Raw genomic sequence first — 53,542 nt, forward strand, 5'->3', positions numbered from 1 at the left:
TTTCTTTTAAATTCGCCACATTGTATCTGGTCCTGGTGCGCACCAGATAGTTTATAATGTGCACCAATGGTGCGCACCAGATGGTTTAAATTTATTGATTTCTGTCGATGTCCCTTGGCTCCGTAGCTTAGTGTCTATGACATAAAAAAACATGTTTATTTCATATTTCACAATATTTTATGATCCTGAACGAAATGGAGAGCTTGGATGTGTGTGGAAGCGATCGTTTTATTTATTCAATTTTTTAAATCCCGCGCCATGAAAATGAGTGACTTCCGGCTCCAGTCTCGGGTTGAGGACAAATGCAAAAGTGATGTCACCCGGGTAAGCAGCTCACAATACAGCATTGCTTTATAGCATGCAGATGAACTGCGGCTTCAGCTTATTTTGTGGTTTGTTCATTTTTTGCATCACGCCAGCCAAATCTGCTGCAGGGTTTTGTTGCAGCACCAGGGAGAGGTGTGTGAGCCTTTTTGGGTTCCAAAAAGTTCCCGTTCACCCGAGATTGGCCAAAACAAGTACAACAACTGTGGGACCATTGGACTTACGAGGAAGCGTGTAAACATCATGTTTTGTATTATGTGAAATCCTGGGATCATGGCACACGTTTTAATACGAAGGTGGCTTGCATTTTGTGGCTGACAATGCTCCTTGTCCACAGAGAATGCCAACCCCCTCCGTCCTCTTTGCATGCCCACTGGGAGAGCGCTTTACTCGGCTTATGCTCGTGCGGTTCTCCATATCGTCCAGACTTCCCGTCCCCTCTGCCCTCTTCGTGTGCCCGGCAATAGACCACTATCCTCAGGTTGGGCTCGGGCAGCCACGCACTCCTCTGATGTCGGCCGGTTTGTCCGGTGGTCATTCTCCAGCTGCTTCACCGCTCTCCTGCCCGCAGCAGGGGAACAACGAGTTGTAACTTGCTCGCCGCCGGCAGGGTTGCCGATCTGTGAAGACAATCAACAACCCCGCCAACGTGTGATATGATCCGAGGTAATTTTGTGTGATTTTTCGCTTCGAAAGGCGAGAATAGGACTTGGAAACGCCACTTGGTTCAGGTAAGCATGTTAGCTGTCACGCCTCTTGGTTTGTTTACGCTCTCCGATGCCGGGGCGGGGAAAATGACAAAAGCCGGACTAACTCCAGTGGCATAAAATATTGTTCGGGAGGTTCAAGAAGTCGACAGTTTTGACTATTATGGAGTCATTTTGCTATGTCGTACTGAATAAATGCATTTTTGATATTTCATATTCCATTTAGCGCAAAAGTGTTATTTGTCGTGACCATAATATTTATTTAGCGATTGGGGAAAAATATGTAGATAAAAAAGAATATCCTGTAAAAATATTGAAGTAGACAGACTGAACATTGACATTTTGCTGCTCTCTTCATCGCATTTTCCTCAATCTGAATAATTCCCCCTCAAAGGGCTGAATTCTAAATCAGATGAAATCATGACCCTGTCAACGTCATCCTCCAGCTGAGGACGCTAGAGCGCTATAATGACAGGCAGGGGTTAAACGGCAGATTAAAAGACTAATTTCTCATCATTTGCACTTTGCCAAATTGTTGTATATAGTCGAATGGTCTCAAAATATGATTCTAATTCACGTAATAATGTTATATAAGATTTTTTTATGCTGTCGCAGGCACTTTAACTCATTGTCTGCCGTTAACAGTGCTAGCTATCTAATCAGTGTTGTCACAGATTACTTGAAAAAGTAATTTAATTGCTGATTACTGATTACGCCTCAAAAAATTAATCTAGTTACTTCACTGATTACTTTCCTTTTTACCAATTTTTCTCCCTTTGCTGCCTCAACATAAGAATGACAACAGAAAAATGTCATGACTTGTAATTGATTTTCCGATGATTAAATATAAAGGGAAAGATCAGAATTTTTCAAATAAGTATTAATCTTTGAGTTGTCGGGGTTTTAAATAGTCGATGGAGTTGATTTCAACCACCATTGACTCGCGCTAGCTTAGCCACTCCAGAGCCTGAAACTAACAAATAACTGACAAACTGCATGGAATTTGTTGAAATCAACTCCACCAACATCTTGTATACCGATATATATGTACATACCAGCCGCAAGTTTGACACCCCTCAACGTTTGTATTGTTTTTACATTGAAAACGACGTTTTGTGCCACAATGCGTCCATGACCAAAATGACCTCAGGGCGGCCATGTTGGTAGGGGCGATGTTCCCATCCCAAGTCAATGCATTGAAATTAATATGAAGCCATAACAATCTTTAAAAACTCGGTTGAGAAATACGCTAATTTTATCAATGTCAAAGCATCTGCAGTTTACTCAGTGGCTGCCATTGACGGCGCTTGACGTCCAGTCCATTTAAAATGGAAGGGTTGGAAGTAAATTAACGTCCATTCTTTCTTTGCCATCCTTCCACGTCAAATGGACTGGACGTCTGCTAGTGGTGAATTCGTTTCAATAAACGGCAAAGCCATGAAAGACCTTTCACTGACCCTACTAAGGGCGGCCATGTTGTTAGGGGCGACATTCCCATCAAAGTCAATACACTGACACTAAAATGAAGGTATATCCAATCTTGTTTCTCAACCAATTTTTAAAAGATTATTTGATCAATGTTAGCTATTTACTCATTGGCTTCCTTTGAGGGTGCTAGACGTCCAATCAGGGGTGAAAGTGGGCCAGAACGGTCAGGAACGCAGTTCCGGTATAAGATTCAGGGCCAGAACGCAGTTCCGGTATAAGATTCAGGGCTGGAATACTGTTTCAGTACACGGTGCTTTGATTCTGAAAATATGACAGCAACTGTCAAAACGCTATGTTAAAAAAAAAAAAAATTATAAGCTGCCACACATGCATTTCAGCTCCAAGAAGAAAACAATCTACCAACATCAGATTTACTTACACAAGTGTTAACAACAAGCATAATAAAGTGCTTGTGTAGCGTAATCCGTTTCCACCAATATTTATTATTGATTTTATTCCACGGACGGCAAGGAGGTTTCCCCAAATGCTGCAGTTATCAGAGTCTCACGATGATGAGTCACGTCAATGTGCAAATGCATGCAGCAAAGCAAAACACCTGGACTCATTTATCCGTTCAATTGACTGACATACTGACATGTGATCAGCAGAGATGCTTAGCTCTGATTGGTTCAAATGTGCATGTTTTCTGGAACAGCAAAAAACCCCAAAAAGCTTGTTGAATTGATGCGACAAAAAAAGGGCAATCCAACATAAAATGGATCAAATCTTTAAGAGCAACGAAAGAGTTGAGGAGGCTTATTTATCATATTTAGTTTTATTTGCTCCGATGGGGAGGTTCAGAACATCTTAGCTCTCAATGTTCACTTTGGACTTAGATTTGTTCATTTATGTTAGGCTACTTATTTGTTTCCTTATGATTTAAAAAAGTCAATGTTTGCGGGATCTTCAAAATATATTCCATTTCACTCTGCATAATACAAGTCTTTTGTACTTTTCTGAACGTATGTTACTTATATCTTTATTCTTAAAAAAAAAAAAAGTAAATGTTTACATGAACTTCAATTTTAATATATATAGTATATACTATGTTCTTAAGTAGTTAAAATTGAAATTTGGCATTTAGTATGTGAGGGAAAATAAAAATTAGGAGTTGGAGGTTGGGGTTATTGCTGTTTTTGCTAAGTTTTATTTTGCAAATCATTGAAAAAATATCATTTTGAATGAAAATCAGTTTTTGTATGTCTTATAGAAATAACTGTGCTAAAACAGTTTTCTTTGCATTTCAGTCGTTTAAGAGGTTTGCCCCCCCCAAAAAAAATAAAAAAGGAAAATAAAAAGGAAAAAAAATAAAATTTCTGGCTCGGTGGCGACCTTCACGATGAGGAGCTCCGGCATGAAATTCTAGCCACTTTCACCCCTGCGTCCAATCCATTTCAAGTGCGAGGTGTGGCATAAATGTTGCCACCCTTCCGCTTCAATTGGATTGGACCTCGACTAGTGATAAAGTCATTTCAATTGACAGCAGAAGCATGAAGAGACCTTTCATTGCCTCTACCAAAATGGCCTCATGGCGGCCATGTTTCCCATCAAAGTCATTGCATTGACATTAAAATCAAGACATAACTTGTTTTTCTTAACTGATTTTTAAAAGATTATTTTACTACTTTCAAAAATATCAGCTATTTACTCAGTAACTGCCATTGACAGTGCTAGATGTCCAATTCGTTTGAAGGAGGGTTGGCACTAACATTGCTAACCTCCCACTCCAATTGAATTGGACGTCTACACATGATAAACTTATTTTAATTGACGACAGAAGCATGAAAAGACCATTAATCGCCTCTACCAAAATGGCATGATGGCGTCCAAGTTGGAAGGGGCAGCGTTCCCATCCAAGTCAATGCATTGACATTAAAATCAAGACATAACTAGTGTTTTCCTCAACTGATTTTTATAAGAATTTTTTACGACCATCCAAAACATCAGCTCTGTACTCAGTAGCTGTCATTGACGGCACTAGATGTCCAATCCCTTTGAAGTGGGAGGGTTGGCATAAACTTTGCCACCCTTCCGCTTCAATTGGATTGGATGTCAACTAGTGATAAATCATTTCAATTGATGGCAGAAGCATGAAAAGACCATTCATCGCTGCTACCAAAATGGCCTCAAGACAGCCTTGTTGGTAGGGGCAACTTTTATATCATCAAAGTCAATGCACTGACATCAAAATCAAGACATAACTAGTGTTTTTCTCAACTGATTTTTATAAGATTATTTTACCACCGTCAAAAAAATTGGCTGTTTACTCAGTAGCTGCCATTGACGGCACTAGATGTCCAATCCGTTTGATGTGGGAGGTGCGCACTGACGTTGCTACAATCCCACTTCATTTGGATTGGATGTGTACAAGTGATCAACTTATTTTAATTGAGGATAGGAGCATGAAAAGACCTTTCATTGCCTCTACCAAAATGGCCTCAAGGCTGCCATGTTGGTAGGGGCAACTTTCCCATCAAAGTCAATGCACTGGCATTAAAATCCAGACATAACTAGTGTTTTTCTCAACTTTAGATTATTTTGCCACCGATTTGGACGTCTAGTCGCGATAACCTTCTTCACATAGAACAGACACAAATCAACGCTTTGGTGCATGAAGGTTTATTTCCTTTCCTTCAAAATAAGTGTTAATGAGAGCCACTAACTATCAGTCATACAAGGCATTTGTATCTGTAAGGACTAAAGTGTCTGCACATTTCAACAACCACTGATTGACATCGTCTCTTTGGGTGAGATTGTCCTCCGAATCGGCGCCAGAGTCCCGATTTCATGCACGCGTTTGCCACATTTAGGACATTCATCCCAAACCGTTAGACAATCGTTAGTCCGTAGCTAGACCGGATATGGTCTTCTTCTCGTCTCCGGATGTTTGTCCATGGCTTTGACGGCGGTTTTGGCACGGGAAGCCCCTGATAATCTGCTTTCCGAGTGTCTACTGGATGCTGCAGGCGGGGCAGCAGGCCTCTCGACGGTCCGGGAGTGGGCAAAAATCCATCTGCCTCACGATTTCGGTAAACAGCTCGTCCACCATGGTCTTGCTCTTGGCGGAGGTCTCCATGAAAGGGCAGCCCCAGTCTTCTGCCAGCGCCTGGCCCTCGCTAGGGGACACCTCCCTTTCGTCCTCCAGGTCCACTTTATTGCCCACTAGGACTACCGGCACCTGCTGGTACCTGGAAAGAATAGAAGACATGTTTTCAGTACTGCTGTCACAATGCTAGTGACCCAAAATCTTCAGATAGTGACCTGGAAAATGCCCCAAAACCTCCACAAAGTGATCAAAATCGACAAAAAATGACCTGAAATCCCCCCAAATCAAAAGGAAGTCATCAATAAACAGGAAGTGACTTTGAAATACTCTAAAAACAACTAAATATAGACAGGAAGTGACACCGGAATGACAACAGTGACCCGAGTTCTGCGTTGCCTTGCAAATTTGCCTTGCCTATTGATCACTGAATCAAGGTACTGCAATTGAGGAGAGCAATATCAACACATCTTCAAGGAGACATTCATTTCCGCAATTTAAAATGACTGGGAGAATGAAAAATGGCAAGGACGACGGAGTGGCGTGGACAAGCTGTTGGTCCGACCTGTGTGTGCAGTCAAGGTGTGAACAAGGACAGAGGCACGTGTGCGAATGCAATGTGACAGTCTCACAGGAAGAATTCTATATTTATCTCCAAAGAGACACAAGGGGAGACGCTTGCTCAGCTGCTGCAAAGATGACGAATCTCTAGTTCGTGTAGGCATGTGCCGGTATGGGATTCTGACAGTATGATAATCTTAACCAAAATATTCCGGATTCACGGTATCACGGTATTGTAATTGCAGCTCTAACATGTGTTACTTTGAGATATCTGGGTTTAAAAAAAAAAAAAATCCATTGAACAGTATTATTTTTCAAAATATATTAGCAGATTGGAACATAAGTATAATGTTACATTCAAATAAAAAGTATTATTTTTTCAAAATATATTAGCAGATTGGAACATAAGTATAATGTTACATTCAAATAAATTAAAAAAACAACAACAACAATACAACAATACAAGACAATTGCCAGAGGGAAAAAAACTCGCTTTACCACCGCTAAACACACTAAACACACTGGAGTTAACTCTTGTAGCTGGTGGGAAACTTTAATGACAGTGTTTACTAACCTTTAATTTTGTATAAATGCGAAATCATATTGGAGTTATTGCCTCCTCAGCAGCCACCCTCCACAAACATGTTTTACATGTCCTCCTCCTCTAATCCGTGACCATCTGTAACTTTTCTGTAGCCGAAGTATTCCCATACCAGCGATTTTGTTTTCTTAGATGGGGGGGGGGTTAAGCAGTTTCACCTCCTCAAGTCATCGTGTAGCACAGCTGACTCACTGACACTGAGCAACAACCGGTAGGGGAGGTTTGAGCCATAAAACTGCAAGCAAGGGATTTCTCCATGCAGTTTTGGGACATAAAAATAGCTAATACCTTAAGGACCGTATGGCGGAAAATGTTTGCGGTTCTGAAACTTTGACGTTTTCATATCACTTTATACGTTGAAACCGGTAATCGGTACATGTCTACTAGTAATACTCATTTCAAATTACGGCAGAAGCAGGAAAAGTCTTTCAGCGTCCCCACCAACATGCCCGCCATGAGGCGACATTCCCATGAAAGTAAATGCATTGACAATACAATGAAGTCGTAACTACAGTAGCTTATTTCTTTAAAATTTACTCATTGTCATCTATTGACGGCGCTAGATGGTCAATTCATTCGAAGTGAAAGGGTTGGCAGCGAATGAACCTTTGTCCCTCGGAGGGCTGCGTCAGATGGGGGGGTTGCAGCAGTGGCTGGGGTCCAAGTGGGCAGGTGGTGGTGGGGGTACACGTGGTGGGCGGTGGCTAGTCCCCTGATCGCTTCCCTGGGGCTGGTTAATGGGGGTGCGGATGGTCCGTGTTAAAAACAAAAAGAACAAAACAGTATATGTATTTTTAGTATTACCTATTGTTTTTATTAATACAATGAGGAGCAGAAGTATTTGCACCTCTTGTGATTTTGCAAGTTCACCCATTTAGAAAATAGGTAGAAGTCGAAATTTCAATCATGGATGCATTTCCACCTATAGACATAATCTAAAAAGAAAAAAAAAAAAAATCCGGAACTCACACTGTATGATTTTTCAATAATTTGTTTGTAATTTACTGAGGTGCATAAGCATTTGTACCCGAGAAAATCAGTGCTAATGTTTCGTGCAGAAGCCTTTGTCTACAATTACAGAAGTCAGAGGCTTTCTGTAGTTCTTCACCAGGTTTTCACATATGGAAACGGGGATTTTGGCCCATTCCTCCACACAAATCTTCTCTAGATCTGTCAGGTTTCGGGGCTGTTGTTGAGAAACACAAGTTTCAGCTCCATCCAAAGATTTTCTATTGGACTGAGGTCTGGAGACTGGCTAGGCCACTCCAGAACCTTGATATGCTTTTTACGCAGCTACTCCTTGGTCAGCTTGGCTGTGTGCTTCAGATCATTGTCACGTTGGAAGATTCTGCCACAACTCTCTGACTGACGGAAGGAGATTGTGGCTCAAAACCTAACAATACATTTCACCATTCATCTTCTGCTTTATACAGTATAGTTATCCTGTCCTCTTTGCCGAAAAGCAGCACCAAAGCATGAATTTTCCAACCCCTTACTTCACAGTGGGGATGGTGTTCTTGGGATTGTACTCATCCTTCTTTTTCCTCCACACACGATGAGTAAGGTTTGCACCAAAAAGTTCTACAGTACTTTGGTCTCATCTGACCACATGACTTTCTCCCATGACGCTTCTGCATCATTCAGATGGTCCCTGGCAAACGTCAGACGGGCCTTCACATGGACTGACTTCAACAGGGGAACCTTCTGAGCAATGCATGATTTTAAACCATTGCACCATAATGTTGTCAGTAGCCTTTGAAACTGTGCATCCAGCTCTCTTCAGGTCATTGGCCAACTCCTATCGTGCAGTTTTAGGTTGAGCCCTCACTTTTCTCATCATGAGTGATGCCCCATAAGGAAAGATTTTACATGGAGCCCCAGTCAAGGTAGATGATCAGTCATGTTTAGCCTTCCCAATTTTCTAACAATTGCTGCAACTGTTGATTTATTCTCAACTAGCCGTTTCCAATCGTCCCATAGTCTTTTCCAGCGTTGTGGAGCTTAACAATTTTTCCTGTTTCCTTTTGAAAGCTCTCTGGTCTTCCCCATGGTAGCAGTTGGATTATGACTGACTGTGGGGTGCACAGGCGACAATTATGTGCTGAAACTGGTGGTGGGTGGGTGGTTACTATACTCATGGGGTATAGGTGGCCTTTTTTAAGGTAGACTGTAGGGCTGCAGCTAGCGATAATTTTACTGGCCGATTAATCGATGAACTAGTTAGTTCAAATAATCGAGTAATCGGATGAGGAACATGGAAAAATAAAACTACCTTAGCTGAACCTGAAACGGTATAAAATAAATAAATAAATAAATGAGGATCTATGTACAACAAAATAGTAATTGGCTAACTTACATAACAAAAGTCCGCTAGCTGAAATGCTATAAAATGCTGACCTCTTTTTTTTTTTTTTTTTTTTTTACAATGCTCTTAACAAATGGTTCAGACACATATTCCCACAAAAACGGCCAAATGTACCTATAAACTGAATTACGAATGCATTAAAAAACATTAACTCAAACAAAAACTTAGCTTATGTTGGTCTTAACAGGGAGCAGTTGGATTCAGCCATGTGAAATGAGGCAGACCATAGGGCAGTGTATCCACTTTAATCAATAAAACTTAATGCAAACACTTTCAAAATACACTATTACAACGCCCCTTTTATTAAATGAATATTCAAAGCAACAAGATTTAATTCGAATATTTTTTCTAATCAAATACTCGAGTTAATCGATTAATCGTAGCAGCACTAGTAGACTGACAACTCTTTGAGTGTCATAATTATTGCTGATTCTCTACAGTACTTGAAAGTAGTTATGCTGCACAATTCCAGCTAAAATGTACAGCCCAGAGTACTACAACAGATTCATCGACTATCAAAATAAAAGTGTATACAGCGTTTAAACCGGGGTGGTCCAATCCGTACGCAGTTTTTCCTCTCTGGCCTGCATTCTAAACAACATTTTGTAGACGCAACTTTCCCCGCGCCTCACTTTTGTTTGTCGTTAAGAGTGCTATAAAGCTTTAAACGTGCTGCACACACAGAATTTAAACTTTAATTGTGGCTAATTACCTCCGAGGGTTGCTGTGCACAAAGAAAAGCAGTCTTTAGAAAAAAAAGTTGGGACGTTTTCCTGTTTCCCCTCAAGGCACGAGCAGCCTTATTAAAACTAGCTGCTGTGCTAAATAGCGCTTTTACAAGCCCCACAGCAAGCGGCATGAAGGCCCCCCGTGCCGCAGTGTGAGCTAGACACATAGATACGCAAAAAAAATTCCGACACATATTCGAGAATAGTGTTTTGAAATGATGCTAACAAATCTGGCTACCATGATTTTTTGCGAATTTCTAACTAACTTTGTGGAATTTTCGAGTCCCTTGACGATGCTAACACGTCCAATCCATTTTTACTGGGAGGGGGTGGATGAACTAATGTTAGTTCATATGAATGATAATGGCAGTACATTTAAAATACACCACATACATAAGTGCAGGGGTGCCAAACTCAGTGCAGTTATGGTTTGCTACAATATGGGCCAACTGTCAATGATTGGACATCTATTAGAGTCAATGGCAGCCAATGTGTGAATATATTATCTATGATTATTTCATTATTATGGCAGTACATTTAAAATAAAAGCTTGCGATATACAGTCGTACCTCTAAATACGGAGTTAATTCATTCCAGGACCTTGTTTGTAAGTCAAAACAGTCGTATGTTGAGTTGGATTTTCCCATAAGTATACATTATAATTCCATTCATTCATTCCACAGCCCGGAAACCTAGACCTAGGTAGGCTAAACCTATTAAATCCTTAATAGATACTGCTGGTACTATTGCAAATAGCAATTACACAGAGCAAAACAAATAAATTATGAATAAAAATCTGAATAATAATATAATAATAATACCTGTAATAATGTTACGAATCAGGTTCTAATATGGCGGATGTGTTTTGCGTGGTGTACCTGAACGCACTGTGTGGCTGACGTGACAGAGTGAGAGAGGTGCATTACAGTTTACTTTTTGTGTTGTTGGCGTCAGCTCCGGCGTAAAGTAGGCTTGTTGTGTTGCACAAGTTCTAAAATAAATGATTAAAAACCTGACGAAGCTGCCGATTTCTTTGGCAAAGTTACAATAATAATAATAATCATTGTCACCTTAACTTATAAAGATTAGCGAACGGAGGCGGAACGTCGAGATCGTAGACATTCTACTGCCGTATTGTCGAGCCAGTTCACGGACGGCACGCTACACGCATGTTTTTCCATCATTTCCATCTTTATTTCAATGGTAAGCGACACCTTTTTTTCACCACCTGCACTAACATTCTTGGAACCTGTGATGATGTCTCTCACAAGAAAATCCGCCGTGCATCCGTCTTGCGGGAAAACAAAGAAACTGCGCCGCCGCCATAAATCGTCTTCTTTCGAGCATGTTGTCGGATGTAAAACTAAATGGCGAGTCAAATTTTACATCGGGTGTCGAAAAGATCGTATGTTGAGGTACCACTGTATTACTTTTCAATTCAGACTTTACAGAATCCAATTATTCGCAATTAATCTCATGCGATTAATCGTGCTGAAAGTTAAATACTCCTTTAGAATCAATTATTATACCAAATCCAATTAATCGCAATTAATATCCATTAATGTTAGTCACACTTGCCAAGCCCTAAATTTAACTCATTACTACAGGTAATCTCCGGGTTACGAACGAGTTCCGTTTCTACGCTGGCGACGTAAACTGAATTTCCCCATAAGTGGAAATTAACCCTTTAAGTACCCCAAAATAACTATTCAAAAAGTCAAAAAGTATTGTATTTTGTTTGATGATGGAGGATACACTGCCCTCTGGTGGTAACGTTGGGTCTGGTTTGACTATCTGGTTTTATTTGCTTTAGGGTTTTTAATGTTTTTGGTTTTTATCGGTTTTATTGTTTTATTTGCTGGACTTCTATTGCGGTAAGCTTTTTTTGTTTCATTTCTTTTTTCTTAATATCATTGTATCATACTTTCCTGCCTTTTATTTATTTTGAGTCACGTTTTGTTGTAAAGCACTTTGAGGGCCTTTCAGGTTTTGTAAAGGGCTATATAAATACATTTGATTGATTGATTGACTATCGCCCAATGATTGAGGAGCAGAGTCTCGTCTGACATGGATAAAGGACAGCTGCGCTCTAGTTTGGCCCACATAAGGCTGTAAGTTGTTTCAGCTAATATATGTTTGTGTATGCATTTGTAATCAAGTTTACTGCCAGTTTGTGGAGTTGCGTGTTAGCGATTTGCTATAAGAATTGTAAATACATCAGCATTCGTAGCATTTAAGCTAGCGGACTTTTGTCGGACAAGTTAGGCTAATTTAATCTACTAAATTTACATATTGATCAGACAAGATGGACGTTTGAACACCAATTGTTTTGTATAAACTGTTTTATTGTTAAAATGCATGTTGTTTTGAACATAAGTGTACATACTGTATGTGTGATACAGCTTTACAAATAGTCAAAAGTGAAGGAAGTAAAAAGCTTCAAAAAACACAGTTGTTTGATGTCTGTAGAGCTGTTCAACTTCACATCTAGCGCTGTCAATGGCAGGCAATGAGTTTCCCTGTTAGTTTTAGGGAACTGACCAGTCACTTCCTGCTGATTTTGGATAATTTCCTGTTTATTTTAGGGCATTTCCTAGGCAATTCCTGTTCGTTGGTCACTTTCTGTTGGTTTTTGGGTATTCCTGGGTCACTTCCTGTTGTTTTCAGTTCACTTTCTGTTGGTGTTGTGGCACTTACAGGTCACTTCCTGTCCATGTTGGGTCATTTCTCATTGATTTTAGGGCATCTCGTGTCACGTCTTGTTCGTTGGTCACTTCCTGTTGATTTTTGGGCATTTCTGGATCACTTTCTGTTGGTTCTGGGGAATTTACAGGTCACTTCGTGTACATGTTGGGTCACTTCCTGTTAATTCTGGGGCCCCACAATTACAGGAATACAAATCAGATCTTTTGTATGTTCCGCAATAGTCAAATCACCAAAGTAGTACTGAGTTTAATCTGACTAAAAAACATTTGCCACACACTAAACATCATATTAGCTGTTCTACTCCAATGAGAAAAAACAACAAATCTAATCTTTTTTACACAACAATGGTCACACGGTTACAATTAGCACATCTGCTAACCAGACACAGCCTCCTTTATTGTGGGGATGCTTTGTAAAGCAAAGCAAAGCAAAGCAAAGCAATCCACATATAAAATTATGTTGTTTTTTCCCGGCCTTTTTATTCGGCGCGGCGCACAGCTCACACACTTTGACCCTTTCACACATTTCCAACTCCCAAATGTTCCAAAAATTCATGACGCAGGCTCTCTGGATTTTGTCCCCCAAATTCAAGGTTATGTGTAAAAACACTTTTTTTTAGACCCCCCCCCCCTTCCCCAAATAAAAAAACCATTCATTTTTAGTAACAAAAACATACAATTTCAAATGTTCAAAATGATACTTATCCTGCATTTTTTTGTCAAATTCACATCATTCACGGATAAAAAAAAAAAAAAAAAAATCAAGGTGCACAAAACGTTTTCACAGCCAGTTTTTGGCAAAAATGTACAATTCTGCTAAAATTCGACAAAAACTTTCCCATATATTTTCGATGGCACATTTCCAGTCACCCCTATTGATTTTCAACATAGACCTGCAAAAAAAAATATCTTCATTGGTGGTCATTATATTTGACAAAAAACTGTCCCTTAATTGCACCAAATTTAACAGTGTATTAAGAAAATGCCCTAAAACCAACAGGAAGTGACCCAAAATCAACTGCAAGTGATCTGGAAATGCCCAAAATTAACAGGAAATGACCTAGAAATGCGCTAAAATCAACAGGAAATGATCCAAAATGTGCAGGGAGTGATCCCGGAATGCCCTAAAACATTGACCCAAAATGGCCTACAACAAGGAAGTGGCCTAAAATGAACTCACTGCCAGTTATTAACAACAACAGATGTTGAATTTAGTCAAAATGGGAGGTCCAACTGTGAATTTTAATCTTTCCGTGCCGTTGACAGCCCTATTAATCTCGATTAATCGCTCTAAAATTAACTCCACTACAATTAATCTGACACGATTAATCGGAAACACTCATGTTTCCACCAAGTAGGACAGTTTGACTCCATTCCAATACATTACATTTGTTGTAATTACTTGGCACTATTAATCATAATAAAAATGGCCTAGCTCCAAAATGAACTCCTTAGTCCTTACCACTTTTGAATTCATAATTATAGAGAATGCATTTAATCACATTAAATCTCAGAGTTATCTTAATTTTCGGACTATAAGCCACTACTTTTTTCCATCATTTTGAATCCTGCGGCTTATAGTCCAGTGCGGCTTATTTGTTGATTTACTTGGGTTAATAGGCAACACATGCCTCCTAGCATGCATTGCAGCGCTACAGATGTAAATAACAATCAAAACTTAAAAAATGTTAAGGTATTTGGTAACACTTTATTTGACAGTGGATTAGTTAGACTGTCATAAGACGGTCATATTTATGACATGACACTACCATGGGCATTACTGAATGCTTATGTCATTAAGTGTCATCCGGCAAATTATGTTACCAACTCCATTTATGTCCAGTTTGGATCTTTTACATCCATTCAAAAGTGAGATAATTTGCTGGATAACACTAAATGACATCTGTATCAGCATTAATTAATGCTCATGACAGTGTCAATTCATAATTATGATTGTCTAATGACAGTCTTATGGCGCCACTGTCAAATAAAGTGTTACCTAATACCATGACTAGCAATTAATGAAACAACTGGAATAGTGACTGAAGAAATAATTAGCACGGAACATAACTACAACATCTGTAGCGCTGCAATGCATGCTAGGAGGCATGTTGGACAACAGCAGTGTTAACAGCAGGTGGTTTACTGTCTCCCTCAGGGGAGCAGTGATAGCCAAATGAAGCTTCTTGAAGCAATGAAGCTTTGCAGCCAATTGGTTCAAAGCTTCATGGTGGTTCATTTGGTCTTATGACAGTCGCTTGATGCTGCCGTCAAATAATGTGTTACCGCTTAATATCTTTCGGTGTAAATATCCCATAATAAAGTGAGGACAGCTGCGGCTTATAGTCCAGTGCGGCTTAAGGTGGAAAAGCGCTATACAAGTATAACACCATTTACCATCTATGAACAAATGCCATTTTTGTGTCACATTTGGTGTGTGGTAGCTTATAGTCAGATGCGCCTTATAGTGCGAAAATTACGGTAGTTATTTTAAAGCAACACTAGGTAACTTCAGTTTTGGTTGGATTTAGCAACGGGGGTGGACAAAAGCAGTAGTTTTTTGCCTTAAGAAAGACTGCATTTCCCATGAAGACAAGCGCACAGTGTCATAAAATCCTGATCTCCCGGTCGCCTCCAGATGGATTGAACTACATTTCCAGTGAATAGTGATGAGGTAATGAATCTAATTGTGGCTAAACAATAGCATATGACTAGGCATGTGCTGGTATGGGATTTTGATGGTATGATAACCTTAAGCAAAAATATCAAGGTTTCACGGTATCACAGTATTGCAATTAAAGCTCTAAAATGTGTTAATTTGAGATATGTGGGTTGGTAAAAACTTTTTCCTTTGAACAGGATTTTTATTTTCCAAAACATTTATATATAATGTTAAGTTAAAATGAATTTTAAAAAATGGCAAAAAATAAGTTAAATATTTTAAATAAAATTAAAATTAATGTAGTCCTCTAAGGTGAGCCTAAACCCACAGCCACAGCTCAACATTATTACCATCATAACAAAAATAATTGAATTATTTTCCATAAAAAGCACGTGTGTGTGACTCGTATCATGTTTACATTTTACACACACTCTCTTTCTCAACAAAGACAGTTGCCAGAGAGAAAATAACACGTTTTATCAATGCTAGACACACTAAACAAACTGGAGTTAACTCTCGTAGCTGGTGGGAAACGCTCATGACAGTGTTTACTAACCTTTAATATTGTATAAATGGGAAATCATAATGGAGGTATTGCCTCCTCATGTTTTACATTGGTCCTCCTCTAAGCCAGTGGTCTCCAACCCGGTCCTCAAGGCCCGCTGTGGGTGCAAGATTTCATTCCAACCAGACAAATGACAACATTTTTTCACCAATCTGGTGTTTTACAAGTGCAATCAGTTGATTGCAGTCAGGTGCTGCTTGTTTTAGCAGAAAGCTCATTGGCTCAACTATCTGTGCTGTCCTTTGAGGACCGGGTTGGAGACCACTGCTCTAAGCCGCTGCCGTCTGTAACTTTTCTGTAGCCTAAGTATTCCCATACCAGCGATTTAGTTTACTTTGATGGGGGAAAAAGTTCAGGAGTTTCACATCCTCCAGCCATCGTGTAGCACAGCTGACTCACTGACACTGAGCAACAACCGGTGGGGGAGGATTGAGCCTTACAGCTGCAAGCGAGGGATTTCTCCACACATTTTTGGGACATAAAAAGTAGCTAATACCTTAGGAACGGTAAGTAGGAAATTTGGGGGGGGGTTTGAAACCTTGACGTTTTCATACCACGGTATAGCTTAAAACAGGTAATCGGCACATGCCTACATATGATGATGTTGAAAATAAGAAACGTTTAATTTTGTACCGCATTTCCCCACTGGCCCTCCGCACCGCCAATCTCAACGTTCAGTATTTTGACTGGGCATTAATCAATGTTGGGGGGAATGAACATTCATTCAGCCAATGAGTTGAAATTCAAAAATATCCTTCACTACTTTCAAATCTCCAAATCTGTTTTTTTTGCTAACAGCTAGGGCAACCCCCCACCCCCACCCTCTCCCCCGAGAGGTCTGGCCTCCACTTTGAGGGTCTCCCCTGAGATCCGAGGTGGTTTTGGTCTCCACCCGGTTCCCCCTCACCTCCTGCTATTAGACACAGCATCAGCGCAGCGTGAAAAGGCCGCTTTGAAGCAGCCATCGGCCATACACGCAACGAGATGACCAGATTGTGTGAAAAAGCGCATGCTAGCATGCTACAACAGCACACGGGCTGGTGTGAGAGGAAGATCTGCAGCGCACATTCTTTCCCCGCATTCCAGTTTACACGACTCTCTAATGCACGCCTGATGTCTTCTTGGCTTCAAAGCCAAATAAATTCCATTAGGTTCTGGTGAGTGGGTTCATGCAACTTCACCACATGTTCTTTGCTAGCTCAGCATAAATCTGGAGCAGCAACTTTAGGCTACAGAACGTGAGGCCTGAAGTTAGGGGTCCAACTGAGCTTATATACGCAACTTATATAAGTAAGTTTGTCCATTGAGTGAGTTAACAGCTAGCTAAACAGCTAGAGTCTAGTCTTGAGAAAAAGAACATTTGTACAGCTCAGCCCTGTTATGCATACTGTACTAGCAGAATAAGACAATTATATGTTTGAAATAATTCTTGACTTATTTACTTATCGTATTTTTTGGACTATAAGTCGCAGTTTTTTTCATAGTTTTATACTGTGGAGCGACTTATGTGTGAAATTATTCACACATTATGATATCATTGTTGCTTGTTAGCATGTTCTTTCTGCTATAGTTATCTGAATAACTCTTAGTAGCTACAGTTCCTGACAAAAGTCTTGTCGCTTATCCATTTTGTAGAAACAATTGCTAAAAACCTGGCGTTTAATTATTCAGTTGGTTTGAGAAATGGCTGACATGAAAGCTAAGACCCTCCCAAATGATGTTGAATCTACAAAATTATATTTGTTTCACTGAAAAAAGATTTATCATTTAATGAAGACATAAAGGTCAAATTCTGGCAAGAGCAAAGTTTTGTCGCCTACAGAAAGTAGTGTGAATATTGAACAAAAAATGGACTTCAAATACAGAAAATACTGGACTGTCTCAGAAAATTAGAATACACAATATTCTAATTTTCTGAGACAGTCCTGTATATTGTTCTATGTAAAGGACGTCAGCCAAGGTCGGCCCCCCACATTTTTACCACGCCAAATCTGGTCCCCTTTGCAAAAAGTTTGGACACCCCTGCTTTAAATGGTGGATTAATGTACAGGACTGTCTCAGAAAATTAGAATATTGTGTATTCTAATTTTCTGAGACAGTCCAGTATGTTACATAACATAAGCGAATTAAGTCGTGGTGCTGTGAGATCCAAATTTAATATTTTGTATGACTTCCATGGGCTTCGGCAAGGATTCATACAATTTATTGTTGAAGTCATCAGGAACATCAAAGAAAGCACTCTTGCATGCCTCCCAGAGTTCATCAATATTCTTTGGTTTCGTCTTCCATGCTTCCTCATTCATCCTACCCCAGACATGCTCAATAATGTTCATGTCTGGTGACTGGGCTGGCCATTCCTGGAGGATGTTGAGCTTCTTTGCCTTGAGGAACCTTGAGGTAGAGATTGAAGTATGCGATGGAGCACTATCCTGCTGCAGAATTTGTCCTTTTTTACGGTTAGGAATGTAAGCGGCAGCTAAGATTTGTTGAAAATTTGACCTTTATGTCTTCATTAAATGAAAAATCTTTTTTCAGTGAAACAAATATATTTTTGTACATTCAACATCATTTGGGAGGTCTTAGCTTTCATATGAGCCAGTTCTGAAACCAATTGGATAATTAAAAGTCAGGTTATTAGCAATTGTTTCTACAAAATGGATAAGCGACAAGACTTTGATCAGGGACTGTATGTTACATTAACATACCAGGCAAGTTCTCAGTTCGTTGTTTATGAGTCATGTAATGTTAGCATACTGTACACTTATTCAGTGTGTTGTTCTCCATTGTATTTTTATTTTAAATTGCCTTTCAAGATCACATGTCTGTTCTTGGTGCTGGATTCTATCAAATACATTTCCCCAAAAAATGCGACTTATACGCAGGTGCGACTTATAGTCCAAATAATACGGTACTTATTTGTTTAAGTTTGTCCTTTTGGTCAGCAGCAACAGCTAACGAAACGGCTAGCTTCAAATGCTGAAAAAATGTGAATATTTACACGAGTTTGCAACCCTGTTCTGCATACAATAAGGCTTTTTTTGGTTGTTTTTTTAATTACATTTTCTGTATATTCTCTTGGTCTGCAGCTAAAAAGCTAGCTCCTTTATTGAGAAGAAAAAAAACAATATTTGTACAGATTGGTAAACTTCTTAGGCATGAGAGCAGAATAAGGTAAGATTTCTTGTTTTATGTACATAAGTAAGTTTGTCCTCTTGGTCAGGAGTATCAGCTAGCTAAACAGCTAGCTTCTAATCTGGAAAAAATGCAAACATTTGTATGAATTTACAACCCTGTTCTGCATATGATCAGAATAAGACTGAATTAAAAAAAAAAAAAAAAAAAACCTTTTGTGGACTTATTTACATAACTGTTTACCCCTGTGGTCCGCATTAGCTAAACAGCTAGCTTCTACTCTTGAGAAAAGTCTAACAATTATACAGATTGGCAGCCCTGTTATGTGTATGAGCATAATAAGCCAATTTTTGAAGTTTCTTGATTTATATACATAAATAAGTTTGTCCTTTTGGCCAGCGGCAAAATCTAGCTCATCAGCTAGCTGTTTAGCTAGCTTTTATTACTGGAACAAAAACAAAGCTAACATTTGTACATTTGTTTTGGGGGAAATTTTTTCGTGATTTATGTACATAAATAAGTTGCCCTTTTGGTCAGCCGCAACACCTAGTTAAACAGCTCGCTTCTATTCCTGAAGAAAAAAAAAAAAAAAAAAAAGCTAACATTTGTACGGCTCGGTTACCCTGTTCTGTATATGATCACAATAAGACAACTATTTTTTGTGAACTTGTTATTTACTTATTCACAAGTTTTTCCTCTTCAGTATCTGTCAGTTAGCTAAACAGCTAGCTTTCACTCCTGAGAACATGCTAACATTAATACAGATTGGCAACCCTGTTATGCAAATTATCAGAATACGGTAATTATTTTAATCATTATTTAATTATTTTTTTCTTGATTTATTTTTATAATTATTAAATTGGTCGTCTTTGTAAGCAGTAACAGCTAACTAAGCAACTAGCTCCTGCTCTTGAGGAAAAGCTAACACAATAGGCACAATAAGACAACTGACTTATCTACAGACGTTTTTTTCCCCATAAACAGATTAAGAATCTTCTGTAGTATCAAGACTGACTTTTGGAGCATGCAGTTCATTCCAGCAAATTTTCCTTTCTTTTAAAAAGACAGCAAATGTTGGCTAATCAGACAGATGTTGGGATTATATAATGGTTCTTCTCATACGGGAGGAAAAAAATCAGAGCTGTGTGAAATTGAACCATCAACTATTTATGAGCTGTATGTACACTTGGGCGGCACGAAGCTACGCGTTAGTATTTAAGATAATCTTTCAGATACAATTTAAATACAAGGGCAATGTATCGAAAACTGTACGAGTCCATTTCAAGGAGTATTCAATATCAATATTTGCATCCTGGTTGCAGTACAATTTATGGCCACCAATCTTACATAGTTCTCCTTTAAAGATCTCATCAGTTTCAAGATGTAACAAATTAGTTTAGTGCTAATTTCAAAAGGCACCAAAGCTCAAACGTGCTGTGGGAAGATTTCTCTGGATTTGAGCAGTAACGAAGTGATTAGAAGCAAGTCCTGAGTTAGTCATATGAGTTCTTGGCTGCAGGCCTTCCGACACAAAATGTCATTGTATGGTGCAAAATCAACTAGATTCGGGTCATTCCAGAATTGGCTTGAAAAATACCACTTGATTACTTTAGTTTTCTGCTACATATTCATCAAGAATAGGTTGTTTAGCTCTTCTTACAAATCAACAGTACAATTAGTAAGATATCCTTTAATCAGTGTTTACAATATTTAGCAAAAATCACAGTATCAGGGTCGCAAATCCATACTAATGTTAGCTTTTTTCTTAGGAATAGAGGCTAGCTTACTGCTGACCAAGAGGACAAACCTACCCATGTCATGATAAACAATGCACTGGAAATGCTGCAAAATCAAAAGGAAATGACCCTAAAACAAACAGTAAGTGACCCAGGAAGTAACTAGGAAATGTCCTAAAATCAACAGGAAATAATCCAAAATGTCCAGGCAGGAAGTGATCCTGAAATTAGAGATGTCCCGATCCGATATTTGGATCGGATCGGATGCCGATATGGGCGTAAAAATGCGCATCGGGAACGGACCGGCCGACACGGAAAAATGCCGATCCAGACTTCCGATCCAGTTTTTTTGAAAGTCCGGTCCGGGTTTTACAGCGCACCGGTTTACATAATCCATTCCAGTTTTTGCTCCGGTTTCCCTAAAATCCGGTCCGCATTTTACGGCACACCTTTAACACACTACATTACCGTCTCCCAATTTACTGAGAAACTTTATCGGTAAAAATGTCAGCTGTGTGGGATCATTTCACCTTAAAGGACGACAAAAACGAAGAGGCAGAGTGCAACATATGCCACAATAAAGTCAAGCGTGGTGGTAAAGCTGTAAGAAGTTTTAATACAACCAAACTTATTAAGCATTTAGCGAAATACCACCACAAACAATATAAGGAGTATGTTAAGAAAACCGAAGACAAAAAGAAAGGTCCTACGCAACTAACACTGGCAGAAACTTTTGCTATGCGTGACAAACTGGCATTCGACAGTCCCAAAGCCCAGGGAATAACAAGAGTCATTGCCGAAGAATTCATTCTGGATGACGAGCCATTATCTCTCGTGAGTAAAGACGCACCATCCAACACTTAGAACCACGGTACAACATGCCCAGCCGTCATCACATCCTAGAGCGATTCGGCCATGGAAGATTCGAGAACGATTCACAAACATCCAAATTCTGATTATTGAAATATGTCAAGTAAAGCGGAACTAATACCAGGGATTTCCCGATCCAGGTTTTTGCAGTTCCGATCCGATACCGATATTGTTTAGCACTTCCGATCCGATACTGGCCGATACCGATACCGGCCTATCTGAGCATGTGTTAAAGTTTAAAGTTATTTAGCCTCCTTACTTAGTTGTCAGACTCATGTTGAAAAGGGTTTTAGTACTCTTGATAACAACTAGCCAGTTGAATTAGGTGAGTTTGAATAACACACAACGGTTGGTAACAAGAAACTGGCCTGTTTATTCAGTGACAAACACAAAACATTATAAATAACAAACAGAAATGGCATAGTCAGTCAGTAAAACGTGCAAATAATATTGTAACCTGTCTTAAAAAAAGCAAAACACACCAACAACCTCAGTGGAAAATCCCACAAACCCCCCAAGCTATTAGATGCTTTTAATATTTCGTGCATTAGTTACAATAATTGTATAAAACGCCTCTCAGGTTTAAATAAACGACTATTTCAGTATCAAGTTAACATTTTAAAACAGTGAATAAAATACTCAAGTCCCCATTCTGCATCAGCAGCTTTAAACTACATTCAATTCATTAAATTTTGTGAATCAACTGTTAAAGTTGTAAAGTTAAAAAAAACTGGTAAAGTTAAAATTGCTCCCGTTATTCCATAATTTCCCTTCTGTCTACTTTTGACATGTGAAAGTTTTAAAACTATTTTGAAGATAGATTCAAGTCAAGATTTTGCCAATTTAGGAGTATTTTAGATAAAAAGTTAATTAGGTTCGCTTGGAAGGTTCACAACAGCCTACTAGGGAAGTCTCCTGCTTTAAGATGCGCGGCTGTTTACTAACGCATCAAGTTTCCATACTTCAATGTTGCGAACGCCGTTGAGTCTGTCATCATGCATCTAGTTCTATATACATATGATATCTATTATCTACAGTAAAACGATGTTCACGTAGTTTGTAGTGGCTGTCCGCAGCACTCAGGTATTCTTGTGTTTTTTATCCAGTGGCATGAGTTGAGCTAAAGCCGTGAGTCGAGCATTGGCATTACCCGGGTCTACGACAAGCATGTTTACTCTCGGGACGCAATGCGGTCCGTTTCTCATTGCGCGAAGACCGTGCTGTGTATTAGTTCCGCTTTACTTGACATATTTCAATAATCGGAATTTGGATGTTTGTGAATCGTTCTCAAATCTTCCACGGCCCGTCATATGCTGTACCGTGGTTCTAAGTGTTGGATGGTGCATCTTTACTCACGAGAGATAATGGCTCGTCATCCAGAATGAATTCTTCGGCGATGACTTGTTATTCCCTGGGCTTTGGGACTGTCGAGTGCCAGTTTGTCACGCATAGCAAAAGTTTCTGCCAGTGTTAGTTGCGTAGGACCTTTCTTTTTGTCTTCGGTTTTCCTAACATACTCCTCATATTGTTTGTGGTGGTATTTCGCTAAATGCTTGATTAGGTCGGTTGTATTAAAAGTTCTTACAACTTTACCACCACGCTTGACTTTATTGTGGCATATGTTGCACTCTGCCTCTTCGTCTTTGTCGTCCTTTAAGGTGAAATGATCCCACACAGCTGACATTTTTACCGATAGTCTCTCGGTAAATTGGGAGACGGTAATGTAGTGTGTTGAAGGTGCACCGGACCGGATTTTAGGGAAACCGAAGCAAAAACTGGAATGGATTCTGTAAATCGGTGCGCTGGAAAACCCGGACCGGAGTTTGAAAAAAAAAACTGCATCGGAAGTCTGGATCGGAATTTTTTCGTGTTGGCTGATCCGATACCGATGCGCATTTTTTTGCCCATATCGGCGTCCGATCCGATCCAAATATCGGATCGGGACATCTCTAACTAATACACAGCGCAGTCTTCGGGACGCAATGAGAAACGGACCGCATTGCATCCCGAGAGTAAACCTCATGCTTGTCACTGTCCCGGGTAATGCCAATGCTCGACTCATGGCTTTAGCTCAACTTATGCCGCTGGATAAAAAACACAATATCTGACTACTGCTGACAGCCGCTACAAACTACGTCAACATCGTTTTACTGTGGATAATAGATATCATATGTATATAGAACTAGATGCAAAATGACAGACTCGACGGCGTTAGCAACATTGAAGTATGGAAAACTAGATGCGTTAGTAAACAGCCGCCATCTTAAAGCAGGAGACTTCCCTAGTAGGCTGTTGTGAACCTTCCAAGCAAACCTAATTAACTTTTTATCTAAAATACTCCTAAATCGGCAAAATCTTGACTTGAATCTATCTTCAAAACACTTTTAAAACTTTCACATGTCGAAAGTAGACAGAAGGGAAATTATGGAATAATGGGAGCAATTTTAACAACTTTAACAGTTGATTCGCAAAATTAAATGAATTGAATGTTGTTTAAAGCTGCTGATACAGAATGGGGACTTGAGTATTTTATTTACTGTTTTACAATGTTAACTTGATACTGAAATAGTCGTTTATTTAAACCTGAGAGGTTTTTAATACAATTATTGTAATTTGTAACTAATGCACGAAACATTAAAAGCATCTAATAGCTTGGGGGGGGGGGTTTCCACTGAGGTTGTTTGTGTGTTTTGCTTTCTTAAGACAGTTTACAATATTATTTGCACGTTTTACTGACTGACTATGCCATTTCTGTTATTTATAATGTTTTGTGTTTGTCACTGAATAAACAGGTCGGTTTCTTGTTACCAACCGTTGTGTGTTATTCAAACTCACCTAATCAGCTGGCTAGTTGTTATCAAGAGTACTAAAACCCTTTTCAACATGAGTCTGACAACTAAGTAAGGTGGCTAAATAACTTTAAACTTTAACACATGCTCAGATAGGCCGGTATCGGTATGGGCCAGTATTGGTATCGGATCGGAAGTGCTAAACAATATCGGTATCGGATCGGAACTGCAAAAACCTGGATCGGGAAATCCCTGGTATTAGTTCCGCTTTACTTGACATATTTCAATAATCAGAATTTGGATGTTTGTGAATCGTTCTCGAATCTTCCATGGCCGAATCGCTCTAGGATGTGATGACGGCTGGGCATGTTGTACCGTGGTTCTAAGTGTTGGATGGTGCGTCTTTACTCACGAGAGATAATGGCTCGTCATCCAGAATGAATTCTTCGGCAATGACTCTTGTTATTCCCTGGGCTTTGGGACTGTCGAATGCCAGTTTGTCACGCATAGCAAAAGTTTCTGCCAGTGTTAGTTGCGTAGGACCTTTCTTTTTGTCTTCGGTTTTCTTAACATACTCCTTATATTGTTTGTGGTGGTATTTCGCTAAATGCTTAATAAGTTTGGTTGTATTAAAACTTCTTACAGTATTGGTATCGGATCGGAAGTGCAAAAATCTGGATCGGGACATCCCGACCTGAAATGCCCCGAATCATAGACTTCACTGTCAGGTGACGGGAAATGGGGCTTGGGGCCAATCTGTAGGGGGCCTATTTTCAAAAATTTCAAATTCAAATATTTTCAAAACCAAAGCCGCGAGCGACCTAAAACCAAAACAGGCTCCTCCCTTAGGCATATATGAGTCTCCATGAGCAGCAACATAAAAAAATTCGAAGTCGTTCCCTAATAAAATCCCGATTAATTATTTTTTATACAAGTATAACATAACTTAAAATGGCTATAAAATTCTCAAATTTTACACTGGATGCGCAAAAATCACCAAATGCAGAGATAATCACCTATATTTTTAGGATCAATAGCAATATTTCACATATCATAAAACCTTTTGCCATACGCAGAGTTTAAGTGGGGGCCGAAAAGTGTCATTGAGTTGGGGTGGCGTGGCTCAGTGGTAGAGTAGTTGTCCCCAGAGATTGTGTGTTCGATTCTCCGCCCTGATGAACTCGTCTAAGTATCCTTGAGAAAGACATGTTGCTCCTGGTGCTGCCTCACCAGTAGGTGATGGCGATGTGTGAAGTGCTTTGAGGGCTTTGAAAGGTGGAAAAGCGCTATGCAAGTATAACACCATTTACCATTGCATGTAATTGACTTTCCTATATAGAATTTAAAAATTAAGAGTTTTCCGGTAAAATATTGTCTATCAAAGTTGTAAAGCAATAAAAAAAAAAAAAAATGAATGAAATAAACAACAAAAGATATTTTTATAATGGGTCAAAATAATTTTTCGAACAGATCATGTGACCATCATCTTAGACGGTCATTTGCTTTGCTTAGCCAAAACCCCCCGAGGACCGAATAAGCAAGATGGATAGGGCGGAAAACACAGACGACTGAAAAAGCAGTTTCTGCTCTTGCACTCCTCTTTAAAATAAACTGCTTTATTTTAAGCCAAAAGAACTGTTGTGTTTTATAGGAAAATATGTAATAGAATGACTAAAATAAAATTAAGCCCCCGAACTATTTTTAATTTGTCGGTTTTACCCTGGAAACCCCCGTTTACAGACATCGCGCAACCACTTTTGTTTCAACCCGGCCATATAACGAAGGTAATTGATTATATTTATTATTCCAAATTTCTGTCATTTTTAGCTTAGAATCATTGATTGATGTCTAATATTTCGTTAAAAAAAAAAAAAAAAAAAACGACTTTAAAAAAAAATTCACTCGCATGTTTTAAACTTTTAAACAAATTATGTCACAATGAAAAAAAATGGTGTCTGTAAAAAAGTCATGGATATCTACCTCATAACTAATTTTAACTACCTCAATACTTAATTTTATTTTTTTTTGTTACTGAAGCATTTTCCCCAATATGTTAGATGATAAATAATCAATTCAACGAAGAAAAATTGAGAAAAATATGTTAAAAGAGTAAACATATGAAAATGAACATCTCGACCACTCCTTGATGTCTGCGATTTCTGCATCGCGACCCTTGTTAAATTACCACGTTTCACCAATAAAATCCACCCAAAATCCGGCTGTGGCCATTCACAGCTGTGTCTTGACACTCGGTGCTACATGCTACATGGAGTTTTTGGATCAAAAAGAGATAAGTACGCGATGATATCTCGTTAAAATCATGGCGTCTTTAATTCTGCTCTCGCGTGCTCTCACCTCCAGTTAGGGTTTTGCTGTTTAAATTTTTTTTTTTTTTTTTTTAAATGCCCTCCTGTTCAAAATTTTTCCTCCCCCAGAAAATTGAGATTTTAAGCTTTCCAATGATGTATCACACATGCATATAGGACAATTTTGAAATCTGGCCAAACTGGGGTTTTCAGAGCGGAACTTCAAGTCACTTGAGTGTTTTCCGCCACATACGTTATTTTTTTCAAACCTAAGCGTTCAAAACCGACAACAACTACTGAACAAGAACCAAATATTCAAGACGTGGACCATGAAACGCCAGAGACCACCGTCAAAATGGTGAGCGGAGTTTCAATTTGCCCCACTAAAGACGCAAATTGTACAACAAAGCCACCACCGGTGTCTTGCCAATGTAGTTACCACCATCAAAAATTGTATCCCTTGGCCGCAGGAGCACACACGCACACATTAGTTATGAGTTATGTCGACTTAAACAATTTTTGAAGCCAGAAAAGAACCACAGTTATATATTTTGGACATCAACGTTTATTAAACTGGAGAAACTCCATACAGGACTTGAATTACAGTAATAACAGTTATAGGTCATCCTACGAGTAAAACAGTAAACCATTGCCTTTTTTTACGTTCAGCACGACAGAAAAAAAAAAAGTGTTTATTTGGTGGATGTGTCATGTTTTAAAACCTTGTAGATAACTACATCCAGGCATGAAAATGGGTCAGGGGTTAAAAAGGTGAGAAGGGTGTAGATGAAATATGTTCCGGTACACTCTACAACAATGGCTGTCCAAAACGACAAATTTTCTCCCGATTAGTCAGGCAAATTTTTTTTACAATTAGTCAACTAATCTAAGAATCCCCCCCACCTTTTTTTTTTTTTTTTTAAACTAATTTAGCAATGAAATTTTTGATGACGCTTATTCATTCACAAAAACATTTTGGAACTCTTAAATTCTTTATTAAAGTACAAATAAACTAGAGCTGTCCCGACTAGTCGACATTGTTGACGTCATTGATGACGTAAATCCGTCGACGAGCACAACATCCTGTCGACGGTTAATGAAGGGTTAAAAAAAATATGCGTGGAAAGTTAAGAATGTCGGACGCTTGGTATGAAAGCGGGGAAATTGGCACAAAGCCAAAAAAGCGCACCAGAGAGTCCAAAGCATTGACTTATTTTTAAAGAAACAAAGGAGGGTACACTGTTGTGTCCTGTCTCTTCAATGCCAAGCTTGGCTGCACGTCGGCCGTGAATGATAACGACAGGAGATTGTAAGTCCATCTAACTAACTAATGACATGTTTTATTGAAGTTGCTAAGCCTGTTGCGATATGCAAGGAGTCCATTTATCGCATGGTAAATAAAAATGAGGGCGGTCATTTTCACGGCTGCGTTATATCGCTGCGCGCGCGTGCGTACATTTGTGCGTGCGTGCTGAGATGGCATATGAGACTCCAGTTCTTTTCTGTCATCAACACGCTGTAGAATTAAAGTTCAGACATACAAAATAAGAAAACACCTCTATATTAAACACTTTATAACATTAGCATTGCTACATTGAGGTGAATGGGAAAAAAGACGACCTACTTTAGCCGGCTGTGAAACAGGCAGCCTTCTCCAAAACTTGCAGTTAAAAGGTGAAACTTCAAACATGAAAAATCGCTGGTTAAAAGCATTTGCAAAAGGGAAAAAAACTATTACTGACACCACATGCAATGACAAAAAGTGTTTGTTTTTTTTGCGGAATGTAAAGCATAAGTTAGCGGTTTAGCGAGTGTACTTCCGGCGAACATTTCAAAATAAAAGCATGTCATGTTTGTCATATAAATAACGATTTCTGGAGTTAATCCCACATACTTCAGATTCTACACTAAGAATTCCTTTAAAATGACACCCTTTATGAAAAGTCTGATTGGCAATGAATAATTATTTTAATACTATAATATATAGTACTACATTATACTATAATATTAATGCTGGGTATTTTTTTAAGAATTGTTTTGAATCATGTTGGAAAGGTGAAGTCAGTGTTCTGAATCTGTTTACATTCCATTCTTTTGAACAAGTTAATTCTATCAGCATTTGAACTGATTGTTTGTGATGTATTATTGTTATTTATCTTTTTATTTGTACTTTAATAAAGAATTTAAGTGCTCCAAAATGTTTTTGTGAATTGATAAGCGTCAACAAAAATTTCATTGCTAAATTGGTAAAAAAAAAAAATTTGTGAATTGATGAGTGTCAACAAAAATTTCATTGCTAAATTAGTAAAAAAAAAAAAAAAATTTAAAAGATTAAAAGATTAGTCGACTAATCGTAAAAATAGTCGGCTGATTAATCGGGAGAAAATTTGTCGTTTGGGACAGCCCTAAAATAAACATGTAAATAACAACAATAAATCACAAATAAACAATGAGATCAAATGCTCACAGCATTAGCAAGTGCAAAAGAATAGAATGTAAACTGATTCAGAACACTGACTTCGCCTTTCCAACATGATTCAAAACAATTCTTAAAAAAATATCTAGCATTAATATTATAGTAAACTACTATATATAATAGTATTATAATCATTGCCAGTCAGATTTTTCATAAAGGGTGTCATTTTAAAGCTATTCTTAGTGTAGAATCTCAATTCTTCTCCAGAAATCGTTATTTATATGATGAACATGACGTGCTTTTATTTTGAAATGTTCACCGGAAGTACGTTCGCTAAAACCGCTAACTGTAAGCTTTAAACTCCGCAAAAAAAAGCTCCTTTTGTCATTGCATGGGGTGTCAGTAATCCATTTTTTTCCCCTTTTTTTTTTTGTTTGGCAAATGCTGTTAACCAGCGATTTTTCATGTTTGAAGTGTCACCTTTTAACTGCAAGTTTGCGTTTTGGAAAAGACTGCCAATGTTTTATAGCAGGCTAATGTAGTCTTTTTTCCCCATTAGCATCAATGTAGCAATGCTAACGTTTACAGTGTTTAATATAGATGTGTTTATTTTGTATGTCTGAACTTTAATTCTACGCCGTGTTGATGACCAATAAACATCCGTAAAAGCAACTGGAGTCTCACATGCCATCAACACGCACGTGTACACGCACACACAAATGTATGCACGCACGCATGATATCATCAAACGCAGCCGTTAAAAATACCGCCCTCACTTTTATTTACCGTGCGATAAATGCGTAACGCGACAGGCTTAGCAACTTCAATAAAACATGTCGTTAGTTAGTTGGATGGACTTACAATCTGCCGGCTTGTAATTGTCTCCTCTCGTCTTCCAAAATTACAACTGGGTGACGGCGCTTTGGGTGTTCATTCACAGCCGACGTGCAGCCAAGCTTGGCATTGAGGGACAGGACACAACAGTAGGTTGGGTTAGGGTTAGGGTTTAGGGTTAGGGTTTAGGGTTAGGTTGCTTTTTTTCGTTGAAATGCAGTAAGTCAATGTTTTGGCAATTCTGGTGCGCTTTTTTGGCTTGGTGCCGCCTTCCCCGCATGCAGACCAAGCGTCCGACATTAAAAAAAATCTCCCGACCAACCCCCCGCCCCCTACAAATATTCGTAGGACACCCTTTTTGACTTCAAAATGGTGAATTTCACCGAAGAGATTTTCATGCCTGTACATCACCAAAACACAGAAATCAAGCAATTCAGTGCATCGCAGTGGGTCCGCTTAGGGGATACAATTTTTGACGGGGGTAACAACAGTGGCACGACACCGGTGGGTGTACCATATTCAATGGATGACAATCTTGGTGAAAAATATAGCTGTCCTAAGCAGCCTGATTTAGAATTCCCCCTCAAGAATGATGGGAAACAAAAAACACTTATTTTCAACTTATTATTATAAATATTCTTGTAAGTTAATTTTATTGCTGACACTGCGTTTCGGGGTCATCAACATCTTGTGCCCCCACTGACCCAAAAGTCAAACTCCACCTATGCTAGAGGGCGACTTAAACAACTCTCTACTCGGATTTGTATTGATGTGTCAAGAGGGACAGGCTAGTGGTCGTTAATAAATTATTTATTATTTCTTTCCGGCCCGGTTAGCAAATGTGCAACGGACCGGTACCGGTCCCCGGCCCGGTGATTGGGGATCACTGGACTATGACATTTCCGGGTGACGTCCTTTTGAATTGGGGGGCATTTCTAGGTTACTTGCTGTTGACTTAGGAGCATTTTTGTTCCTGTCAATTCCTGTACATTTTGGGTATTATAAGGTCACTTCCTATACATGTTGGATCATTTCCTGTTGATTTTAAAGTACCTATGACAGCAAAGAGCATGTTTATTTCATATTTCATGTCGTATTTTATGCTGCTGAATGAAATGGACCGCTTGGATGTGCGTGTAAGCGATCTTTTTATTTATTCAATTTTTTTAATCCCACGCCATGAAAACGAATAACTTCCAGTTTTGAGGAGGAATGCTAATGTGACATCACCCGGGTCAGCATCTCACAACACAGCATTGCTTTATAGCATGCAGATGGACTGCGGATTCAGCCGATTTTGCGGATTAATTCGTTTATTTTTCGCATCACGCCAGCCAAATGTGCTGCAGGGTTTTGTTGCTGCACCAGGCAGAGGCGTGTGAGCCTTTTTGGGTTTCAAAAACCCCCACCCCGAGATTGGCCCCAAAAAGTCAGACAACTGTGGCACCACTGGACTTACGAGGAAGTGAGTAAACATCGTGTTTTGTATTATGTCAAATACTGGGATCATGGCACACGTTTTAATACGGAGGTGGCTTGCATTTTGCGGATAACAATGCTCCTTGTCCACCGAGAATTCCACTCGGCCGACGACCGGGCAGCTTGTCGTACACCCCCTCGGTCCTTTTCGGCTTATTGCCCTCTTCGTGAGCCCGGCTTTCTGTCAAATTTTTCACCCCATCCGAGATTGCGACTTTGTGTTAAAAATGGCCGCGAATACAGCAATTACAAAGCAAACACTACAAACTTTCTTTAAAAGAATATTTAATTATGTTTGATAATGGATGGACATGTAGAAAAGTTCTCCTCAGACACATTCTGCCATGTTAGCTGCACACAACAACTGCACGCCGCTCTCTCACTGTTTACGCCTTTGCCGTGTCATTAAGCATTAATTTACGCCATATTCGTGTTGAACAAGTATGCTTACGATGTTACTTGTTTATTTAGCACCTGTGGACAACATTGAGAGTCCAAATGAATGTAAAAGAGCTGCAACAGCTTTAGGAGCAAAATATTATAAGGGTGCAAAATTTGGCAGAACACCGGCAATAGAACACTATCTTCGGGTTGGGCTCGGGCAGCTACGCGCTTCTCAGACGTCGGCCGGTTTGTCCGGTGGTCATTCTTCAGCTACTTCCCTGGCAAACGAGCTCTCTTGCCCGCAGCAGGGATCGATGAGCTGTCACTTGCTCGCCGCCGGGGGTGTTGCCGATTGACGAAGACAATCGACAAACCCACCGCCGTGTAACATGATTCAGGGTAGGTTTGTGTGATTTTTTACTTCGAAAGGCGAAGTAAGACTTTCAAACGCCGCTATGTTCGGGTTAGCATGTTGGCTAGCTGTCATGCCTCCTGGTTTGTTTATGCTCTCCGAAGCCGGGGCAGGGAAAATGACAAAAGTCGGACTAACTTAACTTGGCATTAAATATCGTTCGGGAAAGTGCAAGAAGTCGACAGTTTTGACCATTATGGAGTAATTTTTCCATGTCGTACTGAATAAATGCATTTTTAATATTTCATATTCCATTTAGCACAACACTTATTCGTCATGACCATACTATTTATTTAGCAATTGGGGAAAATACAGTACCTCGAAATATAAGTAGAGAGATTGAAACCAAGATAACATTTTGCTGCTCCTTGTCGCATTATCTCATTCTGAATCTGCTGGAGACGCTAGAGCGCTATAATGACAGGCGTGGCTAAACGGGAGATTGAAAAACTAATTTCTCGTCATCTGCGCTTTGCCAAATTGTTGGATATAGTCGAATCGTCTCAAAATATGATTCTAATTCACATAATAATGCTATTTAAGACTTTTTTTTTATCCTGTCATAGGCACTTTACGGCTTTTTTGAGTCACGTCCTGTTAGTTTTGAGCAAGGGCGTAGGTTTGCATAGGGAGGGTAGGGACATAACACTAACAACTTTTGAGGATGCTGAAATTGTCCCCACAAACTTTTAAGCAACCTTATTTGCATTATATAATGACTTCAGGTATATAGGATATTTGGTAAGGATAGAATTGACCCTACGATTATTAAGAGAATTAAAGTACTTTCATTATGTTCAGACTTACATTGACCACTTTTCACCTGCTGAATGTTTTCCCCTCAAACGCATGTTTGATTGGCTGATGACTTGACCCCCCCACACACACATTCACAGCCCTGACAGAAATACAACATGCTGCAACCTCCGCCCCCTTCGAAGTCGACGGATATTAGAAGTTTTTCCCGCCAGCATCAGTCACTGCAAGTCATGTAAAAAGATGTCAATGTTGTGGAGGAGGGGAACACACCACTAATTTTGCTACTGAAAGTCCGACCTGCGTCAGAGTTAGCATAACATTAATCTATATGAATTTGTCGAGCTCTAGGAGGAAACTGCTTTGAGAGAAATACCCTCCTGTATGTTCTCTGCTGTTAATGTTAATTAAACTGTAAGAAATGAACTGTAGTGAACCAACGTTTATCCCCTTCTCGCCAGTTTTCATTTTTATTTTATTTATGTGGTCTTTAAGGAGCCCCAAGGAGCTTTCATTTTTTTGTTGAGTTTGGCTGTGCTTGTGGACAAAAGCAGTAGTATTTTACTTGAAGGAAGGCTCCATTTTTTTTAAATCTTATTTTTGCTAGGGTTAGTGGTTCTTAACTTGGGTTCGATCGGACCTCAGGGGTTCGGTGAGTGAGTCTAAGAGGTTTGGCGAAGGTAAAGAAATGCAGAACCCTATTTTTGTATGCTGATTAAATCTAGGCAAAGTGTCTTTTTAGACCAGGTTTTGAACTGGTTTGATCCCAATTTACAGACTTAATCCATTTCTTTTAACTTGTAGTCCTCAATCAGATGGGAGGACGACCGATGTTCGGCCATTCCGTATTACGCAGCGAAACGTCCTACACAATGCTCAGCGCACTTGCGTAAGCATTCGCACGCGTGCGTACATCGGTTAGGAGCGGCGAGTACTCACTATTTTTGGTTTTATTTAGTTTTTTAGAACCTTTTCATTGCCTCAAAAATACTTTTTGCATGTATTACCCTCTTATACTTTTAACCATTATGTTTTTTTGTGTTAGCTTTGAAGCAGTTGACAACATTAGTCACGTTGCGTATTTAAACAGTCCTTATTTGATATAACTACATTTGAGTAATTTCTTAAGGCATTTTTTAGTACGTTCTGCCTGTATGCGTCCAAACAAAACAAGTTTAGAGCGCATGGTAGTACTTTGGGTGTCAAATTCGACTAATGTAGGACGTTTCGCCGATGTAGTAGATTTTGGCAGAACACCTGGTTTGCTCAGTGGAAGGTTGACTTACACTTGGTATAAGGGAATACAACAGACCAATGGGCAGCGCGGCCTCAAACTTTGACCTGTTTATAAAACATGCTGCCAAAATGAGAATCATTTTGCAAAATGCATTAGCCTGGTAGCTTAGATATAGCGGTTATAGCTAATTCCGAAGGGTTCGGTGAATCCCCATGTTAAACTTGTGGGGTTCGGTACCTTTAGCAAGGTTAAGAACCACTGGGTTAGGGTTATTGTCCCTACCAATATTGAGACCAAACCTACGACCTTGGTTTTGGGTCATTATCATTATTTCCTTTTTTGTGGACATTCCCAGGTTAACTCCTGTACATTTTAGGTCCCTTCTTGGGGCAATGCGAGGATGTTTTTTTGTCAAAAATAATGACCATCGATGGAGAATCGATGTGACTTTTAATTCTGGATTCGTATCTCACCTCTTGACCCTGATGATCTGATCCCTCATGGGCTTGATGTCCTGAAAGCTCTGGTGGTTGACCAGACTGTAGACCAGAATGAACCCTTGTCCGTTCCTGATGTAGAGGTCCCGCATGGACGCGAACTGCTCGGTCCCGGCCGTGTCCAGGATCTCCAGCACCGAGGGCGACGAGTCCACCTCGATTTCCTTCCGGTAGAAATCTTCAATGGTGGGATCGTACTTCTCGATGAAGGTTCCGGTGACGAACTGAACGGTGAGGGCCGACTTGCCCACGCCGCCGCTGCCCAGAACCACCACCTTGTACTCCCTCATCGTTCACATCCGCCGCATCCCGTCGCACCTCGCTTCAGACGACTCTGTCTTCCTTCCCACGCTATCTGGACCGAACCCCCCATCCGCCGCCGCCATCCATAATGCAATAGGCAGAAAGAAGAGCGGCTATAATTAGACTAGAAGCGAGCCAGCGCCACTGCGCATCTCGCTAATGTGCTAAAAAGCACATTTATTTTTTTTTTTTCTCGGCTCAAGAGAGAAGTCGAACGCTAATCTTGTTTTGATCCCGAGAAGACAAAAAAGGAAAAGTGCGGCGCGGGGAATCCACGCCTTTGGGTCTCGTGCATCGTTTCCGGCATTACGTGGATGAAGGGAGGCTTGCAAATACGAGGCGCGCGGGCCAAAAGTGGCCCCTCCAGGGGGTACGAATCGGCCCAAATTTTATTTGAAATACTGTTATAACTATTAAAAATGTTAAAATGACTTTTTACTTTTGCATGTGAATCTTCAGTTTGTTTTGTGTTAGTGCCACTTTAATGTGCCTGTGACACGAAAAAGCATGTTTATTTCATAATACACGCGGTATTTTATGCTCCTGAATGATATGGACCGCTTGGATGTGTGTGGAGGCGATCGCTATATTTATTTAGTTTTTTGAATCCCGCGCCAGGAAAATGAGTGACTTCCGGCTTCGGTCTTGCATTGAGGAAGAGGGCGCTGTGACGTGTACGGTAGAAGACGTCCTCTTCACTATACAGCGTACTGTTGTGTATGGGGACGAATGATTCAGCTGATTTTGCGGATTAATACGTTTATTTTTCGCATCACGCCTGCCAAACGGCTGCAGAAAAATCATTCTGTATGAGGGAGAGGCATATGCGCCTTTTTGGAGTTTCAAAAGGTTCCCATTCACCGTGGATATTTACTGTGGGACCATTGGACTTACGAGGAAGTGAGTAAACATCTTGTTTTGTATTATGTCAAATACGAATACAGCGATTACAAAGTAAACACTACAAACTTCCTTTAAATGAAGGACTACTTACGTTTGATCATTGATAGGCATGTAAAAAGCTGTCCTAATGGTCATTAGCAGCAGCCCGTTAGCTGCACAACAACTCCAGCCACCCTCCTCCGGGGAACGAACTGTAAATTGCTCTCCGCCGGGCGGTTTGCCGATCCGCGACGACAATAGACAACCGGGTCGTCATGTCAAATAATCCAGGATAGTTATGTGTGATTTTCCGCTTTGAAGACTTTGAAACATCACTCGGTTCGGGTTAGCATGTCGGCTAGCTGTCAGGCCTTCTGGTTTGTTTACATTCTCCGAAGCCGGGGAAGGGAAATGACATATGTCCGATTTAGGTGTCATAAAATATAGTTCGGGAGGTGCGACAGTAAAGGTGAAGTCGACAGTTTTGACCATTATGGAGTAATTTTGCCATGTCGTCCTGAATAAATGCATTTTTATTATTTCATATTCCATTCAGCACAAGACTGTTATTTGTCATGACCATGCCATTTATTTAGCAATTGGGGAAATACTTGGATAAAAAGAATATCCTGTAAAAATATTGAAGTAAAGAGACAGAAACAATGACATTTTGCCGCTCTCTTCGTCGCGTTTTCCTCATTGTGAATAGTTCCCCCTCGACGGGCTGACTGGTCCTTCTCAAGCCATTTATATAGCTATTGGGGAAAAATACTTGGATCAAAAGAATATCCTGTAAAAATATTGAAGTAAAGACACAGAAACAATGACATTTTGCTGCTCTCTTCGTCGCGTTTTCCTTGTTCTGAATAGTTCTCCCTCGACGGGCTGACTGGTCCTTCTCAAGCCATTTATATTGCTATTGGGGAAAAATACTTGGATAAAAAGAATATCCTGTAAAAATATTGGAGTAGAGAGACTGAAACAATGACATTTGGCGGCTTTCTTCGTCGCGTTTTCCTCGTTCTGAATAATTCCCCCTCAATGGGCTGAATAGTAAAATCGATGAGACCAGTCTACCGCTGACGTCATCCACCTGTTGGGGACGCTAAAGCCCTATAATGGTAGGCGTGGCTAACCGGCAGATTAAAAGGCTAATTTCTCGTCATCTGTGCTTTGCTAAATTGTTGTATATAGTCGAATCGTCTCAAAATATGATTCTAATTCACATAATAATGCCATTTAAGACTTTTTTTCTCGTGTCGTATGCTCTTTTAAATGAAGACAGGTTGTAGTACCAGATATGGCCTCTGACTTGCCATGTGACCACAAAATTCAGGAAGTAAGATGAATAGTGTCATTTGACTAGAAAAAAGTCAGGAAGTAATACAAGCATGGCAGCCCAGCTGTTGTTAATGTCAACTCTGTCAATCTAGTTGAATCTGCAACCATCTTATGCCTTTGATAGCATCGTCGGTACGTATTTGATTTCTAAGTTGTCATTTTTCATTTATAGATCATTATTTTTGGTAACTTTAGTTATTGTGGAATATTGTGAAAGAATTGTCACCTTGTCTGATGGTTGTAGCGTTCTAGTAGTCAGTTAAAGAGAATAAATACAAGTGATAATTATTTTGCCTGGCACGGCCAGACTGTTCTCCCTGTATTTTTCAAACACTGAGAGAATAGTCTGGGACCCAGCCCATTAACGGCCTCTCGAGTAAGCACAAAATGAATCGTCAAATCAGATTTGTTTATTTGCGTGATGTGTTCTTAACGAGCAACGTCACTCTTGCACGCCGGAAGTCGTCTCCACAACAACACGGATGACGTACGGGAGAGCCGAGAATATGTTCCAATCCACGGTAAAATCAGTTTTAAATTACCAAAAACACATCGACACAAGTCACTGACAACAGTCTGTCTCGCGCTAGCCATGTTGAATAAACTCCGCTCTCCTCCAATGTCTACTTCCGCGCGCAAGTTCCTTGTCATTTTACTAACGTCCGCCCGTCGCTGATTGGTCCACTCTGCTGTCTGTTTGCTGTGGATTGCTCCGCCCTGGGAATTTGATCCGCCGGACGGTCGCCAGACTCAATCACTGGAACAGCGCTAAGTCTGGTATACTAGGCTAATAATTATTAGTAAGGATAATTAATAGTATAAATACATGTTTAAATAGAAGTTAAAAAGCAGGCTGGTTAATTTCATTGACAAATTACATATACTATTTACATTGTATGGGAAAAAAGATATTCATTTCATTTATTGTGTGTTTCAGTTTTACTCTTTACACAATGTCAATAATCCTGTGGACAATGGACAGCTGTCTTCAGAGTCGTGATGTCATTAAAGAGTTATCTAACTGCCGAGTAGTATCCAGCGTTTATATACCGAGGGCAGTACAATACCTGTCAACCCGAGGCCGTTGGCAATTTTACAAATAGTATGCCCTTACAAATTGGTGACTAATATTACAACGTTGTATGTAGCGTGCAATATGAAACAAAAATAAAACTCAATTTTTGAAATAATATGAATTTATTGATAATATTTTCACATATAACCTGCAATCAAAGAACAATCAACATATTCAGCTACATCATGATTACTAAAATTTAACAGTGACTTTTGTTATAATTGTATGTAGCACTTTTGGCAATTTCTATCATCTCTTTTGATGGCTGCGCTTCAGCTCGCAATTCAGTTTGACTCGAAGGCAGGGCCGGCCCAGCCTAGACGCCGATTATGCAGCTGCTTAGGGCCCCTGACCACTAGGGGGCCCCTAATCTGGCAATTGTTTAATTTATATTCTATTTTAGTTTACTACAGTTTGCTTTATTTGACTTTTGATACTTGATTACAAGCTTAATAAATAAAAGTTCTTCCTTAACTTCTTGTTTTCCTCTTTTCGAAAAAGGTTTGGCGCTATCTACTGTAAGTACTGACAATCATTTGGGGTGAGAAGTTTGAAGTATGCAGCGCAACAAAATCTGATTAATATACAAAATATGGACGTATGGGTTGGATTGCATGTATGGGTTTCACAGTACACTGTGATGAAATGGTGGGCCAAAAATATGGGCCCCTTTGCATTATTTTGCTTAGGGCCCAAAAATGGCCTGGGCCGGCCCTGCTCGAAGGTAGTTCGTTAGTGTGTCCAATCATAAATTAAAAAGGTCAATTAATCAAATTAACTTACCGATGCAATCTTTGAGTCAGGGACCATTTCTTTTGCTAATTCTGAGAAGTGATCAGCAATAGTTGCGGGCAAATTGTGTTCGGCAACAAATTGGAAGAATAAAATCTCTGCTTTCATCAATTTTCATCCTGCCGACTTCATCTTTATGACCAGTGTTGTTCGTTAATCTTACTTTTAAAAAGTAAATAATTACAGTGACAAATTACTTCTCCAAAAAAGTAATCGAGTTTGTAACTCAGTTACCTGAATGTAAGAGTAATTAGTTACTTTGCTAAGTAACTGTATTACCTTTCATGTTTTTTTTTTTTTTTTTCATTTTTTCAAAAACAAAAAACATAGTAACCTTTGCTATGTTTGGAAGTCATTTAAAGTTGTGAATCAACTGTTAAAGTTGTTAAAATTGCTCCCGTTTGCATTAGTTCCCTTCTGTCTACTTTCGACATGTGAAAGTTTTAAAACTGTTTCATCATTTACAGTTAGATTCAAGTCAAGATTTTGCCGATTTAGGAGTATTTTAGATAAAAAGTTACTTAGGTTCGCTAGGAAGGTTCACTACAACAGAGCCTTTCTGGGAAGTCTACTGCTTTAAAAAGGCGGCTGTTTACTAACCCCACCGAGTCTGTCATTTCGCATGTAGTTCTATCTGCATACGATATCTAGGTGTAGATTGTAGGCTGTCGGCTACAGCAAGGGCGTAAGTTTGCATAAGGACGGTAAGGACATAACACTACCAACTTTTCAGGATGCTCAAATTATCCCCACCAACTTTTAAGCAACCTTATTTGCATTATATAATGACTTCAGTTATATAGGTCATTTAGATTGTCTTCCTATATGTTGTAAGGATAGAATTGATCCTACCATTATTAAGTGAATTACAGTACATTCATTATGTTCAGACTTACACTGACCCCTTTTTCACTTGCTGAATGTGCCAGTCCATTTTTCTCCTGAAACACACGTTTGATTGGCTGATGACTTAACCCCCCCCCACACACACACCCATTCACAGCCTGACAGAGTTACAACATGCCTCCTCCCCTGCCCCCTTCAAAGACAAGGGATATTAGAAGTTTTTTTTCCAGCAGCAGCAGCCACTGTAAGTAATGTAAAAAGACATCAATGTTGTGGAAGTGGGGAACACTCCACTAATTTTGCTACTGCTACAGTGCTTCAGCTTGATTTTATTCACTGAGATTTCTTGAAAATAAAAAAATAGCTAGCTGAAAATAAGTGTAACAGACTTATTTTAAGCAAAAAGTTTGTTTATTTAATCCTAAAAATCTTAAAAGAAAAACTTGCTTGTCAGAAATGTTCTTAATTCAAGAATATTGTTCAAAACATTATTTGAAAGATTTCTTTTCTTGATTAAGGTGAAAGATAACCAACTTTTAGATGTATGGGCTCTATACGAACAAATAGTAATATTTGCTGAAAGTAAGTGGAAGAATCTGACACATTAATATGTTAACTAGCCTTTAACACTCAAAAAAAGATGGGAGAAAATTATTTGAATAGATTTAAAAAATATATATATCAAGTTAAGATGTTATAAATTTGCAGTGTGAAAGTATAGGTCAATACAGATTTATTTTGCATTAATCATTTAGCCTATCAATTAATTAGGTTCATATTGGTGAGAAATGTAGCCCTGACCCCCATTCACCAAATATGTTTGGTCTTATTAATGTCCCATCTCCAGCAAAAATTGTAGATGCGGGTTATAATGTTATATCGTCCCCACCAATGTTAAGACCAAACCTACGACCTTGGGCTACAGTCAGGAAATATTGGAGCCACCTAGCCTAGCATCGCGTTTGCTACAGCGTCACAACAAACACTCTTCTCTCTCCGTGTCTCTGACTTTTCTCGTGTCATTCAACCAGCATAGTAACGCACATTGTCTCGTTGCCGAAACGGTGACAAAATCCGAACGGAGAAAAAAAAAACGTAATGCACAAAAAACTTACAGATTTTGAACGTATGGCGTACACATTTAAAAATCAGTGCTCACTTGTACAAATTACGCCGAAACCCTACAACTTGACAGCATAAGCGGATTTTAAGGGGGGGGGGCAGTCCCCCTGGTGGCCGAAAAATGTCATTGCATGTAATTGACTTCCCTATAAATATAAAAAATGTAAAGCAATAAAACTGCAACAAAAATGAATGAAATGAACAAAAAAAAATTTTTTTATAATGGGTCAAAATTATTTTTCGAACAGATCATGTGACCTTAAATGGTCATTTGCTTTGCATATAATTTTCATTAAAAAAAAAAAAATATTAAGGGAATATAAAAATATTTTAAATATATATTATATATAGTATGTAATATTATTTTAAAAAAATATATATCGAAGCAACCTTTTGAGGGACTGAATGATTGAGACACAAATGTCCTACCCTTAATATGGCCCAAACACAAAAAGGATTGCTTCATTCAATGAAAACTTTTTCAATGACAAATTGTGTTCAAAGGGAAATTTTTCAATCTCGAATATTTTTTCGCATTCAAAAACTTTTTCTCTGATTGAAATTTTTCTTTTTTTGATTGAAATGATTTTTCTTTTTAAACATATATTTTTTAAGCAACTAATTTTTTGATTGAATAATAAAGACAAACATGTCAACATTACTTCAATCAAAAAAGTTGCTTCAATAAAAAAAAAAAAAAAAAAGACTAACTAAAAAAATAAAATAAAATAAAATAAAAAATAATCAACGAAAAATAGCTTTCACATGCATTTTATTTTTTGTTTTTGTTTTTTGAGTTTCAAATTTATTTTAACATTCAAACAGATTTTTTTTTTTTTTTTTTTTTTTTTTATTGAAGTGATTTTTTGGGGGGTTGAAAATATATATTTTGATTGAAGCAACTTTTTTTGGATTGAATAATAAAGACACAAATCTACCTCCATATGGCTCCACTCAGGGTATACAATTTTTGACGGTGGTAACTACATTGGCACGACACCGGCAGGCGTACCATATAAAATGGATGATGATCTTGGCGAAAAGTATTGCCTAAGCAGCCTGATTTAAAATTGATGGGAAACAAAAAAACGCTCCTTGTCAACTTATTATTATAAATATTCTTGGAAGTTAATTTTATTGCTGACACTGCATTTCGGGGTCATCATTATGTTGTGCCCTGCCTGCCCCAATAGTCACACTCCGGCTATGGTTGACAGGTATGGGAAAGTTGATTTTTTTACGTTCTGAAGAGCAGATTAGTACAGAGCAGTGTTTTTCAACCTTTTCTGAGTCACAGCATGTTTTTAAATTGGAAAAAATCCCGTGGCACACCACAAACCAAAAATGTTCCAAACTTACTTTCTCTACAGTATATTTAATTATAAAATAATTTCTCAGTATTTATTCTTACTCAGTGTGAAACCTGTTTAGAACACAAATCCGTTTTCCTGGCATAATTCTTCTTCAGCTGTCAGTCTATCTATGTTTTTTATCTTTTTTAAAGCAGTTAGGCTTGAAAAGCTCAAAATTATCAGACAGTGGGACTTTCGCAATGTCTTTACGGCATCAGGACCTAGTATCTCGCTGACAATGACATGGAAAAACCGAGGCTTTCAGAAACAATGAACCACTTTTGAGACAATTGCCCTAAATTGAATCACTGTTTCGAGGCGTTTGACACACTGCAAGAGCTCCATTTACTGGATAAACAGTGCACGTTTCTTTTTAAAACTAAACTTCTGAAATTGCCTCAGCATTACATATCTTCTATAGAATGAAGTGGATGTCGTCTATTTCAACCGTGGGATCGTGTCGTCATTAAGAGCGATGTAAAAAATTAAAGTTTACCTTTTAAAGCCTGTGTCATTGTTTTGTTTGTGAAGATGTGTTCAAAGCAGTATTTGTAATACGCGACAGTGCTAGTCTTGTAAGTGGCTCGTCCTAAATGTCGGGGAGTAACTCTGTATTGTTAGTTTTTTTGTAAATGTTACAGTACAGTAAGCACAGTTCTTGGGAACAGGTATATTATTTATTGCATACTATAAGGATTCCAAAATCATAAGATGGAAATAATTGAGCTGAATAAAAAGGAAAGGTTTGTGAAATACAGTGGTACCTCGACATATGATCGCTTCGACGCACGATCTTTTCGACAGCTGACATAAAATTTGACTCGCAATTTGTTTTGACCTCCGACGTCATGCTCGAAATACGACGACATGACAGCACCGCAGACGGACGCACGGCTGACTTTCTTGTGAGAGAAACCAACACAGGTTTCAAAAAGGTTGGTAAAGGTGGTGAAACAAGGAAAAAGGTGACGTTCACCTTCTGAATGAAGATGCAAATTATAAAGCAATATGAGCGTGGGGTGCGCATCCGTGAACTGGCTCATCAATACGTCTCCACGGTCCTCCCCCGACTACCGTTTGCCGGTCTTTATAAGTTAAGTTGACAATTATTATTGTGGTTACATCGCCAAAAGAAATCGCCAGCTTTGTCTGGTTTTTATCATTTATTTCAGAACTTTTCCAACACAAAACGCCTGCTGTCCACCGCAATTGACTGCGTACTCAAGAAAACATTGAAAGCGAAAGTAAACTCAATCCAAGGGCGTAGGTTTGCATAGGGACGGTAGGGACATAACACCACCAACTTTTAAGCAACCTTATTTGCATTATATAATGAGTTCAGTTACTCCTGAATAATGATCATATATATATATATATATAGATATATATATATACAGTGGGGCAAATAAGTATTTAGTCAACCACTAATTGTGCAAGTTCTCCCACTTGAAAATATTACAGAGGCCTGTAATTGTCAACATGGGTAAACCTCAACCTTGAGAGATAGAATGTGGAAAAAAACCCAGAAAATTACATTGTTTGATTTTTAAAGAATTTATTTTCAAATCATGTTGGAAAATAAGTATTTGGTCAATACCAAAAGTTCATCTCAATACTTTGTTATGTACCCTTTGTTGGCAATAACGGAGGCCAAATGTTTTCTGTAACTCTTCACAAGCTTTTCACACACTGTTGCTGGTATTTTGGCCCATTCGTCCGTGCAGAGCTCCTCTAGAGCAGTGACGTTTTGGGGCTGTCGTTGGGCAAGACAGACTTTATTTTTATGTCTCTGCCACTGTGTGGGACTTTTTGGATTTAGCAACATGTTTAGCTACAAACTAACTGGCTTTGAGGACTTTCTCATTTACCTTTGTAGTTTTTCTCAAAAAATGTTGCCTGTTTCTCTGTTTTCACGAAGGCGAACAAAATAGTCCATCGACTTAGTTTGTAGATGACGTTTCAACTAGCTTGGATAACATTGAAGGACTGCTCGGATTTGTAACCATCAGCCACCTTGCCGTCCTCGACAATGTGTTGGAATAAGACACAGGGGGAAGACAGACAGTCGTCACATATGGATAAAATGGATAGGACACTTTCGTGTATATCGGCACTTGATGAGTCTAATCAAATAATGTACAGTAGATTTGCTGGCAGTGGTGTTACCGGGATGCCAGGTGTGGGTGGGCATTATTAGTCTTACCTGGGGTAGAAAAAAAAACAACAACAAAAAAAGCTATAATGCTCAAGTAGGTCGAAATCTAGCATAGGGCTACTTCACCTTAAACATTTTTTGTTTTCTCCTTGAGATACAGTAACTATTGTTGTGATTTGGTCTTAACAAATAAAAGTTGATTTAATTTTATTTGACTTAGAACACATCCATAACTGAACAGTATGGACATGCAGGTGACAATGTTTCTTTTAGGTAACCTATTGTGGTTCCTTGGTTTTATTATTATTATTATTATTATAGTTATTCTTTTTTCCGCAGACACTCTGAGCTCAATTTGACCCTCTTAGAATGCTTCAAAATGCACCAAAATCGGCAGGTAGGTCAAGACGTGCAATCTTTGATACGTGTAAAGACAAATTCCAAATACACCATGTAGCGCCCCCTAGCAGTAATTTTTTTTGTCCCGCCGACGCTTTGAGCCCTACTTTGACCCCCTCAGAATGCTTCAAAACTCACCAAACTCAACATCCAGGTGAACACTGGTGAAAACTTTGATAAAGTGTAAAAAAAAAATAATAAAATAAAATAAAATATGTGTAAATGTGTGTAGCGCCCCCTAGGAACAAAACCAACATTTCATTTAATTTTTTGTTTTGTTTTTTAAGGTGAAAGAGGAGGTAACAACCCAAAGGTTAAAACTTAGAACACATCAGTACTATATGAATGGGATACTGTACGCGGTGCCCAGACTGCCGTTAGTCCAACATCCAGTTTTCTTTGGGTGGGCAGAGCGTGTCCGAGGGGGTGGGCACTGCCCCCCGTAACGCCCTGTCGCAATATATCGCAAATCCCCCCCAAAATGGCAATGTCAGTTTTTTTCCAATATCATTCAGCCCTAGAATGAAATATATAAATACTGTTAGGTTTTGAGTTAGTTCCCTCCTAGTGTGTCCCTGTGATTGCCCATTGATTTCACCTGTTGTGCCTGCTCCGAAGCCATGTCCACACGTAGCAGGGTTTTTTCTTTTTTTTTTTTAAAAAAGAGGATTCTGCCCTAATACGTCAGGGAAAAATAATTGCGTCCACACCTGCACGTTTGTGTAGAAAAAAAAAAAAATCTTCCACAGCCAACCGCTTTCATTAATTTTTAAGTACATTCAAAACAATAAAATAATTGTCCAAAATACCCATTATTCAATAAGAAGCACAGCAAGAGTTTGTAAAAAAAAAAAAAAAAAAATGGAAGCAAAAAAGCGCCTATTTAATATACTCCAAATGTAAAAATTGGTCTCATGTGTGACGTGAGGACAAAATTTGTCGCAGCCAGTGATGGAAATCTTTGGTTATCAGTGTACACATGATGGAGCCGCAAACGCAGAATTCGCAAATCTTTACATTCCCTGTCGTTTTTAAGAACCCTGGTTTAAATGTGCGTGTGCGTGTGGATGATAGGTCAAACCGTAAAAAAAATCTTCTTTTTGCCAAATACCCTGCTACGTGTGGACATGGCCCTAGTGTATCCTCCAACTTGCATCCTTCTGTGTCACCCACCTGTTCCTCGTTGTCTCGTTACCCCTTGTCTGTGTGTATATATATAAGCTCCCAGTTTCTTTTCACACCTTGTTGCGTCAGTGTCCATGTGCACAACAGCGTCTTTTCCCAGCAGTTTTCTCCGTCCAAGCCCTTATGTTCCTCGAAGTAAGTTTTTGATATCAAGCCTTTTGTTAGTGACCTAAATATTGTTTGTTTCTGTGTTTTTTTGGATCCCCACAATATTGGTTGATACTTTGTTTTTGTTAGCCTTAATTAAATCATTTTCCACTGCTGGTCTGCCTCACCGCTTTCTTTTCCCTGCACTTGGGTCCACACAACCCGCGAAGCTTGACAAATACATCTTTAAATAAATACTTATGTCATTAATGGTTTCCCTCATTATGAAGTTTTTTTGTGATTGCATAAGTAAAACTCGTTGGATTCTTAAGTGTTGTTTTTGGCAGCCATTTTAATTTTCGTCTTAGTCTTTTGGACGAAAATATTAGTCTTAGTCATACTTTAGTCATTTCAAAACGCGTTCGTCTTCTAGTTTTAGTCAACGAAAACTCAAGACAAATTTCGTCTAGTTTTAGTCGACAATTCTCAAAATATTTTCGTCTATAAACTTTAAAAGTTTTAGTCCATGAATAAATCGATGAATGAATAAAAGGTTTCCAACAATTTTGAATGAACTTGACAGATGAGCACATAACTGTTGTCTACAAGGATGTCACGATTTTCATGATAATACACACTCAGCAGGAAAGCAGCACATTATTTGCAATTAAACTGACTTGGACGCCACGAACTGTATGTAAAATGTTTTCCAAGCGTTTAAGACAGTCACTGCGCTAAATGCTAATGCTAACGCGAACGCTTCGTTAATGCTACAAGTTAGTTTAGTGTGTGATGATCACTCAGCACAGACCTTTCAAAAGCTAAAGCAAATGGCATATCTAGCCAAGAAAAAGAAGCGAAACTTGCCAAGCAACACCTGACACATACGTTTCACAAAAGGAGCCTGGAATAGGCACAGGCTCGGGGGGTTGTGCAGCACGTCAAATGAGTGACACGGCCAAACACTGCTGAATGCGTGCAAACCACACATACAATCAGAAAATATCACATATTGTGAATTTATGACGGAAACTGGCGAACTTTCATCTCGTTCTCGTGTCGTCAGACGACAACTGGCATCCATCTTGTTATGTTTTAGTCTTCCATGACACGTTTTCAGTTCGTCGTCGTGACGTCATCACCATGAAAAAATTGTTCGTTGACAAAATATTTTCGTTATCGTTGACGAAAACAACACTGGTTCTTAAGAACCACTGCTCTAAACTAGGTGTATCGAATATCATTACTGGGGCCCGGTTGAGGCAGCCAGGGTGTCCATTCTGGGCCGTGGGGTTGTTCTGACGTGCACCTTGTAGCTCATTCATATTTTATAACCAGAATCACATGCTATTATTTGTGCCTATGATTATATTTTTACATATCCCTTAGATGCATAAGTGGGTCAAAAATGACCTGGTAAGGTTTTCTTGAAATATTTTCAGAATGAAAAATTATCAATTCATATTCCAGGTATTCCTAAAAAAACATGTTTTTGATATAATGCCATTGAAATTTTTGAACTTTTTGTACATTTGAAGAAATTCTAATTTTTGTATTACTAACCTAAGCTTCCACAAGTGGGTCAAAAATGACCCACATGCATTTTCTCTGGAATCCAATGGGAAGCTTTCATTCTTATCAACTTTGGCTGTCAGGAATACATTTACCGAGGACCACACAGACTAGGTATGTAAAAAGTGACATCCCTTAAGAAGATTATTTTACACAGCAAGAGCTGATACGTGTACTGTAAGTATTATGTCCATATCGTATTTTGTGTGTGTCTTTCAGACTCTTTATTATTCATCAACAAATTAACCTACTTCATAACTAGCTAGCTAACTAAGGCTAGGTTCATACCGCAGGTCCTAATGCACAATTCCGATTTTTTGTCATATCTGTTTTTTTGGCTTACCCGTTCAGACTGCCTTCGTCCACTGAGCCTGTTCAAGTATCACGCTCTAATTCGCAGTCCGAGATGCGCTGAGCAAACTGGCCCGCATGCGCAGGAGCATTGGAGCAGAGAGAAAACGGAGCATTGTCAGGCTTATCCTCAACCCATTTTATTTTTTTATGACTGTTGTCAAGTCCGCTCCTTCCCCAAAAGCCGCGTTCAAGCTAGGCGGTAATGCTAATGCACAGCTGCAACGCTACCGTAGCACCCTGTCTCTCTCGCTCTTTGCTGACGTTATTTGCTGCATGAATTCCAATTTGGGGGAATTGACAGTTCGGACCGCAGCCACTTTCTGGAAAAATGTGGCCTGGATAAGATTTTAACCACATACGAAAGTGACCTGGATTGAACTTGAAATGGACCACTTTTATGCCGTATGACTTTTGCCGTTCAGTCGAGTCGGAAAAACACGAGAAAATCGGATTTGTGCATTAAGACCTGCGGTATGAACTTAGCCTTGGTTAGCTAACATTAGTAATATATAGTGTGTATGTGTGTATTTATCTATACAGCTACATATTGATCTATTGAAAACACTATTATGTTTCCTTATTCAAAATGTCATAGCTGCTAGATTTACAGCTGAAATGTCCTACAGATGTTGGATGATGGAGTGTCAGTGACGGGGTGGGACTCAAGTGTCCAAAATTTCTGATGATGAGGACCCAGACTATAGACCCTACTCACATGACGTCACAACCACGCCCCCGCGCCATATTGTCCGTCAACTCGTCACTGTTGATTCTTTACCGCTACGTAAATTCTTCCTATTATGGCGTGTTTTTCTGCTCGTTAACATTAATAATCAAAATGGTGAAGGCGTGTGTGGCGGTCGGTTGCAATAACAGAGAAGATAGACGGAGAGACTTGAAGTTCTACTGGATTCCGAGAGATCAGGAGAGGAGAGCGAGATGGGCTGCTGCAATTCGACGAGAAAATTGGGCTCCAAACGATTACCACAGATTATGTAGTAGTCATTTTATATCTGATAAGATGCATTTAATATATATCTAGAGGGTTTTGGGCTGACAACCACAATTAAGATCATTGCTAGGCTAATCGCCGACAACATACACTCAGACGTTGTGAATGAACTACCTGAAAATACATAATTATAAGGGGATAATAAGACAGTTGTCATACAATTAATTTACAATTTCACTATTGAGGTCAAAAGCCAAAAAATAAATTCAACTTGGGACAATCTGGAGTAGTGCTATCGCACTTCATATTTATTACATATTATATATGTATGTAGTGAGAGTGCTATCGCTAGGCAAGGCACGGCAAGGCAAATTTATTTATATAGCACAATTCAACACAAGGCAATTCAAAGTGCTTTACATCACATGAAGATCATAAAAATCACATTTAAAACAATACAACGTAAAAACCAAGACAAAAGATCGCATTTAATCACAAATGGAATAAAAATAAATAAATAAAAATAAAACAAAAACTACTACTACTAATAATAATTGAAATCAGCAATGGAGATAAGCACAAGAGGAATAGAAAGCAGGTAGATTGAAATATATAGCCAGTTATGGATATGCAGTGCTAAACAAAAGCGTTTTTAGCCCTGATTTAAAAGAGCTAACAGTTTGAGCATACTTCAGACGTTCAGGTAACTTGTTCCAGAGGTGAGGAGCATAATAACTAAATGCTGCCTCACCCTGCTTGGTTCTTGTTCTTGGAATATGCAGAAGACCGGTTCCAGACGACCTTAGTGGTCTAGATGTCTCATAGGAATCTAACAAGTCAAGCATGTATTTTGGTCCAAGGCCATTACGTGTTTTGTAGACGAGCAGTAGTATTTTATAGTCTATCCTTTGACTCACTGGAAGCCAGTGTAGCGATTTCAAAACCGGTGTAATGTGGTCCAGCTTCCATGTATTTGTGAAGACTCTGGCTGCAGCATTCTGTACTAGCTGCAGCTTCCTGACTGATTTTTTATCAAGACCCGTAAATATACCGTTGCAATAGTCCAATCTGCTGAAAATGAATGCATGCATGTGACGGTCCCTGGCCGTTTAATAGTTAATTTTCTGAGGTTCCTCCAGTCAGCTGATCGTCGCCTCCACCAGCTGGCTGCTTCCCCTCCCACTGTGACGACAGCTGATCGACGCAGGACGGACCGATGACGTCACCGCTGCTCATTGGCCACGGAAAAAGGCGCCAAGCTTCTTAAACCTGCCGCTGTCAACGTTCTCTGAGGTCGCATTTGACAGTATTCTGCCGCGGTCCTCCTCGCCAGCTATTTGCTCGCCATTCACGCTCATTTGCATTTGATCGCTAGTTTGATACAATCCCGCTTTTTCGGTGAGGTCTTGTGTTTATTCGTTATTGGATCGTTTTTGTTCACCACTGTAAATAAGAGCACTGAAGCAAGTAAGGGTAAGTCGCCATTTCTGTTCAACCCGTTTTCTCCTGTTTTGTATAGAGTAGGAAGTTAGGTTAGACGCTGTCTTTTCTTTGTTCCTTTTACATGATCAGGGTTTAGTTAGCGGGTGGGGTTTAAGTATAGTTCCTTTTGTTTGTTGTTTTGGCCTGGGCTTACCCTGAAGTCACGCTTCGTCGGCATTCTGTACATATTCATTGCGAGTTTGATTGTGTGTAAATAAATTTGTGTCCACTCGTACATTTGTGTGGCTTGTTTTATGTTACGCCCTTCGCGAGCCGTCTTTGGCACGTAACAATGCATAAGTTTTTCCATGTCTTGTTGAGTCAGAAGCCCCTTAATTCTGGTTATATTTTTTAGGTGGTAATAAGCGGATTTAGTGACGGACTTTAGATGGCTATCAAATTTTAGGTCTGAGTCAATAATTACGCCAAGGTTTCTGACTTGATTTGTAGCTGTAAGTGACATTGTGCTAAGTTGCCTGCGTATCTTTGACCTTTCCTTTTTTGGCCCCAAAATGATCACCTCTGTCTTCTCCACATTTAACTGGAGAAAATTCTGGCACATCCATTCATTGATTTGATGAATGCATTTACTCAGGGAGACTAAGGGACTATAATCATGTGGGGACACAGAAATGTACAGTTGTGTGTCATCTGCATTGGCGTGATAGGAGATGTCATACTGTTCCATTATCTGAGCTAACGGAAGCATATAGATGTTAAATAAGAGTGGTCCAAGAATTGACCCTTGAGGGACTCCACACGTGAATTTGGTTCGTTCTGACTGATAGTTCCGATTGACACAAAGAAATCCCTATCATGTAAATAGGATGTGAACCACTGAAGAATAGTGTCAGTAAGCCCTACCCACTGTTCCAATCTGCTGAGTAGTATGTTGTGATCAACCATGTCGAATGCGGCGCTGAGATCCAATAGTAACAGAACAGATGATTTGCCTGCATCAGTATTCCGACGAATATCATTTAGGACTTTGATAAGCAAGGTCTCGGTGCTGTGTTGTGGCCGAAATCCAGACTGAAATGAGTTAAAAAGATTGTTTTGCAAAATATAATTCGGGATCTGTTCGAACACAACCCTTTCGATAATTTTCCCCAGGAATGTCAGATTTGATATTGGCCTGTAATTACTAATGGTTGAGGCATCCAGATTAGGTTTTTTTAGGAGAGGTTTTATTACTGCAGTTTTAAACCATATAAACATTAAAAGCCCTAGCTCCATTGACAAATGACATGAAATACATTAGACTTGACAGTGGATGTTAGCAAGAACAAAAGATTTTGAATTGAAAATTTCGTAACTCACCTTCCCGAGCACAAGATAGATTCCTGCCAAATTTTCGTGGACGAGGACCTGTTTCACCCAACCAGCAACGAAGTATTTATAAGCCTCCCAGCTCTTACAGTTTTTCAAACTTTTGTGAGAATAGGCTGATTTTGCGTGGACAAGATAGTTGTAAATATCAGGGTAGCAGATGTCAGGCAGAGACGGCGAAGACAGCGGCTTGAAAAACATCGATTTAGGCATCAAATATGGATCTGGCGAATGGATAAACTGAAGCTTTTCCACATAACGCCTTTTATGCAACGCATCCAATGAGTTTACAGCGTCAGATAACACCGGGGCTTCCATGAATTGCTCTATAAATTACACGACTAATTGAAACCATTGAGAATAGGGCTAAAAAATGACGGACAATATGGCGGCCGGATACAGCGACACGTCATTTTGTGACGTAGGTGAGTAGGGTCTATTGTCCAGGTGGCAGTGGCAGTTGTCCACCTGGAAATCCAACTGAACAGGCTCAATCTGACTCATAAGATTCTACTTATGTGTCCTCTGAAGAAGAAAGTGTCCAAATCATGGCCAACAGAATGAGTCGGTAGGGCTCTTACTAGAGCGAATTACCTCCCACCAGAGCCACCATATCCTCAGAAATCGGTCAGTGCCTCCACAAGGGCTTAGCACCGCTGTCTCACCAAAAAGATGCATGGGAGCTCTTCATCATTGATGATAAAATACAAGGAAGGATAAAGTCTATTGCTGTTGTTGTTGTTTTTTTTTTTTTCAAAAAAATGTTAATTGAATCATAAAGATATTTTAAGCATGAAATCATTTGAACCGATCACTGTGATTTTCAGACAAGGCCCACCTGACTATAAGCCGCAACCCACCAAATTTGAGACGAAAACAACATTTGTTCATAGATAAGCTGCACTTGAGTATAAGTCGCAGCTGTCCTCACTGTATTATGGGCAGTGTTGGGCACGTTATTTTAACAAAGTACTGTAATTAGTTACATTACTCACTACTTCTTCCAAAAAGTAACTGAGTTAGTAACTGAATTACTCTATAGTAAAAGTAACTAGTTACCAGGAAAGTAACTATTTCCGTTACTTTAAAAAGAACTTGTTGTATGTCAAAGAATTCGAAATTTTCTGAGCAGTATTCGAGTCAGTGGAATCGAGAAGAACAGACAGGTAGTTAACTTGTTAGGTGCTTCAGCAGATTTGAATTGCTTACCACAGATGTCGACAAAAGCTTTGCCCCAGGACATAAATTACACATTACATGCAGGTTCTTTCCTTTAATTTCGACAAACTTGAAATAGTGTCTATATCTCCACCTCTTAAAGGACAATTTTTCTTCTGAATGCTCTGCCATCCCGACCCTGTGCATCTGTTTTGCGTGTGTGTGTTTGCCGCACGCGCTGTTCCGGTTTGCTTGTGAAATCACCGGCTCTAATTGGCTTACCACGACCCATGACTCTAACCCTCAGCCAATCACAATCACTTCCATTGCATCTCTTGAGGGGCCGCATTCAGGTAGGCTCGTTTCCCGACAATTCACGTCGCCTTCAAAGCGTCTGCCGTCCTCATGATGGAAGCAGAATTATTGCTGGCTGACAGTGGGAGATGGGAACGAGGCTAGCATCAGGTGTAGCAAACTGCGTTACTCCCAACACTGATTATGGGATATTAACACCAAAGGACTAACAGGTAACACTTTATTTGACAGCGGCATCATAAGA

General features: G+C 39.3%; 1 protein-coding gene across 1 annotated transcript; it reads right to left on the reverse strand.

The window, feature by feature from the left end:
* Positions 1-5,126: 5,126 nt before the first annotated feature.
* Positions 5,127-35,211, reverse strand: LOC130911721 (ras-related protein Rap-2a-like). The gene is made up of 2 exons (XM_057829286.1): positions 34,574-35,211; positions 5,127-5,707 (listed from the first exon to the last, which is right to left on the reverse strand). The coding sequence occupies exons 1-2, from the start codon at positions 34,885-34,887 to the stop codon at positions 5,470-5,472; spliced, it is 552 nt and encodes a 183-aa protein (XP_057685269.1). The 5' UTR covers positions 34,888-35,211; the 3' UTR covers positions 5,127-5,469.
* Positions 35,212-53,542: the final 18,331 nt, after the last annotated feature.

This window comes from Corythoichthys intestinalis, chromosome 2 (genome assembly GCF_030265065.1).
Source record: "Corythoichthys intestinalis isolate RoL2023-P3 chromosome 2, ASM3026506v1, whole genome shotgun sequence".
NCBI lineage: Eukaryota > Metazoa > Chordata > Actinopteri > Syngnathiformes > Syngnathidae > Corythoichthys > Corythoichthys intestinalis.

What these genes read in the sequence shown, in the direction of transcription:
- LOC130911721 (XM_057829286.1), bottom strand. Translation starts at nt 34,887, where the DNA reads ATGAGGGAGTACAAGGTGGTGGTTCTGGGCAGCGGCGGCGTGGGCAAG. An exon ending in CAGATCATCAGGGTCAAGAG is followed by an intron (nt 5,708 to 34,573) that starts GTGAGATACGAA and finishes TATTCTTTCCAG; the next exon opens with GTACCAGCAGGTGCCGGTAG.